The sequence below is a fragment of the Populus euphratica genome, unplaced genomic scaffold (assembly GCF_000495115.2).
Source record: "Populus euphratica unplaced genomic scaffold, PopEup_1.0 scaffold8.1, whole genome shotgun sequence".
Taxonomy (NCBI): domain Eukaryota; kingdom Viridiplantae; phylum Streptophyta; class Magnoliopsida; order Malpighiales; family Salicaceae; genus Populus; species Populus euphratica.
Window position 1 is genome coordinate 516,781 of NW_011499855.1, and position 70,477 is coordinate 587,257.

Sequence of the window (70,477 nt, forward strand, 5' to 3'; positions counted from 1 at the left end):
CAACATGGTGTCTGCAGAAGACAGGTCCTGTGTTTGTTTCTGTATTCGCACCCTTGGGGATTGTCATTACAGCCACAGCGAGTGTCGTCTTCTTCGGTGATGCTCTGAATCTGGGAATGTGAGGTTCTTCTGATCTTTTGGATTTTGTTCATGATTGAGTTGTTGAAATTATGTAAATTCTTTATATAATTCTAGCAAGTTAAACCCAATTAAATTCTTCTTTCCTGCCTTTGCAGTGTGATTGGAGCTGTAATAATAGCCTCAGGATTTTATGCAGTGATTTGGGGGAAGGCCCAAGAAGCGACCAAGAAGGTTGAAGACGAGGAGAGTTTTGGCCCTGCCTCATCCTCTCAAAAAGTCCCCTTGCTGCAAAACAGAAGCAATGTTGATGCATAGCTATTGTCCTTCTTGCTACTTCCTGCAGCATCTGATGTACCAACTCAAGGAAATGGACGGTCCATTTTAATCATTATGGGATAATAAAATCATATTATGCATGGAAAATCTTCATGCCTTCATTTAGGTTGCTTAGCTTGAGGCAGGCAGTGCCTATTTTCGCTCAGACGTAGACCTTGTTGAATTGTAAATTCTATATTATGAAGGCATTGGATAAAAATTAGATTTTTTCAGTTTTAAGATTATAGTACTAAATTGTATAGAAATAAAGAGAAAACTATCATATTTTAAAAAATATATATATATATATATAATTAAAAAATAACACGCCAACTGTTTATTTAGATGTTAAAACCCGTCCAGCCAAATGAAATTTAAATATAAGTTGGAAAAATAATTCAAATTCAAATTTAATTAGAAAAATAATTAAAATAGTAGAAACAATTTCAAACTCTTACACATCGATATGTTTTTTTCCAATTGAATCTTGAACCATATATTTATTATGACTTCTAAACAATTTTAAAAAAATTGTCCGAACACAGGATGTTCAAAATTAACCTTTGAATAGCTGGTACGATAGGATTTGAGAGGAAATAATGCTTTTGTTTTCTAAGGCATCGGCAACTCAATAAGCCCAGCAAAAAATGCTCCACGTTACCCCCTCAAAATCCACCACAGAAAAGCCATCCTAAACAATATCTCTTACACCCCCACCAAAATCTGTCTCGTCTCCCACTGTCTGTCTCTTGTCCTATCACTCAGCTCCAGCCCTGAAACCCCTTCAAGACACAGAAGGCCACAAGTTCCTGAGTGCTAACTCGACTGCTGTTCTTTTTGAGGTCATCTCTGCTAATGGCTTGTGCCTCACAGGCAATGATATCAGCAAACACTTGCGCGCTCACTTCACCAAGACTTTTCAATAAATACACGAATGGAAACAAGAGAAACCCGAAGCTTTTCACTATCAAAGCGTCCTCTGATGACTCTGAATGTAATACTGAAGAATGTGCCCCGGAAAAAGAGGTCAGTTCAAAGGAATTATTCACTCTTCTTGGTTACCTTATCTTTATCTTCATATGTTGATCCAGTCTAAGTGTTTTTGCAACAACTCAGCTATGTCATGAAGTTGGATTTTGGGTTTTGTTTTATTAATCTCTTCAGATAGTTTTAATTGATTCATTGCTCTTACAATTTAGTTGAAAGGAGAGTCTGGCTTGTTTCAGTTTATATTTCAGTATCTGTGCATTGAGGCCTGTAAGCATATGTTTGTATAACATTGCATTATGTAGAGAAATGATGGATTGCTATTGTCAAATAGGTTGGGAAGGTGAGCATGGAGTGGTTGGCTGGGGAGAAAACCAAAGTCGTTGGGACATTCCCTCCGAGTAAACGCGGTTGGACAGGGTATGTTGAGAAAGACACTGCTGGACAGACAAATATCTATTCAGTTGAGGTTAGTAATCTTCAGGTTTTCTTATAATCAATCTTCACTTTTTTGTTAACTTTGATCACTATATATGTTACTCATTAATCAACAACTCAGAGCAGTTATGGCTGCTCTCGGCAAAGCACATTAATCTTATTGCCTTTCAAGCATATTAACTGTCTAGAATCAATCCTGGCAGAAGCTGAACGACCCAAAGATTGAAATCATAAGTATGCTTCAATTAGCTAGGAAAATGGTAATGTTCCAAGGGTAATGAGTTAACTCTATATCTTAACATCTGTTTCAAATGAATCAGTTTTCATCCTTTAAGTGGTCCGTGGTGGTGATTGTATTACACTGGAGAGTTGACAACTATCCATGGATAGCCTTATCTGGGAAGGATTGTCTATCCTCTGAGTTGGGTTGCTTGTACTGTAGTCCTGATATTAGTTGGCTCTTGCTTCCTCTTGTCACAAGTTTAAATGTATCATAGCAGTCAAGATATGGATTTTCTATGGAAACCTACTGCCTCTAGTTGTGGTGGGAGATGGGAGTCAGATCGTACCAAAAACCAATCCCAAAGCCATCACCGATGCTATAGTATGCTCCAAACCCATCTTCCATATATGTCAAAATTCGTTGGTGGAACCAAATTCATAGCAAACATGAATGCCTCTATGAATGTCTTCCTGCATTTTCTTTGGAAGTGTGGGAGGAAATGGTTGATTCATCAATACACCAAACTGCTTTCTCATCTCTGACACAGCAACAACATTGAATAGTATGGTGCTCCACTGTGATTTGGTTTTTCTGGAAGATTTTATCGATGTCCTCTTTTTTAGAATGGTTTATTTCCTAGCTCATTTCTCAACAAAACATGGTCATGGAATGGCAGATGTTACTCATCTTTAGTTCACTTTACTGTGGCTTCATGTCTGAACAATGATATAACTGGCTTGTTATTTTGATTTTTCCATCGCATTTCTTTCTGGCGCGGAGCTGTACAACCAACATCTTATAACTTCAAATATTTTCAGCCTGCAGTTTATGTAGCAGAAAGTGCAATAAGTTCGGGAACTGCAGGTACTTCCGCTGAAGGTTCTGAAGGCACAGTAGCACTTGTTGCTGGCCTTGGACTCACTTCTGTAGCTGTAGCTTCATTTATTCTCCTCCTAGTTGGTAAGAACCCATCTAACATAGCAACGGCGGAATACAAAGGACCATCTCTCAGTTACTATATCAACAAATTTAAGCCAGCAGAAATCATCCAAGCTGCAGTGCCAAGCCAAACAGAGTCCCCCTCATCCATACTGGCAGACAGCTCCATGCCAGAAGTCCCCGAGATACAGGTTCAATCTGCACCAGAAGTTTCTGAGGTACCGGTTCAATCTCAATATGAACCTGAGCCTTTAACTTCAGGTGTGAGCAGTGCTAATTTGGCAAATTAAACTGGCTCAGTTTCTTCAACTGTAGAAACAAAATTTTTTTCTTCTATACTGCTGATGTATACTCAGAAAACAATGAAAAGGCTGTTAACAAGGAGCTATATTCAGTATTTTATAGCATGAAGGAAGACATCGAATGGTATTATGGTTTTGTTTGCAGTAACCAAAAATAATATCATGCTATCCATCTTATTTGTCAATAGATTTATTATCTGTCTTCTGTATTCACTATCAATTTGATCTAATATCACGATAACCTTGAAGGAACTACATGGTTGCTCTGTTATCTGTTTGAATGTTCCAGCTCTGGTTCTATTCTACCATTCCTGCATCGGAAATTCTTGATTTACTTGTTCATGGCTGCACCCCACTTCAGCAAATGAGATTTGCGGGCCTCATCCATATCTTCCCGTAAGAACTTCATTTGGATCTCATTCTATCAACAAGCAATTCAACAAGGGATGGGAAAAGAAACATCAAATATATAGGAAGCTTTGCACAGCACAGCATGCTCTTTCTTAGACAGCTAATGCCTCGAAAAAGAAGGCAATAGTATCAATAGCGAATTAGGGAGATCACCTCCTCACCATTCCTTCCATCTCTTAAATCCATTAATGAGGTCTCCCTTAGTAGCTTTCAGCGGCTTTTACTCCAGAAAACAGGCTGTTAGCTCCCAAATGTGTGGCTACCATACATCACCATTCGATCGATATATAACTGCTTATGTTTGAAAGACAAGCACGAAGAACTAAGGAGGACTAAAACACGGAGACCAGTAGAATAAGTGGTCTAGGATCAAGAACACGATAGATGATCCAGAGTCATCCTTGGACTAGTGATAGTAAGTCACCGGCAAACATCTCTCGGCTGAAAAGTACAGTCATCACAAAACAAAATGTAACAAGTAGTTCAAGATCAACCCTACGATCCCCAAAACCTCACGACAAGTATTCTACATAAATGGAGTGTAAAGCTGAATGAGTATTGTCCTCATGCGTATGTCATGATTGTGTAAGCGTAAGCCCCCATGCGGAGACCTATGTTTTTGGTAAACTGTCGCCTGGCCCTGGTCACTGTGTAGCTTTTCGTGAGGCGACATCCCATCTCCCGAAGTAACAGCACTTTAAATACAACGTAGAACAGGTAAAAAGAACAGAAATCCAACGCAGAACGAACAGGAAATGGAATTTGCAACACAGGCTAAAGTTTTTTGGAACTTTGAACTTCAATAACACACACACATCATAATAATAATATTTTCAAAATACTAGAGTATAACTCAATTAATTAAATTTTAAATTTATTTTTTAAAAATTATTAATTCAAATTTTACAAATCTCAAAACTATTAAAAACTTATCATTAACTTTAAAGTTTGTAAAATTAGTCAAAACAACATTCATGTTAATCAAAATAAATAAACATGTCCAGCCCAGCACAATCCTCGTACGAAGACTTCATCTACATAGATAAGAATCCAACACATATCTAGTGCGGTCATAATTAAAAACCAAAAGATACCAGATCTTGCAATAAGCTGAACAATATCAAGTCCATGGTGATTAATAGAGCTATCTTTATTATCATGTGCCTCGTCAACGGTTCTGACAACGTCCAGGTATTGCCTAAGATCTTGCCTGCATTTTTCAAGGCCATCTTCTCGAATCGCACCAATCCTTTTTGGGGTTTGATGACTTATTTAGAAAGTAGAAAGTGCATAAACTATGGATCATCTTAATAGATTAGATATAAGAATACAATACAACATAACGTGCCCATCACAGTAAACAATTCCAAAGTAAGGAATCAACTGAATTCAATGTTCGTCATAAATGTTTGCCTGCTTTTTTAAAATTTTCTTTAAGGCAGTAGTCGTTGAACATTAACTCCAGAGCTCTCATGCTATTAATTTCTTCCCGCGGACCCCGTTGGCCCTTCTTCTCTCCTTTCTTTTCAAATCTAACACATCCGGTTTTTCTAAGCTTGTTCTAGTTCTTCCCAGACACGTTTAATCTTCTCTTTCTTCACTCTCTCAGGAGTCATGTCCATAGCTGATCCACCAGCGCCGGCCGTGGCGGGTAGTGGCCTCGGTTATGGTATTGCCATAGCTGTTAGTATCCTCGTCCTCATTTCTACTATAATGCTTGCTTCTTATGCTTGCATAAAGGTTAAAGGTAATGGTTTCGGCCGTAACAGCAGAAGCGATCGTGGTGTCAGTGATGGCTATGGGCCTCACCGGCATTTCACCACCAGGGATTCGATAGATCTTATGCCGGTGGTGGTGGTAGGCCTAGATGAGCCCATTATAGAGTCGTACCCTAAGATGGTGTTGGGCGACAGCAGGAGGTTACCCAAGCCCAATGAAGGCCCATGCCCCATATGCTTGTCTGATTACCTGCCCAGGGATACCATACGGTGTATTCCATATTGTAATCACTGTTTCCACGCTGACTGTATTGATGGATGGCTTAAGATGAATGCCACGTGTCCGTTGTGTAGGAATTCCCCAGCTCCGTCGAAGGATTCCACGCCTGTTGCTACTCCTTTGGCTGAGTTTGTGCCGTTGGCCTTCCATGCCAGGTGATTTTGTAATGAAAATATTTCTTCCACTCTCAATTTTTCAAGCTTAATTATTCTATCCTTCAATTTTATTTTTTAATTTTTTTGCCCGAGTTGAGGATTAGTATCAGAATAGCCCTTTTTAAATAAAAAAAAATTATTCGATATTTATTAAAATTATATTTATTTTATTTTTAAAATAATTTTGATAACAATTACATTTTATTCATAAAAACAATAACGAGTAACCATTTATACGTTTCAAACCTCCAATTATAATAAATAAAATCCTCATTATTTTTCTAGTTTTGCTGTAAATTGGTAAAAATGTGAATTTAATATTGGAATACGAGGAAATGTTTAGGTTAGATTCGGTTAGTATTTTACAATAAAAATGATACATGAAGGAGGGTTAACAATATATTTGTTTTAAAAAAAAAGTGATATAAAATGAAAATATCTTTAAATGATTTTAAAATATTTTTTTATATTTTTCAAATATAAAACGTATATAAACATGTTCTTTATGTCTCTATTATTTCCGTCTATTTTATCTCGATAAGTAACCAAATCATACCAACCTTAGAATACACGTCGTATTTACTCTTAATACATTGTATTTTATTTTATCCTTACCAGATAAGGCAATTTCAGTTTTTGTTCGTATGCTGGGTTTTGTGAGAACGAATCGTGTCTTAGGGGTAAATCCCGTGTTAAGAGTAGATGTTTTTTCTATTACATGGATGGTTATTTATTTTTATGTTTTAAACGTATTTAAAAAATAAATAATTTTATTTTTATTAAAAAAAATAATTTTTTATATGTTTTAAGAATACTATGATGTACTAATATTAAAAAATAAAATATATAATATTTTATTATATTTCTAAATAAAAAATATTTAAAAAAACATGAGAAGTAGCAGGTACTTTTATCCATTTGAAAAGGAGTGGCCACGCACCATTTCTATTATGTGGGATCCATAGTTGCCAATAATGGGTGTATTTATGCGTGGAACAGGAGACACTTGTTACGGGGAGATTCTCTCGCCTTTGAATCAAATATCATGAACGTATAAGGCAGATTATTTGCATAAATGCATGTGGTGTGCCCGTCACCTAAAGTCTGTGCGTGCATTATGTTTTTATAATAATATTTTTTAGATTTTATTTTTCTTTTTATTATCAACAAATTAAGATTATAAAAAAATATTCAATCAAAAATAAATATATTGTAAATCAATGCAAACATGTTTCTAGAAAAACAACGCTATCAAACTTAATTTAATAGATAAACTTGAAACTTAATTGACATGTCTTATATCTCTAATTAAATATTAAAAAAAAGTCAATTTGATGTCAATCTTATCAAGATGATGGGTTAATTAGTGATTTGGTCCATAAAATTAAAATTTGACTTGATTTATTATTAATTTATTTTACAAAATATGGTTTTGATTTTTTTTAAATAATAATTGATTTGGGTAAGTAAACTTATGATATGGACCTTGAACAAATCAACAAAGTTTTATAATTTTATATAAAAGGGTGTACATATTTATTTCCTCTAAAGCTCGATCTTGAGAAAGTCTAATGGCTCTTCTATTTACCTCATAACTTAAATCTAAGCAACAATAATAAATAGTTAGCATTTATTTAGAATTTTTTTGGTAGTTTAGTAGAGGCTATATTTTAATGTATTTTTTATAATTTATATATTAAAAAAATATTTTTTAAAAAAATATTATTAAAATCAACATTGTTAAAACAATGCAATTAACATAAAATAAATATAAACACAAAAGAAAATGAGGCTAAAATTTTCCTTTGTTGATTTCTAAAAATGCATAATTTAATCTAAATACAAAGAATTTATATAGGTTAAGTTAAAAATGTTATTATATTCTTAATAAATTAAACAAAATAAATTTATGATTTAACAAACGTATTAAAACAATTTAAAATAATAAAAAATAATTATTTTAAAACAAAAAAATTAAAAAAATTAGAATCATAATTCAACTGAACTTTCAAATATACCCTTACACAAAGGACATGATACTAAGGGTGATTGTTTTTTATTTGATTTGGTTTTTGTTAAAAAATATAAACAAATTGATTTTTTTAAAAAAATCTAAAACTGGTTCAAACCTATTTGACTCGATTTTTTTGATCTGGTTCGGTTTTTTGGGTTTTAGCTTGGTTTTTTTCAATTTAAATTTGGTTTGATTTGTTTAATTTTAGGCTTATAAAATCAAAACTAAATTAATCAATTTTTTTAAAATTATAATTAGTTTAATTGATTTTTTCATGATTGGATTTTTTCATTTTTTTAAATGATTTTTTCATGATTGGATTTTTTCATTTATTTTTTTATTTTTTTGATTTTTTGATTTTTTTTTCATCTCTGTATAATACATACAAACGACATTGCTATACCCAATTTTCATCTCACCTCTTTGGACATTTGGAGTCAAAAGCTTTTTTTTTATAGAAAACCCGGACCTTGATTATTTATGTTTTATGAGATTATTCCAATATTAAATAAATAAACATATCATAAGTATTCAATACTCAAGAATTTATTCTTAAAAAATATAATTAAGTAAAATTTATTTTGGAAAATAAAGTTGATAAATACGGTAAAGTTATTTATTGCAAGTTGAGCCAAGCGGTCGATCTAGTATAAGTTAAGGACAACATACAGGTGTTTCATGCCGAAAGACTTCCAACACAGCATGTATTACGTGTTTTTGTCTGGTTTCACGTTTGTGAATCTCATGGGCCTTACCCATTTTCTCTCCCGTCTCTCGGCGAAGGAAAACGACTCCTCCATTGAAGATCGATTGCTCGTCTCTCTCTTGCACACGCCTGAACGAGCATGAAAATGAAGGAAGAACCAGAGACAATTGCTACTGTCACTATCATGACGTAAACACAAAGCGACTTGTCAACCGAATGCGTAGATCCAGTCAAGGTTTCGAAATCATGCAAGCTTACCCTCAGCTTCTTGTCAAGATCCCATATGTTAATGTGGCTGGAACTCACATGTTGTAAAAGTTTAGGATAAATTACAATAATATAACAAAATAAATAACATTTTCAAAAACTTGAAGATTTGACATAATTAAATATTTTTCATTTAAAAAAAAATACCTAAAAATCTATTAAGGGTATTTTCCCATAAAATATACATAACTCAAGATTTACTGTAATTTATTCAAGAACTTAGAAAATAGAAAAGTTAAAATATATATATAAGAAAATAAAATTGTGTTAGTATATATAATTGGTATTGGTATCCTCATTGCCATATGCCAGTAGTATTGGACTTGATATTTTCTTGAAGATCACATCGCATTCAGCTAGAATGTGACTAGTTAGCAATTAGTCTATTAATAAGTGAAATGTCTAAGTTATGAACTAAGAATAAATAGTTAAAGATACGTTTTAATTTAAAAATTATAAATAAAACTAAAAGAAAGGGAGCATTCACTGTTATCCAAGACAGTTAATGCACTGTTAATGGAAACGGTTAATTCCTCATCCTTTTTATTTATCCATGAAAAAAAAAACATTTTGTCCAGGGAATGAGGGTGTGATTATCTTCTTAATAGGAGCATTTTGACATTTTTAAATTGACCCAGGGAAAAACAAGTATTTGCCTTTAAAATTACACTGTAAATTATTATAAATACTCTTAATGTTATGTTTTCTGTCATTTAGGGCTAGATTTATAGTTTTTACTTATAGGATGCGCAATAAAATTAACAATCTAACCTTATAAACAAAAAAAATTTGCCCGGCTGGGAAGGGTGTTTGTATCTTATCTTTTGTATTTGCAAAGTAAAAATACCTTATTGTCCCTCTATTTTAGTTTCCTATATCTTAGATGTGAGAGTATTTTTGTTATTGCACTATTAATTTTTTTTTGTTATTCAATAGAATGAGGGTTAGTTTTGTCTTTTAACAAATTAAAAGAATTTTAAAAAAAATCGGTGCATTCCAGACACATATCAGCATGTCAACCGCTTCGTCATCTTTAGACATCCTGTGTGGTTGATTCTAACAACTAAAAATGTCATTTCACGATGTCATTTGATTCATCTCGATATCTCGTTTATATTAAGGTGATGCTTGTAAAAAACAAACCTCAAGTTTGGTTTTGAACAACTTTTATTTTTCCCTTTTCTCTCCTTTGATTCTTGAGCCATGCTCGATAATTTTTCAAATGTAATTTTTCAAATCAGCCCTTTAGCTTCTCTTATATTTTGGTTGATATTTGTTTTACTTCAAGAAACTTATGAAAATCAAAATTTCCTTTAATATCATTCTCATTTAATTTTTTTTACTTCTTTTTATTTTTTATCTAGTCCTTGATTTTTTGGTTAATATTGTTTTATTTGAAATAACTTATGAAAATTAAAATGTATTTCAATTTTGTCCTTGTTTGATTTTTAAATTTTTCTTATTTATTTTTATTTTTATAATTGCTATTTATGCTATCTAAGATAATTTTTATAATATAAGTTTTTTGATGATTTCACCCTTAATAGTTTTCTCCCTGTAAGATTTTATTATCATTATTTTATTTTATTTTTTATTTTGCTAAATTTTTTAGATTGTTTTTATTTTTTTTACACTTAATTTTTTCATTTAACATTAAGTTGATTTGAACTTGAACTTCTTGACGAGCCCCATTTTGAAATTTCATGGATTTCAATTTGAAAAATTAACCCAGTTTAAGGATATTCGTTAGGGGTTGCTTTTTTTTTTGTCATGCTTTTAAGTTAATGTTTTTTTAGATTTGATCCTTTTATTTTTATTTTATTGGAGATTAAGCTCATTTTTTTTATATGTTTTTTATATTCTTTGGTGTTTTTTTTTACTTGCTTGGGTTATTTAGTGTCTTTTATGTTTTGTTCTTTTTAGATATATTTTCTTAAAGTAATTTTTTTAATTAAATAGAATTAATTAATTGAATATACACTGATACTCATTTCTTTATGTTTTGTTTAGCTTTTTTAATTTCATAGAGCACTATTTTAGAAAACCATGCAACTTTTTTCGATATCATTCTGCATTTTTTTATAATTGAGTTTAGACCAACTCAACAATTTATTTGTATATGATGTCCACAGTTAAGTGGTAATGGGTTTCCAATGATCTTTTTTTTTTTTCTCTTTATGATTATGATATCAATTGTTCATTTTTTATTTATTATTGACAAATATTTCTTTATAATTTGTTTTATATTGTTGTCTTTGATTTAAATCCAAATATTAAATTAATTGATCTTATTGGATATGATCAAGTTAATGGTCAAAATATCAAGCTATTCTTGCTTCTTTCAAAACATTATTGCAGTCATGACAAGACTTCTATTCAAGTTTAAAATTTGAAGTTGCTTGTTATTTTTTCATTGAATTTCAATCAATTTGGATTAGGTTGTCCCTTTTTTTATTCCAAATTTGTTTTCAAAAGATTTTCAAAAAAAACAAACAAAATTGAGGCCTGCCCACCGCACAGCACGGGCAAGTTACTTGTGTGGGTCTATGAAAGGACATAAGACGACAACTCAATCGCAGATCTTTTCAACCGGTTTGCTTTTTCTACAATTCTAAATGTACACATTGAACCTGGACAAATTATTATTTTATTAAAAAAATAAAATAAAATCATTTTAATAAGAAAACAAAGTTATCGCATAGGAGAGCAGAACACTCATATGCTTGACCTTCCGCGCAGGAGGTATTGGAGAGCACAGGAGTCGTTTTTTAAAGAATATTTTTAAAAAGTATTATTTGTAATATCAGTAATATTAAAATAAAAATAATTTAAAACTAAAAAAATTCCTGGGCTCGTGAAATCGAAATCTCAGATGCCTCTGTACACATGTTTTCATTTATTTCATCCTTCTCTATCAGGTTATCTTAAAAAAGATTTCTAAGCACGTATGGTTCTTCAGACGTCGTGCCTCCACAGTCAAAATATTCAGTTTTAAAAAATAAAAATAAAAATAAATAAATTTATTTATTTTTATATAATTTTTTTAGTGAATCTAACATGTCTCTGAAGTAATATTTTTTCCATAAAATAGTATTATAAAAAACTTTCAATTCTAAAATTATTCAATCAAGATTTGTAAAATTAAAAATAATTATTACTATAATTTTAAAATTTAATTTGATAATTAATCTACAACAAAATTCAAATCACTTATTAAAGCTTGCGCCCCGTGTTGGTAGAGATAACCGCGCTATATATTTGTTTTCCTAAATGTAAAGTATATGCTATTAGATTTTTAGCATTATATTAAAAAAAACAAAAACTAGTTCTAATATTTATATAATAAGTTTTAAAATAAATTAATAACCAATAAAAATAAAAATAAAATGGTAGAAATTTAGCCCAGATCGAAGACCCCCCCTCCTGTTCCCATGCACGCGTGGCAAAACCCATGCTGTCTAGAATTTATCTGTTTTGGCCCCTCCTGACATGCTATATATATAAAAAGAAACAGGTTTCCTAACTGTCCGGTGATTTACATTTCAAATTGCCTATTAATTGATTTGACTTCCTGGTTCGGTTGAAACAATCTGACCAAAAAAAAAAAAAACTATGCAGAAAAACAGGTTTACCTACGTGGATTTAACATTCAAATTGACTGTTAATTGATTCGACTTCTTGTTTTCTTTGAAAAAAATATTGCAAAAAAATAAATTATACCAAATCAATTAAAAATTTAATTTTAATAGTTTTAAATCAAGTTATGATTTCAGGTAAATTCACTATTTCATTTAATATCTATGCTTTTATATTCTCATTGTTGTTGGAGCAAAGTCTATCATGATGTTTGATGGCCAGCACACCCATTAGAGAGGACTGGAGTTATTTTCAAATTATTTGTCGCAGTTGGTGAGATAGTTTTCTGGAAAAGTATAGAACAAGAATGATGCAAAGTATATGGCTATGAGAGGTTGACAAAAAAATGTGGTGCAGATCAGCTCTCTGGGAACAACATGAGTTAATAGAATTCAATACCAAATGGGACTTTATTGTTAGTAGAAGTTAGATTTCAAGAGTTTTAATATTATTAGAACTTGCAATATTAGAATTAATATTTATCAGAGAGTTTTACTATATTTAGGGGATATTTAGATTATTAATTCTTTTTTTTAGTTAGATAAAGATAAAAGTCCTATATAAAAATAATAAAACCACCTTAACCCTTTGAAAGTATATAGAAAAATAATAATGAGAAAAATAAGAAGAGAAAAACATTTAAATGAGATATCATTTAACATTAAATATCTATTTGTTTTTAAGTTTTAAAAACATTTTAAAAAATAATAAATTTTATTTTAATTTTTTTTGGTGTTTTTATGTTGTTTTTAAAAAAATTCAATACATTTAAAAATAAAAAGTAACTTAAAAGGCAACCATTAATACATTTTTAAATAAAAAAATAACTAGCTTAATTTGATCTCAAATCCAATGATTTTAATTAAATTCAACATAATAATAGTTCTAATACACTTCTTCAAATAAAAAATTTTTGAGTTTGAAATTTATATAGATTTATATTACTTTATATTTAATTTTTATCAAATAAATAAGGATTATAAGATTCAAACTCGTGACTGCTTGGTCATAAAGATTCTGATACGATATTAAAGAATCATCTCACTTTAAAATTTAAATTTTAAATAAAATCTTAAAATATATTTTATATTATTTTCTCAAATATTTTAAATTATCTTAATATCCATTAAGCAGTGCCAAGCAGTCAAAGAGCTAACCCAGACCCTCTCTTGAAAGCTAAGTATAATTTTTTTTTTTTTGTGTGTTAATGCTAATTATATGCAGACTTCAAGTTATTATCAGGTGGGAAATCCTAAATTAAGTAATTTTGAAACTTAAAAGATTCCAGCTGGAGATCCATTGAAGACAATAAGATTCCAGCTGGAGATCCATTGAAGACTTTTATGTACGGTGTCCATTAAAAACGTAGGAACGTGTCATTCTCCCTCATCGTTGCCATCATTAAAGAAGACACGCACCCCCCCCCGGCCCCCCATAGCAGGATTCATGACACTTCTTCAATCACTTACACGAGTCACTAAATTGTTATTTTAAATTAAAATCTATTTAAGTAGTTTGTTCTGGGATTTTTTTAAAAGAATTTTTTTATTATGTTTTTTCATGTTTTTATATTATTTTCTTTTAATGGGATGATGTTAAAAATAAATTAAAAGAATATATATTTTAAAAATTAATTGCTGCGGAAATAACAACTGATGGATCCAACTGGTGCTTATATATACTTCTATCATATATTTTTTTTAATATTTATCATAAATCTTTTTATTCATATCATGTAATGTCTGCACCCAGGTGATGGTTAATAATTGCTATAGTACCCTAGGGTAACATAAAACCATATAGTACATGGTACAATAATAAAAAATTAAAAATACAGGGTTTGGTTTTCTTGTGATATGAACTTGAGCTTGCTAATATGATGGTAATTAAAAGTTATATAAATATTAATTTTAAAACTCATAAAATTAATTAAAATATATATAAATAAAATTTATAAAATTAATTAAAATACATATAATAACCATATTAATAATAAAAAAGAAATTTTTAGAGTACCCTACGTGGGCTATATATTTTATCAGCCCTATCTACATGGTGGAGCCACCCAAAAGCGTCGGTCTGCTTGCCAGGCTGCCACTGTACCGCAATGAAATTGTGGCCACAGCTGAAGATAATCTCTTGCTGTCGCCGGATCGATGATGCAAACAAGACAATTGAAAAATGTGAAGAACTGCGATTTCGAAGCAAAAAAAAAAGAGTGTAAAAACTTGTTTAATCTGGTTGATCTTTTCTTTTCAACCATGTATAACTAATAACAACTTTTTTTATAAAAAAAAATATCGCATTAATTAATGTGAGAAATATAAGTATATCGTCAAATCAAATAAGCAAAAAATAAAAGTACAGAAGAAAGTGAACAAAAGATGTAGGTCCTGTCCAGACGACGACAATCCACACAAAGATGGTGAAAGAGACGTCTTGCCGGAGCCCAAAGAACAAGCTTTATCTGCTTCACCTCTCTCTGATTTTCCCCTCATAGAAATGGCTTTACCTCTGTCGTTTTTGCACGAGGTAGGCCTAACCTCCCACCCAAGCAGTAGAGCCTGACAATATCTCGCTATTCTTGGATAATTTGGATGTACGAAAACTGTACATTATAAGTTTTGAATTCACAATTCCAAAATATTTGGTAAATGTTCCAACCGCGCAGATTATTTTTTTCAATCCCCATCTCTAAAAAAAAATAATAGTGAAGAAGCTAAAACCATGGACAAATTAAGTTACATGAAATTAATACATGATTTTTTGCATTACTTTCATGCAATCTAAGTTGATGTCTCTTTATTTAGTGTAATATGATAATATTAGATAATATCTTATTTTGATCTCAAAATAAAAGAGATGAAAACATTGGAGAAGGAAATGATAATTTTAAAAATAATTAAATTCAATTTAAAATTATCATAAAAATAAATTTATTTAATGTTATTTTTTCTATTATTCTAATAATTTTTTTTGTCTCTTTGTTATCTATTTTTTTTTATAAACATTTACAAAAACATAACTTAAGTATTTTTGCACTTACCTTCCTATGAATATTATCAAAAATACTTTTTTAACATGATATGAAAAATATAATGTTGGATTGTAAAATTATAAAATTAAAAATAATTTTTTTTAACTAATTATATAATATTAATTTCATCAAAGAAATTAAATTACATTCAAATATAATAAAGAGACCCAAAAACATCATAATTAATTAGTGATATAAATAAAATAAAATAGATAGATAGTATGAATTAAAAAATTAATAACGTGAATAAATAAAATATTTCATAAAAAACTTTCCAATATAAGGAAGTTATTGAATGGTAGGAAGTATATAAGAATCTTGTGAGAACTTAGTTATTCCCATCACAAAATGTTCTAATTGATATCTTTTAGATTGCAAGTTAATGAGGTTGAACTAGTAATTATCTAATGTCTAATAATGAAATAAGCTTTTAAACATTGTCTAATATGCTAGAACAAACTCAAATTAAAAATAATTATTCATCATTAAATAAATAAATAAAATATGATAGTAAAAATAAAGTTTTTATGTTAAAATTCCTCTATGTATTTCGAATATCTAATTTTTGTATATTCTTGACAGATTTCAGTTCTGATTTTAAATACATCATTCTCTCTTGTTTGGATGAGTTACTAGGCCTACCATATATGGTTGGAAAATTTAAAATATCTAGTTTCCATCCCAATGAATTACTAGGCCTACCATATATGGTTAGAAAATTTAAGATATCTAGTTTCCATCCTAATTTAAATAGCAGCCAAATTCCTCTTATAACTTCAAATATGTTTCAAATAGTATATAAAAATTTAGTTTGACGGATTTAACAAGATTTATTTAGTAATTTTATCCATTTAAAATAATATGTTCTTAAACTTCATTTAACCTGAAAACTTACCACAATATAATTTCACGTGTCTAGTATTTTCCTGTAAACTTTCAGCTCGATTCAATGTACAGTTTGAGATATATGTCTAATCTTGTAAAAATAATTATTAGATATTTTAAGGTCAAATTCAAACCTTACTTTGTTCATATTATGAATTTAATAAACTTGTAAAATCAGATCAAATCTATTAATTTTATCTATTTTACACAAGTCAAGTATGATTTTATTGATTTTTGAGTTTTTAGTTTAATTTTGCACATTAGATACATCTTAACTTATAATATCACATAAATTTACGAGTTTTAATAATATTAATGCTTCTTATATGTAGTGATTTTATTGATTTTTAAGTTTTTAGTTTGATTTTGCACATTAGATATATCTTAACTTATAATATCACATAACTTTACGAGTCAACTCATGATTTTAATAATATTAATACTTCTTATATGTAATTTCAGTATTATTGCTTATTACATAGAGTTAAGAATATAATAATAAAGATAAATAAAAATAATATAATAATAGAAATATGTAACTACAATAATATCAATATTATTAATAACACAGAGAAAGAGTTCATAAAACAACAATAATTAACAAGGGAGATGGGAGAAAATCTCTAGAACTGATCCAACGATCTGCCTTGCCTATAATCACTAATTGGTTAATTAAACATAATTATTATAAGCTAAACGTACTGGGAAATATTAATTTTAGTGCCTCTTGATGAACTCTATGATCCCTTCCAAGAGACCGGTAGTTTGTGCAGCGGTATGTGGGTCCATATCAACAGCAATCTTGTTAAGATAAAAACTGTGACCCACTCCAGGATTAATTAGCAACTCCACATCCTTCTCAGCCTTTCTCATGGCCTCATAATACTCCATCTCGGTGTCCCTTATCAGGTCAGTCTCCGCCACACAAAGTAAGAATGGTGGAAGATTAAGGCTGTCCAGCGGTGGTGCTGCATGCCCCACTGGACACGTAAAAGGGTGGTCCTTGGTGCACCCTTTTGGCAATGCCAAGTTCAAGACCCTGTCCACCATGTCTAGGGTTAAGAAAGGCGACTGTGGTTGCTCCATCTCTGATTTGCTCCTCACTGACCGGACAAATCCAGGATGGACTGGAATGCCTCCAGCAAGTCTTACCGGACTCAAATCCACATGATCAGCACGTGCAGCCACATGGTGCACCAAGTTCCCCCCTGAACTATCTCCAATAAGAAAAACCCTGTTGAAATCTCCATAATTATTAAGCCATGGTTCATAAGAGTCATGTCCTTGTCCTAATGAACGTAACCACATGAGGGCAGAGAAGCCATCATCAATTGCAGCTGGGAGGCGATGCTCTGGGGCTAGCCTTAAGTAGACCGAGACAACAATTGCTGAAGCTGACCTAGCAAGCCTAGAGTACATGTAATAATACATATACCAATCAGCTTGGCTAATGCAAAAACCACCCCCGTGAAAATGGACAACTATAGGAAGCTTATTATGATTATCTGTGTAGTGAGGCTCATGTTGAGGTAGATAAATTCTAACTCTAAGGCCAGACTTTTCATCAATGGTGACATCACGTACAGCAACACCGTCTTTGAATTCCTCATGTGGAGGCACTGGCTCTGCCATGAACATGACCTCAGGCGGTCCGGTCCATGTCCGGTCCACCGAGCCATCATCAAAGATTCTTAGCCAGCCAGATACCTCCTCCACAAGTTTCTTCTGTTGGACCATGGTTACAAGCTATATAAGTACTTTTCTCGAGTGTGTATGAGCATTTTGGATGGTCTAGGCTATCCTTTATTTATAGTGGTTTGTGTGGTGTGGGAAATGAGAAAGTTATAGGCCGTCTTGGAAACAACTTTCCTGCAAACAAACGGGGTATATAAAAGATTTGCTTTTGAGGGAATAGTAAATAAGAAAGAAATTGTGCCATCTGGAAAAACGAATCAACTCGGTGATTAGTTAATTTAAACCGAGTAAATGAAAAAACCCGATTCTAGAAATGAATTTATATTTAGTTTGTAATCACTCATAAAAGAAACTTATATAAAATTCAACTGTCCAGAATTTACTTTTAGAAGTGGGCCAAGTACATTTATGATGAATAAAAATATAAAAATTATGTTATATATAAAGAATAAAAAAGTTTATTTCTTTTATCTATATAAAAATTAACTTTAAAATTTTAACATAGATTAAAAAATTCTTTATTAATAGCATAATTTTTTTAAATAATTACTTTAACACTTAATCAATTATCAAACGATCGAGTATACATTCTATTAATTTTCTTCCATTTACATGATCGTAAATAATTAGGCATCTTTTTTCGTCACAATTTCTATCGCTTTTTCATCAACTTTCCAAATGCTTGTTTCCTGCCTTGCGCTAGAACCGGAGTAGTTTCTCGGAAATTGCAGCGTAAGTTCATACATTTTAGTGACGCATTATTAGTTTGAGGGATGTTTTAGAGATGGTTCTCTGATGAAACGAAGGAAAAGAGTCAAAAGTCAAGCATTCGGCCGTGGGAGCCACCACCCACTTCTACACCGAGCAGTGTGGAAAACTTGGCCGAATTAATTTGTTAACAATGTGAACGCCATTAATGAAGGCGATATGAGTCCTTACCAAACATGCAGAAGATGAAAGCAATGGCTTTTACGCAAGGAATTCAAACTTCTAAAAGGCGTTCAAGTCAAAAAAATATAATTCAATCTGGAAGCAAGAAAATAAATAGACATCTAGTTATCTCGAACGGGGGTGATGGATGCTTAGACTTCTAACTAGAGACCTTAAGATGGGTCCAGGGCTCTCTAGAAAGTGAGAAAGGAATAATGGTGCACTGAGGTCTTGGTGGGAGTAGCTTGTTTTTTTTTTTTTTTTTTTTTATGTTTGGTTTTTCAAGTGCATGTTTGTCACTGCATATTTTACATGTTCATTAAATTTATAAGGTGTTCAATAAATCATGAAATTAATTATACACAAACTAATCTGAATATTTATATAAATAAAAAAAATATTTTTTTTTTTTTTTTATGTTTGGTTTTTTAAGTGCATGTTTGTCACTCTGCATATTTTACATGTTCATTAAATTTACAAGGTGTCCAGTAAATCATGAAATTAATTATACTATTCGTAAGTTAGTCTGAATATTTATATAAATAAATAAAAAAATTTTAAAAAGAAAAATAAAATCATTATTTTTCGTAGAGCTTTTTTTATTATTTATTTTCTCCCTCTCTATTCTCTCCTATTTAAGTCATTCTACATAATGCAACAACACAAAATTTAATCAGGTTGAATAATGCAACAACACAAAATTTAATCAGGTTAAATTTGTTTTTATATTTTAAAACATAATTTGTTTTTATATTTTAAAAAATATTTTTTTTTGTTTTTTAAATTAATTTTTTTTATTTTTTAAATTGATATGCTAGCATCATTTTTTTGTTTTTTATTTTTTTTTTTTAAATTGATATACTAGCATTAAAAATAAATTTTAAAAACTTAAAAATATTTTAAAAAATAATTATTGTAATGATACCAAAGCGCTTAATCTTGCTAATTATTTCAATATCAACTTCATATTTTACGGTCCTCTCCAAGTAGTGCTTGATGTACTTTCTAAAAATTAGGGTAGATATCATTTTTTTGCTGAAAACATTATATAATTAGATCACCTAAATTACAATAAACCATCTTACCTAATTGCAGCAAAAGATAGCGTGGGTAAAAAATAGGTTTCTTTGAGCCATAAGGTTACAACTTGAAACAGATATAAAACTCTGATATTTTCTTCAAAATTTTTGTAATTCAATAAGAAAATAACATATATAGGGCTTAAAACCAACCTAATAAAAAAAAATCTAAATTCAAATAAAAAATAATTAAAATAGAAAAACCAACATCTTTTAGTTATAGTTTAAGTGTCTTCCAAACCTTAGCTAGTTATAATACACCGGCTTCCTATAGAATTGAGCTTATTAAAATTAGTTTATAAAATTTAAATATGATTTAAAATATCAAATTTAAAATTATTGTTGTTTTCTTTAAGGTTAGGTGTTCAAAGTATCTGAGTTTTCTTACGGGTTTAGTCATATTTATTTGGTCAACAAAGTTAATCACAATACATTTTGCGTCATCTTTTTATTATCAAATGGAGTGATTCTAAAATTAATTATTAATTACATTTTGGATATAAAAAAGTTTTTGTAATATTTTTATAGACATGAACAACGTGATTCTGGTTAAATCTTAAAATTCTTGAATCTTAATATCACATTTACTTCATTAGGTTACGTTAATTTATCCTAAAACTTTATATCTAAAGCTTCATAGCGTTGTGGATAATGGCTAAATCCAATCACGTACAGGGTAGATAAGGCTCAGCTACCAAGAAGTAATTCTTAACTCCAGCACAACTAATGTATACCCTTATTTAAAGATTTCCTTCTCCATTTTCAGGATAAATTTAAAAATCTCAAACTTTTTGGGCCAAAAATGAAGTGAGTTTAGCAAAGGAAATCATGCCGATTCCGAGCTGGTACAAAATGGGCTTTGCTCACAACTGGCTGGATCACTGGCTATCTTGTGGCTAAGGACTTCATAGGAAAGCCGAGAGGGAACGGGCCAACTTGCTTCTTATGGATCAACTCTTAGGCCTGGCTTGGCTTAGCGGCTTGAACAGAACCCCGCGCACAAAACAGCGGCCACTCACCTCAGTAATCTGACTTAGGTTAAACTTCAGTTTCATCCTCAGAACTAGATTTCCTTTCAGTCTTACCCTCTCTTTCACACTGCAAATTTCTTTTCGTTCTCGTCCTCATATCCAATTTGTTAAACCTCGCTTAGTCCAGCGGAATGACTTGGAGAAACTCAGACCAGACCTCATCAAAGCTAGGTTTTTTCTTTATTGAATCAGATAAGATATTTTTCCTTATAAATTCTAATTCATCAATTAGATTTTTAAAATGTAATTGACCTAATAAAATCCAGTTCAAACTCCATCGTGTGTGTGTGTATATATATATATATAAAGAGCTAAATGATTCTATTAAATAGCTGACCTTGTGACATGCCACCCCCCATAGTCTTTTCTCGGTTAATTCTTGAGTCAGTCTGAGGAGTATATTAACGCAAAAATTGGTGTATCTCCAATGCATATGACATTTTCTCACTCAAAGGGTAGCTGTTCAGTTTTTTCCCATTCAGAAAGGACTCCACTTAATTTCTTCACAAAGTTATAATCACTTTCAAAAGCTTTCAGCGTGTAATATGAGTTGGGGTAGAGATTAGATTCTATCTGATCTGTTTCATCTTTATGTTCTTAATTTTAGATGGCAACATTTTTCTCTGGATTGAACATATTCTGTCTATTAATCAAGAGGAGAAAAAGACTCAACCCTGTCTTTAGTTCTTCTCGTCGGCATTTTCATATTACATATTTGAGCATGTGACAGTCGGGAGTATCGGGCTGGAGTCTCTGTAATTTTAGGCCTTCCATGTCAACTTGGGTGGGAAATTTATTTTGAAGCTAGTCAAGATTTGTTCTCCTAATCTATGCATCAACAACCATTAGCCGCACTGTATTTTCACCTCCACAAATAGATGCAATATCACCTCAGTCTGTCACAGCAAATTCCCGTTGCTATATGACTAGGATTACAGCAATTGCCTGCCCCAGAAGTCAATTGTGTTCATCAATTAACCAACAAGCAATTTTAAAAGACGGAGAGATCGAAGATCTTGTCTCCATCCACGTTTTCTTCTCCTAAAGCTGGCGGTGTCACATTGCACCCAAGTTAAAGTCGGTTTCAATTATCTGATGGTGGAAGATGAACTGAATTAATCGACTTCCTCATAGTTTATAAAAAGAAGTTACCTTGTAATCTTGGAGACGAACGAATTGGATGCATTTTTATGTGACCTTCCTATTGGTGAAATGATTTGTTCATGTCTACTCTCATTCATGCATTGGTAAAAGACTTATCTGATTCTCCCTTAACAGAAGCCTTCTGTTAATGGTGGGGGTAATCATTCAAGGCACTGTGCAAAAGTTGATGAAGGAAATTATGTGCCTTCTTCTAGCATCATAGAATATATTACTCGAATAATTAAGTTTCTTCTCTGCCTTCTATTGGTTCGACTTGTGCAAGATAATGATGTTTCTAGAGGTCGATCAATCTTAAATTGTTACTTAAAGACGAATAATCACGCTGGTTAATTTGATAAATCATGCTCATAATTAAAGAGTGAGAGTGACATATTTCGCTAGTCATAAAAAAACTTTAGAGTCTGGATTATTGAGTGTGATTTTCACTCATGGATCAACCATATATCGAATTAGCCATTGGCTTGAGGGTTCTGTATGGAAGAAGGATTAAAATAGTGGGATATTATCCTTGATGGATAAGCAATTTTCATCAATAAGCTATGATTTGGAATAAGTTTTTTTTGGGTATACGGAGCCTGCATACTTTTCTCCAGTTGGGGACTAATCATCCTCCATCATCAATATAAAATAACTCCATTGCGGACTCCGTTTGCACCTGTTCTTTTGAATAAATTACATAAAAATTAATAATTTTTATTTGAGAACATGGCACAAACACCAATAGGTTACCGTGTATACTTGTAGTTTAAAATATTTTTTATTTAAAGATATTTAAAATAATATTTTTATTTTTAAAAATTATTTTTAATATCAGTATATCAAAATAATATTAAAAAAATATTTTAAAATATTGTTTTTTAAATTCTTAAAAAAACCCAGTTTTAATTGCATTCCCAAACACCAGTGAGCCACGTTTTGTTTATTGTTTGCTGATGAGCCAATATTTTAGGGTTTTCATCTTTATCTAATAAATAAGCCTAGCTTGGATTGTAAAATAAGGGGCAGTCACTCCTGATCATTTCTTGGTTTCAGCCTCATTCCATGGATTGATTGAGATCTCTGAAATCCCAAATATTAATTGGCAAGGAAGCAAATCGAATTCATGCTGGATGCTTCGAGAAGTTTCCTGATCACAATACACTTTCCAGAACGAAAACAAAAGCCTGGGAATGGGACGGGAAGAACGACTTGTCCAGTGGAAGAAGCCTACAAACATCCAAAAGTCATGAAAGCTTCCTCCATAGACAAAAAAAGGATGAGTTAATTTCTATATTTCTCTTTTCTGGTTGGGGACGAGTCTACTTTTCCCATCATAAACTTTCGAGTTTCGATTGTATCGATGATCATATTATCATAGACATGACATGTTATGTTAGGAATTCGGCTCTCGTCACTCTGGAGTAACATAACATGTTTTATTTATTAATATAAATATATCTTGATTAATTTTATAACTTCTTAAATTAATAATTATAAAAACCTTTAATGATCTTAAAAAATCTTGAACTTACAACTATTTAGGAGTAAATAAAAAAATTTAACCAATTAAATTACCTCTTAAAATTACAAGAAATGTTATTATGTCAGGAGTTGTATGTGTGTGACTTGTTCTTTTTAAATAAATCATTAAAATCTTTCATAAATAATAGGATAAAAATCTATATATTAAATTGAAAAATAAAATTACCACTCCATAAAATAAAAACAATAGTTTAAAAGAATAAAAAATACATTATTTCTTGGTAAGAAAGAAAGGCCTTCAAAAAAAAAAACATTTACCCAATTGTTTCTTTTATGTTTCAATTTTAAAATGGTTTTTCTAGCTAATGATTAATGTAGATTTTTGGAAGATGATAAAAATTACAAACACATCACAAAGTAAAGATAATTAACTAACTAATCTTATCTTATTGTTCATGCTGTCAACGTTAATCACTTTTCACTTGTCTTTTGTTGTAACTCCCAATCTTCTTTGATAATGAAGTAATTATTGACAAGATAGAGATGTTTGACTTGCTTTGTGAATTTCATTTACGTTGAAAATAAATTCTCAAAGTGAAAATTGGAAAAACGTCTGGTCCAATGATTGATCGAGAACGTAAATCTGTTGTTTATTTTTATTTTTAATTTGATTATGGTCGATTTAGAAAAAATACAATCTAATCGGATTTAAAATGAACCTAGAAAAAAATTATATCTCTCTGGATCTAAATCTCTCAAGAATTATCCAATCAAGTAAATTAAAATTATTCAAACAGAACCGTAAAGCAAGTAACTAATAGCCATGTACAGACAGTAAAACAAAAATCGACAAAATGGAGTTTCACTGGGCTTAGGCCCGTTTATCAAAATAAGGGTCGACACCATACACGACGGAAAAAGTGGCGTCGCGAAAATTAGATGCCGTCGGATACAATTGTGAATGGTAATGCACTGATTAATGTGACATCCTTTCTTTTCTTTCTTCCCCTTCCCCCCTTTTTTTCTATATATATTATTGTTTTTATTATTATTTTGTGTAGAAGGAAGATCTCCACATACAAAAAAAACAAAAACCCGAGGCGAACTGAATTGAAATGCCGGTGCCATTTGCCCATTCTTTTATTTATTTATTATTATTATGTGCTTAAATGTTTTTCTAGCAAATAATTAATTTAGATTATTGGTCCCCTCTCCAAGTATAATATTCTATTTCTCTTACGAGATCAGAAACTTTTCAAAAATCTAGCGCTGGCTGATCACAACTATATATCAAATAGCAAGCGATACTTTTGACTGGAAAAAGGTGGGTGCATCTTCTTTAATTTCTAATCATTCATGCGTTTTCTATTATTTGTATCGTGATTATTGAGAATTAAGTAAATACATGCAAGACAAGAAACCCAAAAGAAAAGCTGTAAAGCAGAGCAAAGGGTGTGTGTAGTATTGATCTGATATTTGGATTCGTGTGAATGTTGAGCTAAAGAAATGAATCTTTGACTGAACTTTTCTGAGTGTAAGTGACGTTGTGGAGAGATTCAATAATTGAAAGCTTTTTGGTCAAGCAAATAGGCTTTCTCAGTACAATTAGAATTGCAAAAGCCAATACAAACGCATGTGTGCTTTGCTTAAAGGCTTAGGGTCACCCTAGCTAGGGCATTTTCCCGTCTTTCTTTTCCTCTAAATTATAGACAATGAGCTTTAGGTGGAATTAAAAGAAACTTTAAGTGATTGGATCTATGCAAGACAACGTATTTTTGGATTAGATGTGTGAATTATAAATAAATTTGTTGGAGAGCTTGGCTAGAAAACACTAATGAAAAGGAGAGTACTTGAAGAATAATCATATGACTAGTGGAGAGAATGAAACGAGATTGGCTAGTGGAAGGTCCTTCATGCAGAGAACATAACTATAAACGATATGTATAAATATTAAATAACTCTCTTTTGAGCAATGATTGCATGCAAACTTGACTCTACAGAAAATAAGATTTTGATGCCATGAATGAATGCGCATGCGAATTTCTCATGAAACTGAAGGGGTAGGTAGTGATCGCAAGAACCAAACTAGTGTAAAAGTATATAAACAAAGAAATACACAAATTCACAAGTAAGCTATGCACAAAACTTACATTAGGCTTGAATGCTGAATTACAGGGATTTTCAAGCCTATTTATAAACAAATTCGTGGAAGTTACTTACAAAGCAAAATTATTATTTTTATTTTTCAGGACATAAAAGAGCAGTTTCTTTTCTGTATTGTTCTTCATGAACTTGGTGGTCCCATTCTAATAAGTATTGAACATTCTTTCTCATGTTTCCATAAACTTGGTAACTTTATAAAACATTATCAGTTATACCCTACATTTTATAGCCCATCATCTATGATTTGGATATCTTTCACTCAACTAAACATGTCTGAAAATCACTTAAGCTTCTCACAACTTTGCTACCACTTTCTCCCACAAACTGAATATCTAACTGTTAGCCCTTTACCGCCGGTTCTAATTGCATCTGCATGCCGCCGGTTCCAATTGCATCTGCATGCCGCCGGTTCCAGTTGCATCTGCATGCCTTGGACCGTCACTCGTCCAAATCCCAACTCATCGTCAACCAATACTGCAGATTTAGTTGCTGATTTCAACAGTATTCCACAAGTTGCCACCGCCAGCTGTACTAAAACCTAGCTTATCAATAAATTCATGCCAAAAGAACTTTCTTGCACAATTTTTGCGATGATGATTAGTTCTGATGAAGCAAGGTCGAAATCATTGTGTCAACTTTCCAATAACATTTCCTTCTGGACCAGACAGCATCAGGTTGCCACAGGGAACCAGCGTCACTGGCAATTGTGGAAAATATGGCCACGATTTGGTTGTTGATGATGATTGATCCATTGTTTATTGAATCCCATTAGATATTTCAAATAAATTTAGAAGCTTTTCTCTTGTCGTTTTCCTTCTTTAATTGTCAGCATTCAGCTGGGTGGACATGAAAGGCTAATCAAGTGACACTACAGTCCCTGGTCCTCTTTAAATATCAATCAGGGGGTGATCATCAGATTAAACTGTCTGGTTTCAATAAAAAAAATCAATTAAACCATTTTTTTTTAAGTTAAACCGAATTGAATAACCTGATCAAACAAATTGATTTGATTTTATATTTTTAAATATTAAATAAATCCATTATAATTTATAGAATTTTAGTTTTGTTATTTTTAAGAGGCTTTGATTTAATAAGCCTTGCATTTATAATTAGAAGTTTTTTTAATTTGGTTTAATTTAGTTCAGTACCATTTGTTTTTTTTTTGGAATTAAAAATAAATTGAACTAATTTCTTAAAAATCTTTTTAACCAAAATTACTCAAAGTATATATATTGAACTAATTTATAAGTTTTTATAAATATTTTGAATAAATAAATGTATGGCTCAATTTGATAACAATTTTTGAATGTGCAAAACCAATCAAGCTATATTGCTGTGATTAAAGTATATACACTCGACTTGACAGTGAATAAAATTTGGTTATTATAGCAAATCAAATTCGCCAAGTAGCTTTCCTAATGTTTGCTAAGATATCACAATTTTTCACATAAAAACGAAAGCGATTTCCATAAATTTCTAGACCATCTTCTAAGGTAAAGTATTGCCAACAGTTGAGTCTTGTCAAGACTAAACTGGGTCCAAGCCTTTTGACTTCTTTATGGGGTAAGAAATAGCTTTGACCAAAAAGATTAGGATAAATAAAGACATTAATTTAAAATTATCAATTAACATTAAGTGATATAATTGATCAAGACTAATGATTTCCGCCAAAATGTTGCGATGCAAGTTCATATGATACCGTTGGTGATCAACTTCAATACAAGGTGATTCCGGTAGAGGATATTTCGAGACCGAATTAATCTAAAAAATCTCTATAATTAAGGTGAAAATGGGAGGAAATAGAGGAATAATATAAAGAAATACATGGAAAGAGCAAGAGTACCTTTGATTTTCTATCTTTAACAATTGTCTTGGAAGTTCCAGCACATATACCTTGTGGGACATGTCACTACCCCCACTCATCCCTGCATTTGCACTTGCAGGCCACTTAGTCCTGTCATCATACTTCTTTCTCTATTATGGAGCATAATTACAAGTCCCTTGCCCTTTGGTGAGGCCATATCCAGCTACGAGCTATTCATTTTTTTACTACAATCATTCAAAATAATGTTCAAACCATAGTTTTTAGATCTTTTTTATTTAATTTCATATCAGATAATTCAGTTAAATCGAGTTAATTCTCTCTTAATTTTTATTGAAACTCAATCCTATATCAATTTGTTAGATCAAATCAGAGGTTTAAAACATGGTCCAAACCCTCATTTTCCCTTTTAATTCTGTGATCCAACCTGATACAAAATTGAGCAACGCACAATGTTTTGCCTGTCTCCATTTTTATCGTGGAATTGATCTATTCGCTCTTTCTCGAGGAACATATATACAACACTCCAAACCCCGGTCTATGTACAAGGAGAATTTTTATCTTGAAAAATATAAGATAGAATGAACAGGAATGCAAGATGGTAAAAAATATATATTATTTTCATGTGTGTATAGAAAGAAAAGAGATAACGAAGCAATTTCTCCGTATCATATGGATGAGCACACGCCCCCATCAATCTCTATATCACATGCATAAGCACACGCCCCTTGATGATCTCATAATTGAATTCCCATTCCATATGTTGTGGGATTTGAGTGTCCTGCGGTCGCGAAGGTGAGGAATCATCTGAGATGATTGGGGGTGATTAGACGCCCATTTTGAGTTTGGTGCTCCACTTGAATCTTTGGGAGACCATGTTGAGATGTGGGAAAGTTACTCGTTTTTGCACCCAAGCTGCCTGTTTTCGTCAGCATATGGGGCACCTTTTCTAGGGCTTTTTGTTGCCACAAAAAGCAAAATTTTCTTATGACGAATATCTAGTGGTTAAGATCATCTATAATTAAGTGATGTATGAAAAAATAAATAAAGTAAAGATCTTGTATGTACATCTATGTGATTATTTCCTAATTGCTTGTTTTCTCCGTTCATTATAATTATTCTCCTTTTGAAAAATAAAAGAGAAGATAAATTGTTTTTAATTAGATGACAAACATTGACATTGATTCACGATTTAGGATTGTTTATCAAGGAAGCTAGTAATGCAGCAGCATATTCTTCCATTATTGTGCAATCGATTCCTATACATTGACAATCCAGATTGAAGAAGTTCTCGGAAATCTCCATGTTTTTCATATTTTTTAAAGATCTACTAACTGTTTGGAAGATCAGTCTTATAATAATATTGGTGTTGTCAAGTTTTTATTTTTTTTAAAAAAATTAAGTTATATTTTTCATTATTTATTTTGGCTAATTGGTCAAAATCTGTCCTGAACTTTCAATCAATAAGAAAGATAGGGGACCTAAATCAGATTATTTGGATGTATAGTACAGAATTAGAAGAGGAAAAGGTTCAGATGAGGAAAAACATAGTTAATTATAATTTAGACCTCGTAGTTTACTAGAAAAAATTAAAATAAAATGGAAAAGAGAATGAGATGGACGAAAATGATTAAGTTATAAATGAATATAAAAATATAGAAATTAAATAATAATTTTTAAAACCACGAGGACTAATTAATTATTCTTCCCAAACCACAAGTACTAGTGATAATGAATATTTTTGGGGGAAAAAAACACTCTAAAGAACAAATACATAATAAATCTAGAACAATCAATCTTTTTCCATAAATAAAAAAAAAAACAAAGGAACTGCATACAAAGTCCAAAAACTTTGGATTATCTTTATTTTAACCATTTAAGTCCTGAAAATAATTCCAGGCTGCTTTATGAGAAATCTTCTAGAAATCTCCTTTAAGCTAGATTGAGCGATGCCGACTAGGGATGTAAAAGGGAGCTAACCTGGCTAAAGCAATATTCTATTCAGGACTTTGGTGCGAGAAGAGAAACCATTTTTCTTTGTTGCTTCGAATGAGGACAACCGTTGCTGATACGAAATCAACAAAATAAAAACGTTTGGGCCGTCAGAATATATGCATTCAGAAAGAAATTAAAAAGAAGGAAATTGTAACAACTGATTAATCAATGGGTTCTCCATTTCTCCCTCATCCAACTCTTATAACAAGTGAGATTGATGGGCTCAGATTGCTTATATAATATGCTTATATAATAGCTATTAGAAATTTATATAATTATTAATTTTAAAATTTATAGAATTAATTATAAAATTTATAAAATTAATTATGATACACATAAACTAGTTTGGATATCTATATTAATCTAAAAAAAATGAGATTCATGGAAAGTATATATGGTGTCTTCGAAGAACTATGAAGTGGGATCCTCCCTAATTTCAAGCTCACAATTTAATTAGGTGAATGTCCTGCTAATCCTTTTTTTTTTAAATCAGCAAGAATCTATATGAATTAATTATGCGAGTTTGGTATGTAGGTTTTCTAATTGCGGTTTTAAAAAAAATTCTTTTAATTGTGATTTTTAAAAAAATATATAATTGGTTAAACTTTTGTGCGATAGATTCTTAAGCACAAAATAAATGAAAAATTAAATCTTTATGAAAGAAAAAAAAATTATTTTAGCTTTTATAAAATCAAAATTTAACATGAAATTATATGTAGCATCCAATGCAAAATGGTTTCTTATTCATTATCATGTTTGTTTTTACAGTAAAAAAGAGCTTTTGAAATATTTTGTGTAATTGTATTGTTGTGCAATTATTCATGTATTTGATTGCAAAAAAAAAATATTATAAAACCAAATTGTAATACACACACACACAAGGAATAAGAATTTTGTCAAATAAGGACTAATTTGTAAATAAGAATTAATATAGGGACTAAAATATTTTCTAAAATCAAATGGATTAAAATAAAACTTTATAAACATCCCTATTACATTTCTACAAGTTTTACAATCAAAGAAAGGAATATAATAAATTATTTCATTACATTAAATCAATTTTCTCATCATTTGATTATATCATTTTTCATTTCATCATATCACATTCTTATGTAAATATGTGAATAAGAAGCAGGATCGTGCTTCAATGGAATATTTCTGAGCACATCGAGAATCACTTTATGTTGTAGCTAGCTAGTGGTTGGTATCTTCGCAAACCGACACATATTCCATTCCCATAATCCCATCTCAGCTTTTGAAGCTAATTAAAGCCACCATGCTGTATATATATTTAAAGAAAAAGAAAATCATATCAAGTTAAGCAAAGCTAGCTAGATTAATTTAGTTGATTTTAATTTTTAACTCAAGAATTATGTATCATAGGATGCATGAATAATAAGATTCCCATTTTGATGAGTAAGAATATTATTAATTAATACTTAATCAATTTTTCGTGAAAAATGAATCTCACATGATGTACTTAGGGTGGTCTTTATATCCAACGGTCTAAATTTAATATTGCATTTGTGCCGTTGAAAAAACATTACCAATGAAATGGATTTATCATTTCAAACAAGTCTAGACACTAAATATCATAACTTGTTTTTTTTTTTTGCCTAATAATTCCTTTTAAAAAATTGCCCTCTTATTATAGGTCACTGTAACCTTACATCACTGAACATTTAGGAAGGTGACTCAGATACTCACTACTCTCTGCTGCCACGCGTACCCCACCTTAGCCCTTTCCCTCTCGTAGCAAATATCATAAAAGAAAATTTAATAAACAGCAAAAAAAATCATCAACTATTTTGACAAGTGGATAAATATGATTTTTTTGTCATTTTTCAAGTACAATTTTCATGTCCATACCATTATTATAAAACTCAAAGTTATTTTTTATGTTCATAAGAAAATAAAGAGAATTCGTTAAAAATCTAGATTGATACGTAAGCTAAATTAAAAACTTGTTATTTTTTTAAAATCAAAATATTTTATTTTTTTAAAAAAAGTATTTTTAATATTAACATATATATTAGTATATTTACTATTAGCCGATCCTTGTGTTGTTTAATAACTATGATTCATTCACTTGCCAAATAGAATAAAATAATATGAAATGTGTAGTTACCTCCACAGTATAAATACATGTTGCTAGCGCTAGTTTTTCCTTAGGGAGAAACACAACCTTCTTGAGTTGTCCTTCCTCGTTCTCTTCCTAAGTTTCTCTTTCACTAAAACAAAAGGAATCCCATCTGCGTCCAAAGAAAATGAAGAACTTAGGGTGTTGCAGCAAGTTTCTTGAGAGTTCTAAGCCCTACTTTGCCATGATCGCCTTACAATTTGGTTATGCTGGCATGAATATTATAACAAAAGTGTCACTTAACCGTGGTATGAGCCACTATGTCCTTGTGGTTTATCGCCATGCCTTTGCCACTGCAGTCATTGCTCCATTTGCTTTGTTTTTTGAGAGGTTTAAATCAAGACTCATACATGGTTTTTGTTTAATCTTGAGTGTAATTAACTTTCAAGTTATCATGATCCTGACAAACCATTCGTCACATTTCAGGAAAATGCAACCGAAGATCACCTTTCCTGTTTTCATGCAGATATTTGTCCTTGCCCTTCTTGGGTCAGTCTTTTGCTAAACATTTCTTGTTGAATATAGGTTACAAATTAATGTGTTGCTATAGCTACTATATGGTTTATGTTTATGTGCCTTGACACTGAAACCAAGTTTTACTTTCATGTTATAGACCTGTGATAGACCAGAACTTTTACTATGCTGGTCTGAAGTATACTTCCCCAACTTTCTCCTGTGCAATGAGCAACATGCTTCCTGCTATGACATTTGTCATGGCAGTCATATTCCGGTAAGCCTAGCAAACCAAAAGTTATAATCATCATTTAGGATTCTTATTTGGTAGTAATTTGAGGTTAGAGTTTCCTCTAATTAAAGAGATTCTGGATTTTGTTGCAGGATGGAGAAACTGGACATAAAGAAGGTGAGATGCCAAGCGAAGCTGCTGGGAACTCTAGTGACAGTTGCTGGGGCAATGTTAATGACCTTATACAAGGGTCCTATTGTAGAGATGCTGTGGTCTAAGCATATCCATCCACGTAAATCCTATGTGACTGATACCACAGGGACGACTGACAAAGACTGGTTCAAGGGCTCCATTCTGCTTATCATTGCTACTCTTGCTTGGGCTTCCTTGTTTGTTTTGCAAGTAAGTGATGATGCAAAAATGAAAAGAAGATCTGCAAGGGTCCTATGCTTCTTTTCCGCCCTCCTTTTCATTTCCATTCATGAAAGTAATCAATATATTATTTGTATGACATGATAGACCAAAGCATTGAAGACATATAAGAACCACCAGCTCTCTCTCACGTCACTTGTGTGCTTCATTGGAACCCTACAAGCTATTGCTGTGACATTTGCGATGGAGCACAAGAGCTCTGTTTGGAGAATTGGCTGGGACATGAACCTCCTTGCTGCTGCCTATGCTGTAATTCTCTCTTTCTCTGTATATACTTTTTTTTTCCTTTGAATTATGTCTAGGAAAATGACTAAGTTTTGTTTCTTCTGCCCTGTTTTTTCCTTCTTTTCCAATGTTTAGGGGATAGTGACATCAAGCATCTCATACTATGTCCAAGGATTGGTGATAAAGAAAAAAGGTCCAGTTTTTGCTACTGCTTTTAGCCCTTTGATGATGATCATTGTAGCCATCTTGGGTTCATTCATATTGGCAGAAAAGATATACCTTGGAGGGTAATTTTCCCCTTCTTCTTTCACTAATTTTTATTTTGTATTATTATTAATATCACTCTTGCATGCATGCATATACCCTTTATTTTTTTATATCATATTTTGTTAGCGTCCTGAGATAAAAAAAAATACATAAGAAATATAATTATAGAGAGTTTTGAAACAAATATACTTTCAGTACAAGTAAATATATCTCATCTGTACTCCATTATTTTTATCTTTCTTTTTCGAGATTCTTAAACATGTAGAATACCTATTGTGATCACTTTTTACTTGTCTCAATAGAATCTCTTATGAAGCACAACAGTACAATTAATTAATTTTTTTTATTAATATCAAATTAGCATCAATTACTACTGCATGATTATCATCAAGTCTTGTAAATAGATTATTTAAGTGGATTCCCCTTAATTAATATTATTTAATCTACTCACAACTAATTAGCTTAATTACGTTGGCATGGGTGCAGTATTGTTGGTTCAGTCTTGATAGTTATGGGCCTGTACTCAGTCCTGTGGGGAAAGCACAAGGAAAAAATGGAGGTCGACCCGGAGGAGATACCAGAACCCGTAAAGGGTGTTCAAGGAAATGGCAGTTCTATAGTAGTGATTGAAGACATCGAAGCTAATGAAGTTCAGTTGCAGAAAGCAGAAGCCAACAACAATTTCTCTGCGATGGCCATGAGCATGCCCATGGCCCTGCCAGACCTTCCACACAAAGAGAGCCAAGAGCCGAGAGCCTAGTAAAGAGGCCAGAATGGATAAACGGCCGGGAGATGGCATTATTTTTTGCCCTTTTCAATCCCCCATTTTGCTAAGATCTTTTTTAAATTTATATATTTGTGGGGTTTCAATGTATTTGTTCTTCTTTTTTTTCTCTTTACCTTGTTATATGATATGGCATGTAAATCAGTGTTCTAAGGACAAGTAGATCAAGATGATCATGGAAATTAATGAGAGGACCCTACTCTTTTCACAAAATTCTGGGTCACTGGGTGTCTCTGATGATCATAACTTTCTATTAATTTGGTACTCATGATTTACACGTGGCATAGAACAGAGTTGCTGGCATCTGATGCAGATTCCACTACTGAAGTGGTTAACTTATTTGCAGACGTCATTGGCTCCTTTTGTTTCTACGATGCATGCCGTGTGTGTTGCTGTCATTGTTTTGTTTTAATTATAGTTTTGAAATATTTTATTAATCAGATTTGCATATTAATCTCACTGAAATTTGTTTTTAAAATCTTGGTTAAAATAAAACTATAAATTATAGCTTTTTTTAAATTTATTAATTAAAATATGAAACGCATAGCCCTGTTGGTGGGCTATATGCTCCGAGAATCTTAAATATTGCAGCCATGTTCTTGCATCTGATTCCACATGTGTGACAAAAAAGCATAGGATCTCTAGCTACCATGTCTTCATGACACTGTGAGAGGCAATTTGGACACCATTAAAAAGTAGAAAGATCTAGTTTGATCTATCAATATTTGCTTTATTATTTTTATTCTCTTTTCTCTAATTTCCTAGCATTAGCTTATAAGGGTGTGGTTGCTGACAAGTAGATCACTATCACAAATTTCACGAATTCCATATTCTAGTTTGATCTATCATTTGATCTTGATATTCCCCCCTTATGATTGATTTTTCTCTTCTTCAAAAGCTGTAAAGATTTTAAATAGAGGATATAATTGATTTTATTAATTAAAAAATCAATTGAATAACAAAAGGTTATTAGAAGCTCAACTTGAGATTCGTTAAATAGTTTGGGGACTGACTTGACGTTTTCCAAGAAAAGGAACTCCATCAAAGCCTTCTTTGAATCTCACGAGCCCTAGCCTTTTCATTTCGGTTAGCCATATATTCTCACCATGCTGCGCGCTCGACAATGGCCTCTAAATATTCTTGGACATGGACTTCTTTAAGTCAATTTTGATTTCCAGAGAGAATACATGCATAACATGAAGCTCGCAAGGCATCAATGAATAATATTTTTTTCGAAAAAATCTTCCATGATATATATATGAGTATAAAAAAATTTAAAACCTTAATCTAAAAATTCTAAGACCCTAATTATAAATTATACTTTTATAGATAATGCTCTCATCGTGCAACAAGCTTTTCCCAAGTAAGAAACTTTGTACTAACTTGAAAGCTAAGATTTTTATCGCATGATGGTATAGATATCGTGCCCATGTTTGTATTTCTTATGCTCTAAGAACCATTACATGTATTGCTTTGTTCTTTAAGTGAAAATTACTGTTGTGAAATTCTTCCGTGTAAGGTTTCATGACATCAAATAAAAAACAGAGTTAATCTTGATAAAAAAACTTTGACTGACTTGCGATTAGATTGATGGTTAAAGTTCATGGATTATATACGTTTTTTATTTTATTTTAATTTTTTTTAAATTAATTCAAATTAATCTAAATTTACCCGCTTAACTTGTAATTCAAGAGCTTCAAATTTAATAACTATGTTGAAAAAACATTACCAATGAAATGGATTTATCATTAAAAAAAAAAAGCAATATAATTTGACCCGCTTGCAATTTGTAGTATGTTTAAAATTTTGGTCTTTTGGTGATTTGAGGTTTCCTTTGGTTTAGTTGCTGAGAATTTTTTTTCTATTAATCAAGTCTTAATTTTGTAAAATTATAAAATTTATATTATTTTAGCCTCAAACATATATATTGAATATTTAATAATAGCATTATATTTTTCTGAATATTTTACAAAAATAATAGTACTTGTCTTTAAAAAATTCCATTTTCCCATTCCCTATGGTTCAATGGATAAAATAAAGAGCAAAAATAACCAAAAGAACTCCCGGCGAAGATATGTTAGAAAATCCGTCCTCTTGTCAGTACATGAAAACAGGTTTTAGCCTTACCCAAAACACCTTCCATGCTCTTATATGCTTGCTAATTATACCCAAAAAAGAATATAAAAAAAGAAAAGAAAATTCAGTGTATTCCTTTCTTCACTTGTCATTTTCAATATTCCATTTATGTAATCTCATAAAATGAATATTGTATCATTGATTCTTGGCTGCATATTGTAAGACAAGTCAACTTGTGATATTATTCTAGCTAGCCGTAGAAATGGGTCACCATTTTTCGTTCTCCAGTGGAGAATTTTCGAACTTTATTCAAGAGAAACAAAGAAACCAATTGTGATGAAATTCAATTCCTTCATCTTCTATCTATAGTTATTAAATTTAACCCTAAAGTTGATACATTATCAGGTCATTGATAAAGTGGATAACTATAATCTATAAAAAAAATAATTTAAAATAATATTATTATGATAATTTTTTCAAAATTAATTAAGTGTTAATCGGGTTGTGAGTTGATCTATAAAATCAATACTAAATTGACTTTTTTTAATATATATATACAACTTGAGATAAGTAAATTTATAAAAATCAAGTTGATTTAAATTATACTATTTTTATACAAAAAAATAAAAGAGAGAATCCCATAATTTATGGCCAAGAAGGTAACACTATGACACAGCAATTAGAGAGTGGTTGTCGTTTTCATCAGATAGATAACCCATCAACTGAATATGAAATAACCCGAAGTACAGCTCAATGCGGATAATGTGAACAGCATATAAACCCACTTGAAACAATGTTATCCACACCACAAATCACTTCAGTCGAATGTCCAACATCATTTGACAACGATTCTCCACATAATTCTACATGTCCTAATTCCACATATATATACATTTGTTTTCATGTCCTAATCCATGAAGGTAGATATACATAATCTTCTTTGCCAATAATTAACTACTATACGTTTAAGTAATGTTATTAAGGTTGCCTCGGCGTTGTAGATCACATGCTAAAATACAATTTCAATTGGATATTCCAATTAAAAGAATAATACTCTTTGTTTTTCAAGTTTTATATATTTCAAATTTGCATTTGTTTTTGTGTAATTTGCTTTTCAAACTATTTTTTTATCTGAAAAGAATATTAAATTATTTCTTAACAAATATTTTCAATAGTTTTGATGTTAAAAATTAAAAAAATATATAAAAAACATAATATTAATATTTTTTCAATTAAAAAATACTTTTATGAAAACATCTTGCACCGTATTAGCATAAATACACTAATTCTAGTTTCCGTGGTTAAGTTTCATACTATAATAGACAAGAAGAACGTATGGAGTTTCTTAATTGTCAAATCAATCCTTAAAAATGATTATATTTATGAGATTAGTGAACGTGATCTACGATTAATCCTCCTTGCTTGAACAAAACACTTCGAGATGATTTTTAATCAAAAGAAATGTTTCTTGGAGGTGGCTGGCATCTGAGACTTTGTTTCTTACTGCATTTTACAATATAATAATATAATTATAACTATATATAATTATTAGGAGATCTCTTAGCTATAAAATAATAAGATCTGATTAAAAGGGAATCTCGATCCATCGAATTTAGTAGCTATATTTTGTACATAATGGAGAGAATAAACCTAATCTGAAAGGAACCCAAACTTGATAGTGCTGCAAATTCTACTTCCATAGATATCCATCTAGCTAGCAGATGATGTCACGTATGAGGGAACTTATACCTTCTTATGCTGTCAATTCTGATTCTCGGCCTAAGATTCACAGACATTCCATTGCCATCATGCTTTATTCATTAATCTTTGACAAAAATAAAGCCAGACAAGGTTCCATACACATTACGATATTGCCTCAGTAGTTCACATAGAGAAGCAACATGTGATAAAGTGTTGGTTTCCATTGGTTGCTTATGGTGATCATGGATCTGATCGAGCACACTAACTAAATCTCTATCCACATCTTCTTTCTTCTCTCTTTTGACAACATAAGCACGCAGGGGAATCGAACACAAAATCTTGTGGTGGCAAGGACTTGTTGATGATGGTCTCTCACTTTCTATTTGATTTGAAACACTAAACACCACCCTAGTTTTCTTTCTCTCTTTCTTTTTAAGTCATTCTGATCATAGATTTTTTATGTTAGATAATATTATTGTTTTTATATTTATTTTTTTAATTTTTTTTAGATAATAATAATTTTTATATATCAACACATTAAAACAATTTAAAAACCATAATTTTAAAACTCGATCTAATTTGATATGTTGATTCAAGACTCGATTAGGATTAAAATCTAGCCAGTCTTTTTTTTTTTAAAAAAAGGACAAAGATCTAGATAACCCAATAAAAAACTAAAATTAACCAAGTGATCCAGTTGACTTAACAAGATCTAGTTAAAAATTTAATTACAATATATTAATTATTTATTTTTTAACAAAAACAACATAATTTTAATTTATTAAAAATTAAAGATTAAAATTAATTTTAGATAATTTATCCAATCAAAAACTCGTAAACCAAAGCTTTAAATTAAGACAAGCACTCGACGAGAATTAAGAATCCTGCTAACAATATAAAAATAATAATTTAAAAAAATTCTTAATTTTCTTAAAAGTGCTTAGCAAAAACCAACTGTAAAGCATGCGCCCCACTTAGCTTCTTCATTCCCTGACCATTCTAAGAATTGAATTCAATGCTCTTTCTAGAAATAATCGAGAAGTGGTTTAATTTATATAGCGAGGCAATGACACTTCTCTTAATCATAACAAGGGTTGTTAAACATGACCAACCCAGTAGGTTGATTTAAAAAACTCAATACCTGGAATTTGATTCAAGTTGAATTTCTAGTTAAATCAAATAAAATATTCACCTGATAAGAAGTATAATTCAAAACTAACTAAATCAACACCAAGAAAACAACTATAATCTTTGTTGAAATGTCTAGCAAACTTGTAGCTCCACGAAGTAACCCTTCTGATTGAAATTCGAAATCTGTTCTCATACATTTCAGAGCTAGAACAAGAAAGATTATTTATTACTTGAATTGCAACTTGAGTTCATTGGAAGACAAATTGTTTACTTTTAAAAAACAAGAACCTCAAAGTCTAGATCTCAGAAGTCAGAAATGCATGACTCTTATAATTAACTGAATCTCAGAACTGTGCAAAAAAAAAAAATTATACTCTTAATTCAGGCTAATCCGAGTACGTTTCTGTGATTATACAGACAAGTTGACACCTTTCTTCTCATTAACAAGAGATAAATACTGGGGGAAATGAGAATTGTAACCAGCATCCTAACTGTACGGTATCATTTACAGTAGGCCATAAGCATGTGTACAGACTAGCAGCCCCGGGAAACAGAATCATCCTTTGGAAGTGCAACATAGTTTATCGGCGTTACATTATTAGCCCTGCTCTCTCCACGTTGCTTTCCAGCTGAGCTTGCATGATGGCCAAAAGGAGTGACCCCACGTCGTGCAGTCGGTGTTCCGGCCATTGTGTTGGCACTGGTGCTCAGACCCAAGGGCTTCTTAATCGCTGACCTTGAACCATAAAGTGCCTCTTGTTCTGCAGCAAATTGTTCTTGCAGACGTTTCTGCTCCTGAAAAATAAACCACAGTGAAAAGAAAAAAGTTCATGACTTTTAGCTATTTTTTTCTTTGTAGGTGAAAGGCCCTTGGTTGAATCGACAGCTTGGCTGACTAATTAAGCAGTTCAACCATAATGAACTTCAGAGACTGGGGGCAACAAAAATGTTCATCCAGCACAACCATTATTTGCGCTTGTTGGATGGACAAAGCAACAGATTATTTACGCTTTTGCAAGCACGACATTATAAGAACAGTGAAGGATGAGTAAAGATGGAGCACCTGATTTTTCCATGTATGTTCGTGCATTTAATATTTTCAAGCATGTCAGATACCAATAATTATAAAAGTAGTTGAACATCCTGGTCCATATTTTTCATTTCACTGCTTCGGTAGATTTGGATTGAAACCCTCCATAGCCCAAGCTAAATTAATTTACTAGTGGAGCTCAAATTCACGGATGAAGCAAGAATGGAAAATTTGGGCATAGACAAGGAGTAGAAAATATAAAACATACCCGAGATCGACGCCTCTCCTCTTCCCTCTCCCGTCTTAACATGGTATATTCCTCCAAGGAATGTAAGAGGGGAGCCTGCATTACAGAAACAACTTAGGGATGGAAAATTGCTCAAGCAATTTATTGTTAAAATAGACAGCAAAGAGAAGTCTTGAGTCACCTTGTAATATAAGAAAGGGACTTTTCTCTCCAATTCCCAGGCCTTGACTTTAGAAGTCAGACTTTCAACCATTGCTAGACAACAAAGATATTTAGGTTTGTAAGTTCCAGCTCAATTCTCAAAAATGACAATCTATTTGTCACAATAAAGTATTATGCAGCAAAAACAAATAATAATAATAATAGCAATTCCTATGATTTAACTCTGCATTCTAAAAAGCTGGGTATTAAAAAATGATAACAGCAATTCCTATGATTTAGCATTTCTATCAAAGCAAGAATAAAATTTCAACATTTTGTTTTGTTTTGTGTGCTCAAGCTTGTCAATTATCATTGATAACACAATATTAATAACTGAACTTGTGAGCATTAACACATGGTTAATGTATCGGATATCTGTTCTGTCTTTGATTTTGAGCATGTACAACTTTGTGTGGCAAATGGTAATCAGTCAGTTTACCTTTTCCCCCACTCAATTTCATATGATGACCAATTCAGCACGGTGCACACAATTCTCAGATTTTGTATTTATAACAATTGCCATTTGCCAGACAATTTGTACAAGTAGAAACACCTCACCTCTATTCTTTTCAATATAAAGACATAGATTATAGAGAAAGCAAATTCCTAAAGGGGGGTGAAAGTTGGCTACAGAACATGCTTTGGAGCTTGGGTAATAATTTAGACATTTACTGCTGTTGGCCTCTACATGCTCAATACCTTGTTACTTGTTACTAGCTTTCTTGTACCAAACATTATAGTTCTCCCTAAAGTCCAGGCTCCATTTCATTTACAAGCATAAAAAATGCAGCAGTAAAAAATTCTCTGTATCATTTCTATGAACTTCTACATGTGTCAATTTTTTTTCACATAAGCTCCATTGTATTAAATAAACTCACATGGTATTTTGCTGACCAGAGCCCGTGCTTTCTCAGCACGTTTCAGATTTTTGTGTGCTCCTCTTCCCGCACTATACCGATTATCATCCTAGCAATTTAAGAAAAATTGTAAACAGTCAGCAGCGGCAACCATTTCCAAAGAAGTTTTACTCTAAAAGAGAATAAGATCCAATGATTTCAACTGGTGGAACATTGACTTGGTGCAATAATACAATTGAAAGCCAGGTTTGGGTGTGGGGGGGGGGCAAAAGATTACTTTTGGAAATATTCATGAAAGTTCAAATTTGGTTTAAATATATTTCACTGAAGTCCAACGCCATTGTTTGCACCTGATAATAGGAAGAAAAGAAATGAAAAACAACAGGTCTTTTCATTTTCTCCCACTGAAATAAGCACTATTGCAACCTGCAAGTTATCACAATCATAGGCCTACAATACCTTTCATAAAGAGAATCAGTTTACTTGTATCATTCGACCCCCCTAAAAGTATATTTCATGAAACTGAAAGGAGAATAGGAAACAAACAATGAGCCACTTTTTGATGCTAGATATAATATAAGGAGTAGACTGTGATAATGTGTACTGAAGTAACATGATAAATGAAAACCTCGCATGAGCTATGGGAACTGAAGCAATTCAAGATGTAGTTGAGAATTATTATTATTATCGAGGTGTCAAAATGCCAGTAACTTGCTGTCAAAGAGTAGATGGCAAACCAAGAGCTCCTGCTCCGAGCAGAGTGATTTTTTTGGTAATGTGCTTGGAGAGAATATGCGTAGAGATCATATCCAAAGTTACAAACATGGTATCCCATTTAAAAGCAAAGAGATATAAACATGAAATGATTGTTGAAGCTGATCATTTCAGTTGTAACTGATTTGATTCCCGCTACTTGACATAGAGAAACCATATCACCTTTATAGCTTATGGATGTTTTCCTGTGGGAGTTATTGGGTTTTAAAATGAAGTGCATCACGTCAAGTCTTATGAGTTTCAAGTATTCAACAATTACGGTAAACAGAACATGCGGAGGGTAAAAGTCCAATTTCAAAATAGCAGATCATAAAATTCTGTGCAAAATAATTACATTACTAAAGAAACAAAATAAAGAAGTTCGACTGGAGAAGAGGCAGCAATGCACACTAACACTTGTGTATGTTTTTCTAAAAAATGGAGAAATTATCCACAGATATGTAGTGGTTCCCAGTTGGAGGACCATAAATAGAAACGAAACCTGGCATATGACCCAATGTAGTGTATGGATGTTTGCGACTGTGCTGGGCAGTAGAATGACAACAAAAGAAATAACCTCATATCCCCAATCCGTCAAATTATAATTTAACTTGATAGAAATTACCTTTTCATATTCATCAAGCCACTGCTCTTCCTCAGATGCAAATTTCCATTTCTCTACTTTGTCCAATATATCCTTCCGACTAAGAGCTTGCTCTTTGGCTTTTGTGATTTGATCATCCATGCTCGCAAGCAGCTCAGATATTTCAGCATTACCTGTAACATAATTTGAATTAGAAGAAGATCAACAAAACAAGCATACAGAGTAAACTTGAGTAATCAAGCCACTTTGTTGATTTTTGTAGTCTTTAAGTCAAATAAAAAGAATGAAATAGATAACATGTACAAAAAAAAATCAATAAATAACTTAAAACGCAATCTGCAAAATGTAAAAAAGAAAAAAAAATCATTAAAAATTAAGAACCAGTACTCTGAAAAAATAATCCCGAATAATATTCTTGGACAGGCACGGAATCAGACACGCAAACAACAAGCAGTGCATTAAAATATGCATATTTAAATGATGAAAAAAACAGGGATAAGGTATGAAGGGCATGCCATTTGCAAGAGGAAAAAAGAATGCCTTTTTTATAGAGAAAGGTACAAAAGAACTTAAAACTGTCCCCTGCCACATGGGCAGAAAAATGAAATGGCAAACAAGTTTTACTGAAACCTGTCAAAATAACCAGAGCAATCAAAGCTCTGACTCAGATGGTTGACATGTAAATCCAGTCCCTTTAGTGATTCAGCATATTAGTAAAAAAAATAAATTAAAATAAGTTTTGGTTGAAACCAGATTCTATGAGGCTGATGAGAATCTGCCTCGCTGCATCACTATCTACATCCATATGAACTCCTCTGTAGATTTCCTCCAGCTCATTCTGCCGCTTAAAGACCAACTCCTTCATCTTGCTGGCTTTGAGAGCATTTAATCTCTCAACTTCAACTTCGGTCTAACAATGACAATGAAGAATAAATATTATTTTCAAAAATAAAAGGACCAAGCTTGATGAAATATAGAAATCCTGAGCTAGGCAGTAAAGGAGAAAAAGAAAGCAACCTGCTCAATAACATCAACAGCGAGGCACCCTAGTCTGGATACATTATCCACTGAGGCAGAGATTAAGGTAGTGACATGGTCCAATCTTCTCTCGTCAACAGGCATGTCCATGAGGTCCCATAGCTCTATCAGTTTGTGTCCAAGACCTTGAAGCTAAAATAAGACAAAGCCCATGAAAAAAAGGGGAGCATTTAGTCAAACTTCCAACAAGGCCAACTGAACAACATATTCATATCCAGCAGCAAACACACTTGCAGGCACTAAATCTGTGTAGGTTATTGAATCACACCTAACAACTTAATGCAAGCCTTATTAAGCAGTTGTGACATGTTGATAAAAATCAGCATAATTAACAAAACTTGAACAACTTCATGCTAATACAAAACAAAAGAGCAACAAACAGTGTTCCGCAGACAATAATAATAGTAATAGTAGTAGTAATAGGAGCAACAAAAAGAATTTCTTCAGCAGGTTTGCAATCGATGACCACAAGTAGAATTAAAAGTTCACTGTTATCTCACCTTTTCTAGCCTTTGTTGCTTCTCCTGCTTCAGTGAATGTATTGTGCTTGTTAATCTAGCAAGTGTGTCATTGCTAATGCTCTTTGATTGAACCTTTGACTGATCACTCAGGCTAGGATGAACATCATTGACAGTCTTAAAGAAATCGATTGACATCACCACAGATAGCTCGTGGACTTTTTTAATGCTGCTGTTGACCTTTTGTAACCGCAAACTCTGAAAATAAGCAAGATAAAGTATGAAACACGAGTGAGATGAAATCTATATTACAACAAATTGCAGAATTATCCAACAAACCTTTTCATTTTGAAGTTCCTTAAGATGTGACTTTAGTTCCCCCAATCTCTTCATTGTCAGATCACGCTCATCAATTTCTGGGTCAGCAGAATCAAAAGACCGGTCACTGCCAGCTATTTCTGCACAAATCCGAGCTATCTGCGTCTCTGTCTCATAAAAATCCTTCATTCTTTCTTGCTTCTTCAACCTCAATTCATCCAAAACAGGGTTTACAGCAGATATTTGCTGCTTTAGTGGGCCCTTTCCCTTCTCAAAACAGAAAACAAAAATAACATAACCCAATAGAAAAAAACAAAGAAATGAGTCCTCAAATAAAACCCTATATGCATAACAATTGAACAAAACAGAAGCATAGAACAGCAAGTTACAATTGAACACATTCATTTTTATTATTTAATTAAAATCTGAAAAAAAAAAAACTGTATGCTCGCAGATATTTCATAACCATCTTTACCACATGTTTTCTTTTGTTTTGCTCCTTTTAGCCCAATTACTCAATAAAAGAACCATTTATTTCCTCAAGCAACAATAACTTCGATGATAGAAAGCACAAACCGTTGAAAACAAGGAGGCATTTTCTCCAAGTGCAGAAACGAGGTTTGCGATTTCAGCTTTGGCATCAGCCAACAATTGATGCAAATCAGCTTTATACTTCCTAGTGTTTTTAACCTTCCTACGGTAAATATCAAGGCATTCTTGCTCAAGCTGTAGAAGCATCTTGTCCCTTTCTCCATCGTTCTCCCCAATTTCATCCCATATTATCTGGATAATTAACAGCATGAATCACATATAAACCAATCAATCTCAAAAAAATTGAATTATAACGATCAAAATGTACAACTAACTCTTCTCTTTCACAAAACAATTAGGTTTTAATCTCCTCGATTTTTCACTCAATTAAAGTTCAATTACTTGAATTCCACACTGCCAAACACTAATTACAATAAATACATTCAAGTAAAAAACTTCTAAAAAAACAGAAATTAAAAAAGAAGCGAGGTAAATAGTGAAGTACCTGTAATTCGTGAAGGAGAGAGGCGCAAGTGGTGCGAGAAGGAGAGACAGTGGTAGAAGAAGGTGGGGGCATAGTTGTCATTTCTGAAAAAGAAAGGTGCTATAATTTTTTATGAAAGACTTGAAACCCTAGAGATAGATGGAGAGAGAAAGCGTTACGGGTGCCTGTGCTGTTGTTGCCTTTTATGAATGGCTGATTGTGTTTGCAGCAGCGGCAGCACCGTTACATTTGGATTTTGGATGGAGAGGAAGAGAGAGGGGATCCCAAGGGATTTACTGATTTTTATGTTGGCAAGTTAAGAGGGAGAATCCCATTTTGAAAAGTAAGGCTCGGATCTTTTTAGATTTGTTTTCGCGCCAAATATGTTTTTATTTTTTCATTTCTAATTTTCCTAACCTTGTTTGCTACCATCAATGTTGCTGAGCCTAGTAAGAGGCCGTTTCCATCAAATTTCAAAATAAATAAATATATATATATATTAAAAATTATTTCTTTATTTTCATATCATTTTAATATTCAAATCCCAAAACTAATTTAAAAAATAAAATAAATATTATTTTAATACATTTATAAATAAAAAAATATTTTAAACTATAACCACCGCTATATTCTGAATAAACTTTAAGTATGATGAGTTAATATATAAAATTTATAACTAAAAATTTAATTAAATTAAATTTTAAGTTGAATTAATTTTGATATTATTAAAATTAAAATTTAAGATTTGCCATATTGAATTTTATTTGGATTATATTGATCCAACACCAAAATTAAAAAAATGATTAAAATATAAATCTTAGTTGAATATATAATTTGTAGATTTAAAGTCAATTTAATATTGGAGTGGTAGTTATTTTTTAAAATAAATATTAGAATAATATTTTTTTTTTTAAGTTTTTTTATATTAATACATTAAAATATTTAAAATTATAAAAAAATTTAAAACACGTAAACAAATGACTGTAACAATTATATTTTTTTACATTAGATAATTTAAATTTAAATATAATAAATTGCGTGTGTGTGTGGAAGGGTTTGTGACCGTGTAGTTGCCATTTTGATCTATTTACTGGATAAAAATCTCATTCCTCGAAGATCACATTTGTTGACTTTGATGGTTTGTAATTATTCATTACTCTGTGATTTTGAAAGTATTAAACGTCTCATAAATGCTTTTCTTTTGTAGTAAATTGAGGTGATTTGATTTGCTAAAGATATAACAAGATATTCACAATTTCTCTGATTTTAAATAAGTTAAGTACTTGCCAGTTTTATTTTATCCTACCTTGATATCGTTTTGAATATGAGATAAATTGTTTTAGATTTTCCTTATCATAAAACGTACCCCAGAGGGTAGATTCAATACACAATTTCAAAGGATGAGTTGATAAATAGAACAGTATATCACATGGATATTTGATTAGAAAAATAAAATAAATTTATTTACAAAACATTTCTCATGCTCTCCGTTTTTTAATTCTAGAATTGGTAAAGAAAACTCTAGCCTATTCAAGGGACGGGTAGGTACCGGAGTGTTGTAGGGGATGATCTCTGGCAGATGATGAGTTCAGCAGCCTTCGTTAATGGCCATTTCGACAAAGGGCTAGCAGAAAATCTAATTGTCTTAATTCCTGAAGACGAGAAGCCTGCATCTTTTGTACAGTTTCACTTGATTAGCCTTTGTAATGCGATTTACAAGATCATTACAAAGGTTTTAGTCAACAGGTTAAGTTTGTATCTGGATAAATTAAGGGGCTCCTCCGTATTAGTTTTTGTTGTAATATAAATTATATTTATTAAAATAAAATAATTTTTAACATGTTATCAAAATATTAATAATTAAGAATTCATTAGTCTTTATTTATTTAATAAAAAAACAAAGATAAAATAACATAAACATATATAATTTTTAAATTTAAAAATATATTAAAAAATAATATGTTTTAAAACCTCACCCTACTAAGAGATGTTTGGAAGTGTTTTTTAAAAGTGTTTTTGAAAAAAAATTAAAATTTATTTTTTGAATTAATATATTTTTTATGTTTTTAAATTATTTTGATATATTAATCTTAAAATATAAAATTATTATTAATATTTTTTAAAATAAAAAACACTTTAAAATATAACAACATCCACGCACACCCATCACTAAATTAAAATGGTTTTTTACAGTTTTATCTCGGGTCGTAGCGCGATGGATGATGCTTAGTCGTTCGAGAGATTATGCATAGAATGATTTGGAGAAGGCTTACGACAGAGTCGGAATTTCCTCCAGACCACTATTGAGGAGTTCGGCTCATCACATAAAACAGTAAACTTGATTATGTTTAATTTTGTGTTCGTGCATCTTCTTTTATTACCCTTCCATGGAATGGATGTAAGCTTCCTTCATTCTCCCCCACTTGGGGACTTCTTCGGCAAGGGGATCCCTTATTGCCGTATCTTTTTGTTATCTGTATGGGGAAATTATCATGTCTTATTTCCAAAAAGGTTTCGGACAGGACTTCAAAGCCAGTTCAGATTTCCAGAGGTGGACAAAGGATCGATATCCCATCTTCTTTTTGTAGATGATGTTGTTTGCGGAAGCGAGTACAGGCCACATGCAACTGATCATGATCAGCGTGCTTTCAGATTTTTGCACAGCTTCCGGCTTAAGAGCCAACTTTGAAAAATCTAGATGTATGTGTTCTAAAAACTCTAATAGACGGGTCCAACACAATTTATCCCAGCTTTCTCCTATTAGGTTCGCAGACACCCTTTGAAAGTATCTCGGCTTTCTGCTGCTCCAGGGGACAGTGAAAAGAGCATACTTTAAATTCAATTTTGACAGGATTCAATCCAAGCTAGACGATTGGAAAATGAGGCTCTTTAATAAAGGGCAGGGTTACCCTTTGGCTTCCTAGCTCGGTCTGCTATAATATTAACAGATTGGTTTGAAACTTTATTTGGGGCAGATCGATCGGATGGAGGTAATGGTCTTCATTTGATGACTGGAACACTGTTTCTCACTCCAAGAAAGTTTGGTGGGTTGGGGCTAAGGGATTGTCGGGTTGTTAACATTTCTCCACTTGGGAAACACTCTCGGCAGATGCTAATGAAAGGCAATAAACTATGGGTCCAGATGTACAAGCAAAAGTATCTTTCTTCCATTGATATGTTACATTATTCTGCTCCAGCAGGTAGCTCTATCACTAGGCGTTTAATCTGCAAAGCCTTCTCCTCATCGAGAGATGGGTTCATTTACAAACTTGGCAGGGGAGAAGTCTCTTTGTGGTACGAATTAAACATGGTTGACGGAGGGAACGGTGGGATCATCAATTGACTATGTGAATGTGCTTGAATCTAACTTGCATGTCAAGGATCTTTGGCATAATGGCACGTGGAATTTTGAGATGCTTGCTACTGCCATCCCAGCTTGGCTCAAGGAACGTATTTTGGCGGTGCCTGTTCCTTCACTTAGATACACAGCGGACTGCATGTGTTATTTGGGCAGCAAATGCTGCTGGAACATAATCAAATCAGCATATTTATGGCTGATTTCGAAGACAAATCAGCTCCTTAACGAACCGAAATGGAGCGGGCTCTGGACTCTTTGCACTCCTGGGAAGAATAGAATGCTGATTTGAATGGTTTTCCATAACTGCCGATCCCAACTAATCTTTTTTTATTCAGACGTCATATTATTTTGAGTCCTCTATGCTACCCGGAGCCATAAGATATCTTCCATTGCTTGAGGGATTGTAGTTTCGCGAAACAAATTTGGAACACCTTGGGGATAACTTGCAGTCACGGTTTTTGGGGTTCAAATTTATACAAGTGGATTGTGGATATGGCTTCAAGCGATGTGTGTCTGTTCTTTTCCTAGCGGGGATCTGGCGGATTTGGCGTCAACGAAATATTTTAGCTTATGGTTATTCCTGTAATGGTGACCGATGGCGGATACATTAGATTCATATCCTTGCTCAAGACTGCTATTCGACTTGGGAGAGAGAAGATTTATCTCGCAAGGATATGGCACAGATAATGTGGCAGCGTCCTGAGCATGGGTTTGTGAAGCTGGACGTGCATGCATGGATGGTAGTTCCATTGGCAATCCTGGTCGTATTGGCTGCAGGGGCCTTATCAGAGATTGTGCTGGCAAATGGGTGATAGGTTTTTCTAATTTTGGAGGTCACTCATCTTCTTCCTGAGCTCCTGGCCTTGAAACATGGGCTGTTGGTTACTTGGAATCGGGGTTTACGAAGAATATGGTGTAGTTTTACGACTTGTTCGGGAGGATAATATTCAGTACGTATCATTAGTTTGGAGTTGTTATCTTGGATATTAGAGAGTTATCGAGTAGGGAATGAGAGGTTAATATTCTTCAACACACCCTAAGAGAAGCGCAGATTTCCTTGTTAAGATGGGTGCTAGAGGATATATAGTTGAATTTGATATTTTGGAGAATCCCCCGCTGGGAATGTCGCATCTTCCTTTAGCTTCTTCAATGGACTCTGTCTCTTGTAGGGTTGCTAGTTTCTCTTTTGTTTCTCCATTGTACCAAAAAAATAAGGGACGGATGGTTAATTTATCTCATAAAGAGGTTAAAAAGTATATTCATTTCAAGAGATCTCACCAAACCCTCCTTCTCGATCCATCCATCCACCCATCACCTAGAACCTTTCAGATTATCCCTCATGGACCACTTTCACCCGACCTCTATTCTCAAAGAATTATCACTGCTCGAAGCAAGGTTACAAAGATTATCGACGGGAAGGCGAGGGGCATTAATATACTAGGTTGTTTCAAGATAAAATGCAACGGACAGGAGAAAGACTCTCGCTTTGTTGCTGAACATAACCATGAACAATTTGGGAGACCTGAGGAAGGGCACTTGTTAAGATGCTTTCACACAGTCCCAGCCAAGGTAGCGACTGTAATTGATTCAGTGGTGAAAGCTGGTATAAAAACGACAGATGTTTATGTTTCGGTGGCGAATGAAGTTGGTGGTGTTGAGAATGTAAGATCCACCAAGCGAAGCAATGAATTTTTTTCTGTTTTGAGCTACAATGCAAATAAGCATAAATTATTTTTTAATATCAATCATTAAATAGATATCCTAGTTTCATGCCCTTGGTTTTGCATCACTTCACTAACGATACATAAAAATTTTCTCTTTATAAATAAAAGGATGAGTTAAAAAATCATACTTCATACCATTGAGAGTTGAGTTAAACAGGTGACAAAAAATAAGATGAGTGTGTGAAATATCATAAATTTCGATTGAGTATTTATTTACTACATTAAAGAGTAAGTCATGTTTAGTCCTTATAAATTCAACAGTGCTCCATTTCAATTCCTGTAGTTTAAACTTTCTAGTATTGCTAGTTTTTTATATTTGAATGTTCTGATTCAAGTGGGGGTGAGTGTCAAGTTTTTCTTTTTTTTTTTAATTTAATTTTATATTTTGAATTTAATTTTTTAGTGTTTTTCCATGAAGCATATACATAAAAATTGGGATATATAAGATGGGTTTTTTCCTCTGGAATAAAAAAATCTTAAGAGGTTTATTCAACGAGTAAAAAGAGAAATGGAATACTACAGGCTAAGAAGCCCAATAAAAAAGTAACAGGCTAATAAAAAATAACACAAATGAGACTATTTACAGATTTGAAAAAAAAAAAAAAAGCTATCCTTATAAGATGGGATATTAAATTTTTTAATAATTTATTTTTTCACTTGGGTAATAGCCCACCAGCCCTCAATGCCCTCCATCTTTAGTTGTAATTACATATAAAAAAATCATTCTGATTTAATTATAAATTGTTTTAAAATATAGAATGACATAAATTAATATAAACCCTTGTTGATTTAGGGTTTAGACAATTGTGGGTTAATGAAAAGATAGAAAAAAATAGTTTTATCCGGTTAAAATTTGAATATTAATTTATTTTCTTTTATCTAAAATAACTTTATTTTGATTGAAAACAAAAAAAAAAATCAATTCTTTCTACCTGCGAATCTTATCTCATATAAAGTTTTAAAACTATAATATAATTATTCTTCAACATATCTGCTATGTTTATGACATATACCTAAGATCAATGCTAGCTCCTCGTATCCTGGTAGTCTTAGTTGCAATTGTGAGTTCGCTGGTCTATCTAAAACTTTATCTTAAATATTGTGGATCGGATAAGGAGTTCTAAGAAACATGGGATAAGATGATTATGTTCAAGGATTGTATACCTTGCAATTGGTTGTTGCGATTTTACAATTCTCGTGAGAAATGGTGTACAGCTTTTTTCCAGTAGTATTTTCTCTAGTGGGGTGTTGTCTTTCTCAAGGAAGAGAGAGCATGCATCAATAATGGTCTGGATAAAATTGCTGGTAAAACAATGTCCCTTGCAAATTCTGTAAATGCATGGTTGGCGTTCTAATGATGAAGCAGAAGAAGACTTCCATTATTCCCAGAGAATAATTCCCACGCATGCAATAAAAAGTAGCAGCACGGAAAGATTTTCTCGATGGCATCAAGGCAGCAACTTTTGAAGAAGTTGGGCGTGTGGGGGCACTGGATACCCTTTTGAAGTGGCGATGCAGGGGGGAGATTCGAGATTATGAACTGTTCAAATTGGCAATTTATCCTTGGAGATATTTTATATTTGTAAGAAATTCGACTCCATGGGTGTTTTTATGCAAACGTGCTTCAAAGAATTCGGGTTAAAACTGTGTCTAGGATTCCAGAATAATACCTCCTCGAGCGATTTGCCTATGATCCCTTAGTTATAAAATGTCAAGGCAGTGAAGTAGCAATACAAAGAAGTGAAGATGGCTCCAATGGTTTTGATGCTAAAGCTGAAGGGTGCAAGTTTAGCTGTGGTAAGAATATCATGGAAGGAGGATATGAATTATATCAGATGCATCTGTTAATTTATTTATTTTTGGCATATTTACTTAAACCCTTGTATATTTTCATGCAGGAAAAAGCAAAAAATAAGATTTATAATTACTCATAATCCAGAAAAAAAAAGGGGGGAAAGGTTTGGGTGATTATGCCATCTGAAGCTTCATCTTATGAACTCAGATTGTAACCGCACAAGTAGCACCTCCAATTACTTTACGTAGAATTCTTGAAAAATTTTCACATAAAAATTAAATTTTTTTATGGACTTCCTTCTTGGGTCACGATGTATGGATTTAATTATGAATTTGATATCCGAGTCGAGTTTAATGATAATTTCATACACTTATTATTATTTATTTTTTATAGTTACTAATTTAAATATCATGTACTTGTTTTTAGGAAAATTAAAAAAATATATAAGTATAAACAAGCGTTTAAATCACTTAATTATCTAATAATACAAGATATTTATAATTTTTTTTATCACACTAAGTCTCCGAATACATAGATAAAAAGAAAAAGAAAAAAAGAGAGCAAATCAGCAAGTCAGTAATTGACAGGGATGATAGGCAGATCCCCTATCAAGAGACTCGTTTTTTATGCCAAAGCCATCGACATTCTACGAACCAAATCCATCCCGTACTGAAACATGTCTCCTTTCATTTGGAGATAATGCATAATTCATCGATGCTACGAGATTATTGTCTGCTTCTTGAAGGCTGTCTTTGTCGTCCCATGCGACAAAGAATGCGACCAAGCTTGTCAGGATGTTCAAACTTCTAATGGGAATCTTAACTGGTGATCAGGAATTGCTTTACACGATGTGCTTGATAAAAACATGGAATTGAATGATCTCGTGGCCTGACTGTAGAAAGTTTCACAAATTTGAATGGCTTCCAAGGTGAGAATGGTCTTCAAGCTTTATCCATGCCACTCACTCAAATGGCGTAGATAAACTCCAGGTATCCATGAACATTTTTTTTCTCGAGGTGGCTTGTTTTTCGCTTTAATCACATCAATTTTGAGTGGGAAATCTTGCGTGGTCAGCATGGATGAAAATACAATGTCCACGGTGCAGAACAATCATAAATTTATTAAATTTGGTTTTCTAAATTATATTTGTATCATTTTTATTAAACTATACTTGACCCGAAGATTCAAAGAAGATTCGATTTAATTAATTTATTTTAATTTAAATATGAAAATAATTATATAGAATTAATTTAGTAATTATCTAGTTAAAACATTAATTTAAAAAAAATATTTTTTTTTATTTTTAATTGAGTTTAACACCCATGTTTCTTACTCAAAAGATTCTTTTCTTATAAATTATTTTTAACTATATTTTTTTTATAAATATATTGACTTAGATAAATTTATATCAAATAACCAATGAATATGCTTTCAGCTCAAAGCTTGTTTTGAAAAAATATTTTTGGATTAAAAACAATTTAAATACACCACTAAACTCAGCATACTAATGAATTAATTAGTGTCGTGAGATACTTAGCCACGTCACCTCATGGGATTACTTAATTTGCCCCTGGCATAAAATAATGGGGATCTCCACGTGTCCGCTGAGCCGCCTTCTATTCATACTGCGCTGAAGGTATTAGACGCTCGTTTTGATTCACTAATAAAAAAATATTTCTTGGAAAAATTATAGGGGGACCAAACCATACTTTTTTCAAAAAAAATATATTAAAATTTAATCAATCTAAGTAATTTATTAGTTTTCCTCGAAGTTATTAAATTTAATTTTATCTATAATTCAATCTAATATTTGGATTACAAACCAAGTGGGTTAACTGGGTTAATAAAAAGTTTTTTTTTAATTTTTTTAAAAATTAAATAATATATTTTAAAAATAAATGTAATTTTAACTGTGTTAGTTAAGTTACAAGTTGGGACCGGGTTAGGTCCAACAAAACTAATTTTTATTTTTATAGTGAAAAAAAGGAGGCACGCGTCCTGAAGTCACGGTAACAAACGACATCGAGATAAGGATTCGGCCATCGAACAGTTCCGTCACAGCCAATGGATACGTAAAACACACACGTGTCATCTATATAACCGCAGACATGAAATAAAAAAATAAAATTCAAGACAGGGACGCAAGGAAAAAACTGACAATCAACTTGAAATTAATTTAAGGCAGTCACCTTGGGAGCCTAGAGAAAGAAAAGTCAAAGAAACTCTCTCATCTCATCTCTCTCTCTCCCTCCCTCTCTCGATGAGAAAATGAATTCAGTTTTGAAGTCAGTGAACGGTTTCATTTCATCGGAATCCGCAAGAGAGTATGCGAAGAAGGAATTCAATGCGATTCTATGGATTGCCTTGATTACCATTACCGCTCTTTTGCTTGATAAGGTCTTTACGCTGTTTAGATTATGGTCCAAAGCTAGTAAGATCCCTGGACCGCCTTGTAACTCCTTTTTTGGCCATGGAAACCTCGGTTCTCGTGAGAATTTTACCGGTGAGTGAGTTTTATATTTTATTTTGGTTTCTGTTTGGTTGCTGAGAAAATGAAGGACAAATAAGGCTTTACTTTTGCCTTTTCAGTTCATGAGAGTTTAAATCTTTAAAGGTTTAGCGAGATGTTAATTAATGAGGCTGACTAGAGCTTGATTTCGTGTTTTAGTTTCTGTTTGGTTGCTAAGAAAACGAAGGGCAAATTTGGTTTTACATTTTCCTTTTCAGTTTATGAGAGAGTTGAAATTTGTGAAGTTTATTGAGGTGTTGCTTAATTTGGTTGACTAGAACTTGATTTGCTGTTATAGTTTCTGTTTGGTTATTGAGAAAATGAAGGAAACTTGGGATTTTCTTTTAATCTGTAAGAAAACGAGTTCTCTAATGTTATGCTTTATGAGTGGTTTGTTTAGAGAATGATTTTTGATTAAATGATGATTTGTTTAGAGAATGATTTTTTTATTTTTTTGGCTGTTAGATCTTTTATCGGAGTCGCATGATAAATATGGACCAGTTTTGAAGTTGTGGTTGGGGCCAACTCAGCTTTTGGTATCTATGAAGGACCCAACCTTAATCAAAGATATGCTTTCGAAGGCTGGAGATAAATTGCCTTGCATTGGGAAGGCATTTCGTTTGGCCTTTGGACGATCAAGTCTCTTCTTTTGCTCATATGACCAGGTAGAAGTTTTTCTTTGCTGTAGCATTTACCTGTGTTTTAGTATTGGTAAACATTTGCAAGATTACTGAACTTGGAAGAATGTATGTGTAAGGCTGAGTTGTACCAGCGATTTCTCTTGTAACCCATAATGGTGGTAGGCAACCATAGAAGATATAAAAATTGAAGTATTGTGGGGAACAAGTCATTTGTTGCCAGTGACTGAATAGCTCTAGTATGGAACACAACCAAGTATGCACTGTAAGGTACAGAAATTGACATGTTAAGAAACCGGTAGATTTTGAAATTAGGGAGAGTGTGATCGGTCTTGTGGTGTTGGGGGGTTGGGTTTATGTTTTTTGGAGTTTGGATAGAACATGAAAAAAAAAAAAAAAAGTAGCAGTGAGGGGACTCATTTTCCCTTAGGAAGGGTCAGGGACCCTTGGATCCATCTGTCTTTGTGGTTGAAAAGGGAAACAACTCAACATCTTTATTGTTGGAGGATAAAAATCATAGATTATTGTTCCTCTCTCTTTCTTTAATTATGATAATTAATTTATGCAATTTCCTTTCTTATAGTACTCATGCATAACTTCTTTCCTTCTTCAGGCACAAAAGGGAAGAGAATCACTAGTGTTGGAATTGGATGATAAAATGCATGGGAGAGCGAATGTAATCCCTAAAAATGTTGTGGACTGTATCATGGAAGGAGTCGATGCTAGTATGAGCACGGGAAGTGTTGATTGTAAATTAATTTCACAGCATATGGCTTTTACCATTTTAGGGACCACGCTTTTTGGAGATAAATTCCTGGCTTGGTCCAAGGCAACTTTTTATGAGGAGCTTCTGATGATGATTGCTAAAGATGCTTCCTTTTGGGCTTCATATAGATTTACACCTTTCTGGAAACGGGGATTTTGGAAGTACCAGTCATTGTGCACGGAATTGAAATGCTTAACTCTAGACATTGTTCAACAGTGTGGAAAAAATTACAAACTATTTTGCCATATGGATCGAAACTCTCACAATGGAACTGCAAAAGTAGGAATAAAGGCTGCATCTGGTGCCCCACCTTCTTCTGGTGTTGAGATGCAAGATAATTTTTTCTATCAGGAGCTTGGTAGTGATCGTTTTGCAAGAGAAGAACCATGTGGAAATATTATGGGTTTGATGTTTCATGGATGCATAGCCACTACAAGTTTAATTGGTAGTATCCTGGAGAGGCTTGTTGCAGATGCAGAGATACAGGATAAGGTATGGGCCTTTTTCATTTGCTAAGAGGGGCCAAGTGGACCCATTGTACACGTGCTTAATTCCTGCTTCATGCACATCTTTGGCATCCCTGAATAGGTTGATGGAAAATTGTTAAGCTTTCATAGTTTGACTGTTTCATCTTTTTCACTCCCAAAGGGTAGACCCTGTTGCTGCGATTCACTTTGAGGCTATGCTACTATATACGTGTAATTCAAATTTTTGAAATTTTACAGATATATTCTGAGATAATGAAGGTAAAGAAGGGTTCAGTGAGAGAAGATCAAGATGTTGAGGAAATGCTTTTGTTACTGGCGACTATTTACGAATCAGCCCGTCTTATGCCAGCAGGACCTTTGCTGCAGAGATGCTCTTTGAAAGATGGTAAGAGATTGCCTTCTTGTATGCCAAGTACTGGGAAATAGTGCAGCCTTTTGTTTTTGTCTTTCTTAGACTTTTAGCTTGCTTCCAGTATCATGATGAGCTGTATGTTTTAAACCTAATTGTTTAGTACCTTTGCTTATTCCTGCTTATACATCTCAATGTCAACTAGGCTTTAATCCAAATATTCTGAAACTGGGGTGGTGAATCCTTTGCTCGTTTCTATCTATATCTTCATGAATTCAGAAATTCATTTTTAGGTTTTTTGCACAGGGTTAAGGTGGGGAACAGAAAAGGGTGGGGGAAGCCTTCTCTGCCTAAAAAATACCTTAGCAAGTTTTACACTGTCTAGCTAAAGCCTAGTGGTGTTTTGTGTGTTGACAGTAACTCTGGCATACCATTTATACCAGGTTACAGACTAAAGGACAAGTAACCAGTCGTTGGTTCCTCTAACTCCACTTGAAATGTTATCAAAGTGATTTAGCAGTGTTTATTCTTTCATTAAAATTGATATGTTGCTGCTGAATTCAATCAATATTACATTGACTTGCATTGCTGTAGTTTCTTATTATCCTATCTGTATCTGTAGACTAGCTTAATTAATCATACAGCAGAGATTTCTACTCCTGATCATTCTTGCCTATTCTGATTTCTGAAGGGTTTTTATCATGCACCATTAATGATTCTTTATTTTTCCTTCTTTTGACTGCAAGATTTGATTCTTAAAAACGGTATGTTAATACCAGCTGGAGCACTACTTGTTGTGCCTGCACAGTTGCTGCAGATGGATGGTTCTAGTTGGGGCAGTGATGCTAGCAAATTTAATCCATATCGATTTTTATCAAAAGCTGGAAAGGGCTCTGATTTGGGGCAGGATACATCATTTACAGGTTTCACTTCTAGCTATTACCAAATATGATCACTGCCAATATAAATGAGTTGCACCTTGTTTCAAGTACCCCTGTAATATCACCGATAATCACTGCTCATTGATTTCTGAGGTTTTTTTGTTTATTGTAGTAAATTAGTTATAGCCTTATAGGCGAGTCATGTGCCTGCCTGGGTGTTTAGTTGAGATTAGATGATGTAGTCACTCCTGTCTGGCTCACAAATTGGGCAAGTTTAGTTAGTTGCTTGCCTTTGGTACCTGAACAAGTGCCTTGGAAATGAAAAACACTGAAACACCTTTCTTTTGTAGCTAGGAGAATATTGACTTTTTAAGCACCTGCCTGCATTAGAAAATTTACCATAGTGTCCCTCATATTTTGCCATCCAAATCTTTTAAACTGCTCATAAAATGTGAGACAACTTCCATTTGAAGACCCATTAAGCTGTGACTTTGGTAACTAGAAAGTAATGGAGCAGAATGGCCCTCAACCTCTCATCTTTCCCTTGGGTCTAATATCCTAAAAATATTGAACGCATTATTTGCAAACACTGCATGGATTGTTGTGCTTTAATCAACATTTAATCTTGGCAGCTCTCATTTGTGATTTACTAATCTTTGTTCACCAACTGCTCTAAATGCTGCAGAAGAAGCTGCAGATCCAATTTCGTGTTCGTTTGTTTTGAAGGATCCAAATGATGATGCAGCATTTCTTTCCTTTGGTTCTGGCAAGCGGACTTGTGTGGGTCAGAAATTTGTAATCCGTGGAGTTGCCTCTTTGTTTGCTTCATTGCTTGAACGCTATGAGGTCTGTGCTGAACTGTCATCATTCTTCAATTCTTGAAAAAGAAATTCTCCTTTTTTTTATTGTTTCCCAAATGTTAAAGATGCTATTGCAAGCAAAAAGTTGTGTAAAATCAATGCATTTGGTTTGTTTGACAATTTTTTTTTTTTTTCAAGTTATGATATTTAGTGTCTAGACTTGTTTGATGAGATTAATAGTTTCTCTTATTTTGATGCCAAATCACAGGTAAGGCTCCGTCCTCAATTGGGAAATGACCCAAAATCAACAACTAATCCGGAGATAGTCTTTGTGAAAAGAAGCCGCTGAAAGAAGAAATGTGAAGGTTATGGTGCGAATACTTTTTCTTCTCGTTACTTCTTCAGTCGTCGTCGTAGTCCCTTACCTTTGATGGGAAGGCATATGGTTTTGTTCTTTCCTTCGTGTCATCAGAACTGATGGGGAGTCCTATCCTGATTTTGCTCATTAGCTACCAAGCGGGAGGATGTTACACGGGTATGTTTTGTGGACTCCTGTTTTTTCCTCTCTCTGTTTTAAATAGCTCAAGTGCTCTCCAAGTGGCATGATGTTTTTTTCATGTCTTTGAAGCACTCTGAGCCTATATTCGCTACTGAGCCATGTGGTTTTCATCTCCATCTTTTCACAATTTCCAAACCTTTTTTTTTTTTTTTTGGTTTTTTCTTTCTCAAAGAGAGAGTTTATGTTGTATCTTGATACCCTCAGAATACTGTGCAAGGCTGTTAGCATGTTGGTTGGTTGAATAAATGTTTTGCATGCTAATGTTTTAGTTGGGCCCCGTCTCTCCTCTGTACTGTGGTTACTATTATAGATGCCTGCAACAAAATCTATCTACTGATTGCATTAGGGAAAACTGCATCAAGAGCATTTCATCAATCCCTGTATTTGAAAAATATACACAAGTTAGTCTCTGGATATGGTAAACGGCTACAAGACAAACAACAATGAGAACATGTAATAATAATTGTTAAAAACCATGTCTTTCAATCATAAAAACCCATGGCCTGTCATTTGTCCCATTGCCATTGCACTGCACTCCCCTCAGCCACAGCATAAACAATTGACATATTTAATCCTGTGGGCTGTGTATTTTTGTGTTTTGAAAGTGTTTTTGTAAATATTAGAATTTTTTTATTTTAATTTAATATTTTTTTGTTTTTTTATATTATTTTGATGAGTTATGTTTAAAATAATTTTAAAAATATTTTTTGATATATTTTTTTTTTAAATAAAAGATATTATTTATACATCCCCGAAAAAACTCTCTCCATTAAGGCAACTAAACCTAAAAGCATCTCTAACTGGGTAGGTAAAAGAAAAAAGTCGTACTTTTCGCGTTTATATTTATTTTTAAACACTCCAACCGGTCAGCCAAAGGATCATCTAAAATAGCGGTGCGGTTGAAGACAGGAAGTGTTATTTTTATATTTTTCTGTAACAAAAAGTAAAAGTAAATAACAATACTTGCTGCCGTTTTTTTAAGATTAAAGTGATATTTGAACAATAATATATAAAATTAATTTAACAAGAAATATATTAAAATATAGTTGTTTTTTTAAAAAAGAGGTGATATTTTAACCGTAATATATAAAATTAATTTAACATGAAATATATTAAAATATAATTAACTTTTCTAAATAATTTTTTATTATTGGAATGGACATAAAAAGTTATATTTATATTATTAAAAAAATTATTTTATTAATTTTATTTTTTAATATATTATTTTTTATTGAAGTTTCACGAACAAAACCCGATCAATAAAGGGCCTCCCTACCTCAAGAAACCTACTTTTTCATTCCAAGCAATCAAATGAGATGCCTTTTAAAACTTGCAAGACAAGACGTTACCTCTGATAAAGCTAAGACTCTCGGTTCGTGAAATTCTGAGGTCGACTATGATGTTGACGTTCGCCAGGTGCAGCGCTGTAGGAATTTTAGATGAAAACTAGATTTTGGCCCGTGCTAAACTGTGTGCCAAGTCAATGGTTTTTTACCGACAAAATAAAAATGAAAATCTTGCGGGGTTAGCTGAAAAAAATGACATTATGAATAAATATTTATGGAATCAACACCAATAAAATGATAAAATGTATATTTAAAACAGTAATTTACAAAGATCAATTTAAAATAGATTAAAATTTAAATAGTAAAGTTAAAAAAATAAATTATTTTTTTTATATAAAACAATAAAATAAAAATAAAAATAAAAATAAAAAATTAAAGTAAAAAAAAACTTTTGAATACGGGCTTGAGTAGCCCAATGCCTTTAGACCTTAATAAGAAAAGCCTGGACGCTTAGATTTGCTAGCCTAGACTCGGATAAAAAAAATAATAATAAGAGGATGATGCCTTATTTTTTTTAAAAAAAATAATAGAGTAGGTGATATGTTGCATGCTATGTTTAGATTTTGACAAATTAAGGATGTTCCACACTTGAAAAATTCATTTATTTTAAACCATTTTATTGACAAAAAAAAAAACACCTTGTAGATCTAAAATAAACTCATTCTTTCCTTTAAAAATCCTAAAAAGATCCAAAAAATACAATAAAAAAAATCCATCTACAATTTCAGGTAACCTCACGGTGAAACAATGAAATATCATCCTAGTAGAATTATCCTATATCAATACTAATTATTTTAATGGTTAAAATTGATATTAACCGACATTTTCTTTATCTATACTTGATTTTCTCTCTCAACCTTTTCCTAGCGAATTAAGAGCAAATGGTCTCAATGACTTCACAAGGATCCAGTCATAAAAATAATGGTTTGATGAACAAAATGATAAAAAAGAGCAACTATTCAAATCCAAGGTGAAAATAAAAGAGGATGGACGGTTTTTGTCTTGGATAGTAAAAGTATGAGCTCCTTTATTTGCTTCTGCAGTTGTGATTTGTCATTATAATGTAATTGTTCAAACTAGAGAAAGATGTTTTGGATAGAGGGAGTTGAGGAAATTGGAGTGAAGGGAGAAAGCACTGTTTATTTTGAAGGAGACAAACATGATCTTAGGGTCCATTACACGACAAGGGTAAATGACTTTCCACAACGTGGTACAACTCTTTTTATTTTTTAAATTTTACTTTGTCTATTTATTTGTTCAGATAGCTATTTATTCTATTTTCGATGCCTCCAAAACACCTTTAAATAGAGGGATAAATATTTAATTTTGAATAAAAAAACTCATTATCAATCTAAATTGAGTATTAATCTATTCAATTCAAGAGAAAAAAACCCACGCCAGCATCTCGATTAAATTTCAAACATGAATTGAAGATAAACTTTCATCAACAGACTATTAACTTATTTCTCATAATAAAATGATTAATCAATTTACCTTTTGAAGTAAAATAAAAACTAATTTATATTCAATTTAAAAAAGAATCTGGATATTTGGCATACCTTTTGACCATAATAATTAAATCCTCATTGGTCGTGGTGTTGCTCAAGATTTAAGTTATATATTAAAATTTTAAACCAGATTAATTTGAATATTTTTTTTAAATTTTTTTAAACTAAGACCGAGTCTACCACAGGGTGTGGATTAATCTAGTTAATTTTGAACTAGCTTTTCTTTAACATCCAACTCTAAACCAGGGATGAGTCGGCAGGGCGTCGGGTCAGTCAGCCGATCATTAATGTTCTTTGAATTATATTTTATTAAATGGACCCACCGGTCAGCTGAGTAGCTTACTCACTAAGCAAAAAGATATATACGAGAGCCACGCGTCTCAAGGATGACCTCGTAAAGACACGCGTCGAAATCTCCCTCCTCCATATCATAGGAACCTAGCCAGGAAGATCACTTTAAAAGCTTAGAGCAGAGGAAGAGTCCAACACCAAGACAAGAAGTCCCCACAAATATATAAATACGAAGCCCATGATCTCCCCTTCCTTCATCTCTCCATTACTCACACTAGCTGTTGTACTTACCGTTACAATCACCCCTCTAATTTCTGCCTCTGGAGGATTCTGTCAGGAGAAAATGGCCACTCTCGGCGGCGTTCACGACTCGCAGAGCTCCCAAAATAGCGTCGAGATCGACAGCCTCGCTCGCTTCGCTGTCGATGAACACAACAAGAAAGAGGTAAAAACCATGAGCATGACATTAAATTTGTTGGTTTTTCTTTTTAGATTTGAAAATGATGGAGTCTTTTTGTTTTTTCGGTGAAGAATGCGATATTGGAGTTTGCGAGGGTGGTGAAGGCGAAAGAGCAAGTGGTTGCGGGGACAATGCATCATCTTACGATTGAAGCGATTGAAGCGGGGAAGAAGAAGCTTTATGAAGCCAAAGTCTGGGTTAAGCCGTGGCTTAACTTCAAGGAGTTGCACGAGTTCAAGGATGCCGGTGATGTTCCTGTGTTTACCTCCTCTGATCTCGGTGTCAAGAGAGGTTGATTACCATAATTTCCCAGTTAGTAGAACAACGTTGAAATCAATCCAAGTGTGTTTTGGTTTTTAATAATCTGTCTGGGCTATCAAGATTTTGTTAATTTATCATCGTGTGTTTTAATTTTAAGTGTTTGAAAGGTTGTATTGCATGTTATTTCAATAATCCTTTTTGGGTTTTAATCTGGGAAGCTCATTGTTTGTGTTGTTTTCATGTTTTAGAGCATAGGCAATGGTTGTGTAATTTACAATCTTTGTAATTTACTAGCATTGATTAAGTTATTTTGTAGCTGAAGAGGGTAGTGGGGTTCTTACATTTCTCATGGAGAATTACTAGAAGAGTGAGTGAATGTGGTTTAGAGAAGAATAATGAGGGCTTTATGTCTCGTTGTTGGTTTTATATACAGAGTGGTGGTACCTGTTCTAGGAATTTGAATTGAATCTAAATTTTAAAATCATGGTTAAATTTAGGTCCAAATCTATCAAGAGGAAATTTGTGGAGAAAGAATCTTACTAGTTACAGTTTTGTGGGTCTTTTAGTTTATGGATGCGAGCATATTGTGAGGTGATTTTATTTTATGATGGCGGGGCAGGTTGTTTGCATTATGTTACTACTTGTGTTCGTTGCAAACTTCCAAATGTTTCAATAACCCTGTTGATTCCATAGGGCACGTTGGATTCAAACACAAAGCTTTAGAATTCTTCTGCATATGGGAAGTTTGTTAATCTGGGATGAAGAAAACAGGGTATTCCTCTCATGAAAAAAATGGAGCGAATATCCATCAAAAAATAATATTGAGTGCTTTATGTTCCATTTCTCTGCTTTACGTGCTGAGTGATTGGTTCTTGGTACTTTTTCTCGGAATTTTCAGTGCATCTTAATTTCAATTTCATGGTTGAAATCGTGTCTAAATCTATTAATAGGGTGATGGAATCATTGGAAGAGGAATCTTATTAGCGGCAGTCTTGATGCCTTGATAGTCTATTGATATGATCATGTCTCTGAGGCAATCTCTTCTTACAATGTAGGCAAATTTACATTACACAGAACAATTCGCAAACTTGTGTCCCAGTACTATGTTGTTCCAATCTCATAAGACACTGGATTGGAGCACTAAGCTTTAAAGTTCTGCATTTGGACCATTACTATCATACTGACGTGGGATTTGTAAAACAGATGGTCATGCTCCTGGATGGCGAGCAGTGCCAGTGCATGATCCTTCAGTCCAAGATGCAGCAATTCATGCTTTGAAGTCCATCCAGCAGAGGTCCAACTCTCTGTTCCCTTATGAACTTCAAGAGGTCGTTCATGCAAATGCTGAGGTCAGTTACTTTTCTTCTCTCTCAACTTTATTTTTCCTGTTCGCGCCTTGTTAGTTTGAATGCAGAATTTAACATCGATATTAACATGTAGAATGAGAAAGCTTAAAAAAAACATGTGCCGAATTTCCTTAAGAGAGTTGATGGATTATACTCAATCTAACAACTACCAGCAATCGTGGATGGCTACACCAATCAGTGGCTTATAAGTGTACTGTTGATCTAAGTTATGTTTAATCTTAGAATAAATGTGCGGGTGCATGCATGTCCATTAGTTTTCTAGATCATGGTTGTCCTCTTGTGGTCATTGGTTTACCTTGACTTATTTTCTGAAGAGCCAAGATACATACGAAAGAACCATGGCCATGGGTTTTCCATCTCTGGAAGTTATGTTTTAGGATAGTCATATTCAACAACAGCAAGAGCATAAACAATCATTGATGAATATTTTAACTAATTCACAGGTGGTAGATGATTCTGCAAAATTTGATATGCTTCTCAAGGTGAAGAGGGGAAGCACTGAAGAGAAATTCAAGGTATTGGTGCACAAGAACAATGAGGGCAGCTACCATCTCAATCAGATGGAGCCACATGCCTGACTTCACAACTTCCTGTTTGACGTGCTAAAATGGCAATAAAACTAGAAATATCTGTTAGTTTACAGTGTAATCGTCGTTGTGTTGTGAATGGCTGAAAGCACTGAATGCTGATGCTAATCAGTGTTATGGGAAGAACATGCATGGAATTTACTTACATTTATCTCTGGACATGTAGATTCTCTATTATCAGGAAAATATATAAAAATTGACAGATCTAGCTACGGCGCTTGTCATGACTCGAATGGGGCTGACCCAGTCCTTGAACCATCGAGTTCTTGAACATCCAGACTCCAGAGTAGGAGACAAATCTCTATGATGCGTGGGCTTTGTCTCCTGCGGTGGGCCCGAACACTGGGCTTTATTGCTTGGGTTTTTTCATTTCAAGGTCCAGTTCTAGAATCTCAATTAAAAATTTTTTAACGGTCATCTGCTAATGTCTCAATTCCGCCCAGGAAAAGTGAACAATCCTAGATAACACTATGGATCCTCTTAGAAATTAAGTACCCGTACAATATTGTATTCGGCAATATATTTTTCGCTTTTTTTTTTTTTTGGTTATAAATAGTAAGCTTAAATCAAGGAGTGATGATTTAATCCAGACTTGATGTATCTCAACATTACACCGATTTAAATGAATTTTTTTTTCTGTATAGCATTCTTAGCCCAAACCTAATTTAATACACACACGTAATATTTATAATTTCTATATTTAATATATATACACAAATATAATAGACATGACCCACTAACCGGTAACCTGGACCGGTATGAAGAAGAATAAAAAAAACAAAACCCAAAAAATCTGGTAAAAAAGTCAGATTGACTCGTTGAGCCATCACGGGGTAGTGCCGCCTGGCTCTCAGTCTGGGTACAAGCCCTCATTGCGTTTGTCTTTCAGCAAACAGAAGCCCGCTCTGTGAAGTCAGGACGGTGCCCTTGTACCAGGATCCAACAGAGCAGACCGACCCTGTGAAGCCAGTGCAGCACCTGGTTGGACGGCCATGTTCCACAACCTTAACGCCCCAGCTTGGGTCACAATCCACCGTGACCTGGCTCGGAGATGCATCCCTCACGGAATAAGCCTTCTAGATTTTCGGGTTAACACGTTCTTAGCAGTGTGGAATTTACTTGAAATATGTGAAACAGCTATTAAAAGTAACATGTAAAGTATCAGACCAACAACAGCTATACATCCTACTGGAATATGGCTAAACTAAAACAAAGAGAGTTCACAGACAACATTCTCAAACTACAGCTTCTACTAGGGCTACCCCATCCTTCCTGCATCAGATAGTTAAGTTGCATAGACTATCTCACATTTTCAGAAAATCTACCACTATAGGAAGTTGTTAGAGAATGGCATCACTGAGGTTGCATAAAGATGATGACACAGAATAAAAGTTGAAATTCAGAACCAGCCTATGCCTAGGGAGAATGGATAGCGCGTATCTCAGATTTCCACCTTGGGCATCTATGTGGTTAAGCCCTGCTGTTTCTTCTCTCCTTGTCTCCATGCCTATTAATTGGGTCCCGACCACTAATCTTTTCTAAGAGCCAGCTGATAGTAAGATCAGCCTTCTTCGTCGTAATCTTCCTCCACCTCATCTGATCTTTCGCTGAGCTGTGCAAGCTGAAGAGGGTCAATGACCATCTTGTCCATTTCAGAAAGTGACCAACCTGGATATTCTTCATGGTTAGTTTCAGCAGCAGGCTCTGCTGATGAGCTGGGGGCTGAGGTGGTGGTTGTGGTGGTGGTGGTGGTGGTGGCAGCAGCTGGTGCTGCTGCAGCCTTTGCATCCTCGCTATCATTAACCTCTGCATTCAGATCAAAGTTTCGTTCTGGTTGATTGGTAGCATCACTGACTCTGTTATTGTCCATCACTGATTCCTTAGACTCTGAGCCATTGTCCATCACTACTTCAGGATTGGTGTTATTTTTAATGCTCTGCTGAACAGTTGTGCAGGATTCTGGTTCAAGGTCACGACTAGAAGATTCTCTTTCTATATTTCGAACACCTCTTCCACGACCTCTCCCTCGTCCTCGACCTCTTCCTCTGCCACTGCTGCCTGCATGGCTCATCTCATGCTGAAGGGAACAAGGTTAAAAACTCTTTAAAATACCTCTCAAATAAAAATCATATGACAAACTTGAAACTGCTGAACATAACATCTTCCAATGTAACTACCCTTGCAATAAACTTAAAAAGAAGGAACCACCAAAAACCAAACCAATTAATGATTGAAAACAGCGCAGGAAAAGGTTTATATGAGAAATATTTTAAGTGTCATCCTACCATCCTGCTTCTCTTCAACTCCTCGTCACTGTCATTGCATTCATCTCCAGTGGGCTTTCTGGAAGAATTACATGCAACCGAGTAAACCTAATTTGTTAATCCAAGATCCGCATAAAGAAAATGCTTAAAAAAGAAACAGAACAATAACATGATCTCTCCAATCACCTCTTTTGAAGAGGTCTATGATCTGTGGAATCAGAATGACCATGACTGTAGTCAGGAACCCTGCTGACGATTTCTCTCAGAAAATCAAATACGTTATAGCTCTGTACACAATGTTTTCTGCAGTTTAAGCAAGGGATTCAGTTAGATCATATGCAAAATAGAAGGTAAGAAAGGGGTTTAAAGGAAACATTAAAAGATTAATTACAAAAGGGACATGACGCCCCCACCATAACACACTCACACTTCTTAGGTGAGCTACAGTTGGAGAGTGAGAGGAGGAGAACAGAACTTCACACATCTTGCTCAACAAAGCATATGTAGATAATAAGAGCAAACCGAGGACTATTAAACTCAAATCATGTTTGGTCTCCACAATGAAGGTTTCGAAAGGGGTATTCTGGTGATGGCAGAAACTCCTAACTACCAACACACAAGCATGCAAAGAAAATGTATATAGAGGTGCTTAAGACTTGCACCGACCTGAGTAGGGCAAACAAATCAAAGACAGTTATTTTGATTAGAGCATTTTAGGAGGACCCAGTATATCCTAAGCCCATTGTAGATGCAAGTCAGATGATTTTATTTTCACTTTCAAAGTTTCATGAAATGTCTAATTAAATAACACAAACCAATAAAATTTATCTATTTGCACCAGATTCAGGCAAAATATAAGTAAAATAATTTGTAAATTAGCCAGATAAGAGCCTATTATGGCTTATGTAGGAACGATCTTCACGGACTAAAGAGAATCTAAATACAAAAAGAAAAAGACATGTTTTTCATTTTAATTCTAATTTCTATCAATTTCATTTAAAAGTTTAAAACAAGAGCCCATGTACAAAGCCTGAGATATGGCAGAATGCATTCACTTCAATGTAAGACCAAACCAACATCATGAACTGAAAGAGGACGGAGCTCCTGAAAATCCATATGTACAGAGAAAAAAGGAAATGTACTAATAACCTGGTGATTGACCTATGAACTGCTCAACCCAGCATGGTTTTAAACAACTGGGTGGTTTATTCTCAGACTAGAAAAAAATGTTAAAATTCAATGGTGGGCCTGGAACAGTCTTGTCACTAAGCTAAGCTCATTAAACCAACGCAAAAATGCCATCTCGCAGTCCAAGCTAAGCTCATTTTGCTTTCTTCTCCCATCCTTTTTACAGGGAAAAAAAAAAACAAAAGAAAGAATCACAGCAGAACTACAATTTGCTATTTAACTCAAACCTTTATGAAAATAAATGGACAGAGCCTGTGCGCTCATAAAGAAAACCAGCATGGTGTGCATATTAGGTTGCAAATGCTCATCCATTAGCTCATACAAGAGAGACTCTTAGATGAATAAGAGCAATTCCAGACTTACAAATGCAAAGCACTCATAGTCTTTGCTCCTCGCTGAAGGGTGATCTCATGAGTACGGTCACAGAGGTCTTGCAGAAACAATTCCAATGCTTTGGCTGCATTTATATCCAAGAAAAGCATAAGCAGGCAAACATTTTTGTAGAAAGACAGAGAGCTAAAGCATAAATAGTTACAGGTACTTACAAACTAAAACAGGCACTGCCAGTGCTATCTTCCCAACATCTTCATCAGCTTGCATAATTTTCTTTATGCGAGCCTGCCAAATTAAAATTATCCATCATACAACAGTACAAGACAAAAGCTTTTTCCAATGCAATAATTTAAAATTTAAATAGAATTTTCTGTCAATTTTCGAAGAACAGAAACATCAACAATGGCACACTCAGTTTTAAGATATTATATGGCTCCCAAATTGAAGAAGTAAAAAAATGATCAAAGCAAGCCTAAAAATAAAAACTGCACAAGTTGCAAATAGCTTTTTTTATTTTCTGAATGGCTGGATCACACCTTCAAATTTCTAGAAACTATCTATTCTGTTGGAGTTGGTGACTAGTCATTGGTGTGAAATGTGAAACTGAAGTTTGATAACCTTCTACATGCCATCCCACAAAATAACTAACCTCACCATCTAAACACTCCAACAACAAAGGCAACTTCATCTATTTATGCCTCAATATCACAAGGCTGATGCCACAGCTTCCACCAAAATCTTCAAACTGCCATGCAGAGCCTGGCAGTAAATTGAAACCAGATCAAACAGGCATTCTTGATTTTGTAACAACGCATTATGCTTCTGAAGTAATGTTGTTGAAGGGGGGAAATTATGTACTTTAATCATTACAGAGTAATCAATAGCACCCCGAGTGAAAAGTTCTGTCATATCTCTAATTTGATAGCCATGTTATGATCCTTAATGGGAATGACTAGTGAGGACTAACCAAGTATATAATTTATTAAGATGTGTTACACAATGATACAAAGGTGTCTGAAATTGCCAGGAGCGAAGGGAAAGGGATATCTGGGAATAAGAACAGTTTAGAGGTATGACCGTATGAGTAAATTTTCCTTCATCAGAAGCGCACAAAGTTGCTGGGTGAGTGTTTGTCATCTAGGAAAGAAGTGGCTGCTATAGTGAGGGTATGCATAGGCAAGGCCAAAAAAGCATAAACTACAGTGGAACCCCATGCTAAAATAATGCATTATAACTTGAAAACAAGCAACTCAAAACACATTTAGATCAGATCCAAAATCCCCAATTCCGTACCGTCAACAACAGTGTC

The 70,477-nt window shown here is 33.0% G+C and overlaps 9 protein-coding genes across 12 annotated transcripts in view; 6 read left to right on the forward strand and 3 right to left on the reverse strand.

Annotated features, from left to right (window-relative positions):
• Positions 1-641, forward strand: part of LOC105122836 (WAT1-related protein At3g28050-like) — a 2,157-nt gene extending 1,516 nt beyond the window's left edge. The window contains exons 6-7 of the mRNA XM_011022151.1: positions 1-118; positions 237-641. The exon at positions 1-118 is cut by the window's left edge and continues 34 nt beyond it. Coding sequence (XP_011020453.1) covers positions 1-118; positions 237-396 — 278 coding nt within the window. The 3' untranslated portion in view covers positions 397-641. The remainder of the gene's footprint in view (positions 119-236) is intronic.
• Positions 642-1,076: 435 nt separating this feature from the next.
• LOC105122839 (proline-rich family protein) lies at positions 1,077-3,537 on the forward strand. Its single transcript, XM_011022157.1, has 3 exons — positions 1,077-1,422; positions 1,718-1,852; positions 2,863-3,537. The coding sequence occupies exons 1-3, from the start codon at positions 1,252-1,254 to the stop codon at positions 3,271-3,273; spliced, it is 717 nt and encodes a 238-aa protein (XP_011020459.1). The 5' UTR covers positions 1,077-1,251; the 3' UTR covers positions 3,274-3,537.
• Positions 3,538-4,746: 1,209 nt separating this feature from the next.
• On the forward strand, positions 4,747-5,885 carry LOC105122841 (RING/U-box superfamily protein). Its single transcript, XM_011022158.1, has one exon. It carries the CDS (start codon positions 5,311-5,313, stop codon positions 5,851-5,853), a length of 543 nt encoding a protein of 180 aa, XP_011020460.1. The 5' UTR covers positions 4,747-5,310; the 3' UTR covers positions 5,854-5,885.
• An 11,085-nt stretch (positions 5,886-16,970) lies between these two features.
• Positions 16,971-18,185, reverse strand: LOC105122842 (probable carboxylesterase 15). The gene has a single exon (XM_011022159.1). It carries the CDS (start codon positions 18,129-18,131, stop codon positions 17,112-17,114), a length of 1,020 nt encoding a protein of 339 aa, XP_011020461.1. The 5' UTR covers positions 18,132-18,185; the 3' UTR covers positions 16,971-17,111.
• A 13,703-nt stretch (positions 18,186-31,888) lies between these two features.
• Positions 31,889-34,490, forward strand: LOC105122843 (WAT1-related protein At5g07050). Its single transcript, XM_011022160.1, has 7 exons — positions 31,889-32,204; positions 32,301-32,363; positions 32,488-32,604; positions 32,712-32,961; positions 33,079-33,240; positions 33,352-33,503; positions 33,970-34,490. Exons 1-7 carry the CDS (start codon positions 32,002-32,004, stop codon positions 34,241-34,243), a joined length of 1,221 nt encoding a protein of 406 aa, XP_011020462.1. The 5' UTR covers positions 31,889-32,001; the 3' UTR covers positions 34,244-34,490.
• Positions 34,491-39,380: 4,890 nt separating this feature from the next.
• Positions 39,381-46,027, reverse strand: MAP65-5 (microtubule-associated protein 65-5). Of its 2 annotated transcripts, XM_011022162.1 has the most exons (11): positions 45,718-46,027; positions 45,258-45,464; positions 44,703-44,948; positions 44,406-44,621; positions 43,885-44,037; positions 43,618-43,777; positions 42,889-43,040; positions 41,532-41,619; positions 40,634-40,707; positions 40,474-40,548; positions 39,381-39,970 (listed from the first exon to the last, which is right to left on the reverse strand). In XM_011022162.1, exons 1-11 carry the CDS (start codon positions 45,796-45,798, stop codon positions 39,710-39,712), a joined length of 1,713 nt encoding a protein of 570 aa, XP_011020464.1. In that variant the 5' UTR covers positions 45,799-46,027; the 3' UTR covers positions 39,381-39,709. The 2 variants fall into 2 exon arrangements, with proteins under 2 accessions (XP_011020464.1, XP_011020465.1); XM_011022163.1 differs by lacking the exon at positions 45,258-45,464.
• An 8,714-nt stretch (positions 46,028-54,741) lies between these two features.
• LOC105122844 (cytochrome P450 714B2-like) lies at positions 54,742-59,834 on the forward strand. Its single transcript, XM_011022161.1, has 7 exons — positions 54,742-55,076; positions 55,548-55,747; positions 56,334-56,978; positions 57,212-57,359; positions 58,070-58,246; positions 58,890-59,050; positions 59,273-59,834. Exons 1-7 carry the CDS (start codon positions 54,842-54,844, stop codon positions 59,351-59,353), a joined length of 1,647 nt encoding a protein of 548 aa, XP_011020463.1. The 5' UTR covers positions 54,742-54,841; the 3' UTR covers positions 59,354-59,834.
• Positions 59,835-62,885: 3,051 nt separating this feature from the next.
• On the forward strand, positions 62,886-65,591 carry LOC105122846 (cysteine proteinase inhibitor 6-like). Its single transcript, XM_011022165.1, has 4 exons — positions 62,886-63,153; positions 63,240-63,459; positions 64,633-64,778; positions 65,240-65,591. Exons 1-4 carry the CDS (start codon positions 62,947-62,949, stop codon positions 65,372-65,374), a joined length of 708 nt encoding a protein of 235 aa, XP_011020467.1. The 5' UTR covers positions 62,886-62,946; the 3' UTR covers positions 65,375-65,591.
• Positions 65,592-66,507: 916 nt separating this feature from the next.
• Positions 66,508-70,477, reverse strand: part of LOC105122847 (dr1-associated corepressor-like) — a 5,106-nt gene continuing 1,136 nt past the window's right edge. For 2 of the 3 annotated variants that reach the window (XM_011022167.1, XM_011022168.1), the window contains 5 exons: positions 69,381-69,453; positions 69,199-69,292; positions 67,834-67,950; positions 67,669-67,726; positions 66,508-67,460 (listed from right to left, as the gene is read on the reverse strand). In XM_011022167.1, coding sequence (XP_011020469.1) covers positions 66,945-67,460; positions 67,669-67,726; positions 67,834-67,950; positions 69,199-69,292; positions 69,381-69,453 — 858 coding nt within the window. In that variant the 3' untranslated portion in view covers positions 66,508-66,944. Of the gene's footprint in view, positions 67,461-67,668; positions 67,727-67,833; positions 67,951-69,198; positions 69,293-69,380; positions 69,454-69,817; positions 69,914-70,477 lie in introns of those variants that run through there. The other variant, XM_011022166.1, reaches the window with a different exon arrangement.

Bases quoted from the DNA above. Each gene is read 5' to 3' on its own strand.
- LOC105122839 (XM_011022157.1), top strand. From the start codon at position 1,252: ATGGCTTGTGCCTCACAGGCAATGATATCAGCAAACACTTGCGCGCTC. The intron at 1,423-1,717 runs GTCAGTTCAAAG...ATTGTCAAATAG, and splicing joins AATGTGCCCCGGAAAAAGAG to GTTGGGAAGGTGAGCATGGA. The intron at 1,853-2,862 runs GTTAGTAATCTT...AAATATTTTCAG, and splicing joins CAAATATCTATTCAGTTGAG to CCTGCAGTTTATGTAGCAGA.
- LOC105122841 (XM_011022158.1), top strand. From the start codon at position 5,311: ATGTCCATAGCTGATCCACCAGCGCCGGCCGTGGCGGGTAGTGGCCTC.
- LOC105122842 (XM_011022159.1), bottom strand. From the start codon at position 18,131: ATGGTCCAACAGAAGAAACTTGTGGAGGAGGTATCTGGCTGGCTAAGA.
- LOC105122843 (XM_011022160.1), top strand. From the start codon at position 32,002: ATGAAGAACTTAGGGTGTTGCAGCAAGTTTCTTGAGAGTTCTAAGCCC. The intron at 32,605-32,711 runs GTAAGCCTAGCA...ATTTTGTTGCAG, and splicing joins GTCATGGCAGTCATATTCCG to GATGGAGAAACTGGACATAA. The intron at 33,241-33,351 runs GTAATTCTCTCT...TCCAATGTTTAG, and splicing joins TCCTTGCTGCTGCCTATGCT to GGGATAGTGACATCAAGCAT.
- MAP65-5 (XM_011022162.1), bottom strand. From the start codon at position 45,798: ATGACAACTATGCCCCCACCTTCTTCTACCACTGTCTCTCCTTCTCGC. The intron at 44,622-44,702 runs GTTTGTTGGATA...GCTTATTTTCAG, and splicing joins AGGAACTTCAAAATGAAAAG to AGTTTGCGGTTACAAAAGGT. The intron at 43,778-43,884 runs GTTGCTTTCTTT...TGTCATTGTTAG, and splicing joins CTGTTGATGTTATTGAGCAG to ACCGAAGTTGAAGTTGAGAG.
- LOC105122844 (XM_011022161.1), top strand. From the start codon at position 54,842: ATGAATTCAGTTTTGAAGTCAGTGAACGGTTTCATTTCATCGGAATCC. The intron at 56,979-57,211 runs GTATGGGCCTTT...GAAATTTTACAG, and splicing joins ATGCAGAGATACAGGATAAG to ATATATTCTGAGATAATGAA. The intron at 59,051-59,272 runs GTCTGTGCTGAA...GCCAAATCACAG, and splicing joins CATTGCTTGAACGCTATGAG to GTAAGGCTCCGTCCTCAATT.
- LOC105122846 (XM_011022165.1), top strand. From the start codon at position 62,947: ATGATCTCCCCTTCCTTCATCTCTCCATTACTCACACTAGCTGTTGTA. The intron at 63,154-63,239 runs GTAAAAACCATG...TTTTCGGTGAAG, and splicing joins ATGAACACAACAAGAAAGAG to AATGCGATATTGGAGTTTGC. The intron at 64,779-65,239 runs GTCAGTTACTTT...ACTAATTCACAG, and splicing joins TCGTTCATGCAAATGCTGAG to GTGGTAGATGATTCTGCAAA.